Raw genomic sequence first — 72,089 nt, forward strand, 5'->3', positions numbered from 1 at the left:
CACTTTGCCCACGTGCAATAGTTGTCCTCTATGTCTAACCAAGGGGGCATTCAGTCTTCCCTTGATCCCCAAAATGTCGGCAGCTGCCATGGCCAGAAGCTTCTGCATGCTGATATGACCACTCAACCCTGAGCAAATCCCCTAAGGATTTGTTAATTCCACTTCTATTTGATGGTGGTTTGGATGCATGAAGTCAAAACACACAGAACAAACATTGGCAAACACAAAGAATGGCAAACATCCAATCCTTGAGTAAGGCATCAGCCTCTCAGAGCAGACTGTGTGTGGGACCAAAAACATTTAAGCAGCAACTTTACTACTTCTGTCACATCCATCTTGACCTGGCTGGAAGCTACTTTGGCTCTAGAATGAAACAGATTCAGGTCAGGGTGAGGGTATGGATAATGTGGACATTAAGTTTTTGATGGACACTGCACAGCATGGTAACCAGAGAATTATCTCACAGGCTGCATACCCCATGTGTCCCCTCTGCAGTGACAGTGACCCCTGAGCTAGCAAACATCTTTGATAAGAAGGAAATCTGCACTGAGATCTGAATCTAAGCTACCAACTTGTGCTTTGCTTTGAGCTTCTTATTTTAAAAAGTCAGATAAAGCCTTTAAAATTATAACCCTTGCTCTGTTTGTTCTTTTTTTGTTTGTTTTTTAATTAGCAAGTTGCAGAGAGCTCAGTGAATGAAAATAGCATTGGAAATTAAGAAAATGCTTCACAGAACTACAGTATGCCAATTGTTTTAAAGGAAAAGCATGCTTTCTTTCTTGGACCCCATTTTGCCTGCTCTACAGCCTTGTTTTTAACCAGACTAAATGCTCTTGTTTCTGCAGGACTTCCTGCACACTTTCTGCAGAAAAGACATGGATGCACGCAATTGTCAATGTTAATTAAAACTCAATTACAGCCTCAAAATCTGCACCCAGTTGTGCAGCCTCTCAGCTGAGCCACAGACCCACAGCCCCTGCTCTGGCAGAGCTTGATGATATTGAGAGTGGCAACAGCTCCTTGCAGGAGTGCTGAACTTGTGCTAATGCTCTTCCCTGGTTTTCATTTAACCAGGCTCTCTCTCACAACAAAATGACAAATAAGAGCCCCAGGAACAGAGGGGATGTGCATGGACATCTAATGAGTTCATAGTAGTGGTGCTGGTCTAAAAACTTGTCTTTTAGGTGATAAGGGCCTCTAGAGAAAATTTCCACATGCCAAAGGATTGCCATGCATGTGCATGAGGTGCACAGAGAACAGAAAGGCAGTTGACCTTCCTCGTACTTGGGAAAGGTGATTTTTCCCTCATCCACACAGGAAAGGTGATTTTTATTTGGGGATACACTGAAGACAGGGAGTGCTGCTCTGGAGCAGCTTATTTGCCTAAGACAGTAATAGGCAATCTGCCATGTGAGACAAAAGTGTCTAAGAGCTCTCATGCTCTACCTAAAGGAAAGGCTTCCATAAGAACCCTATTCTCCATATGGGATTTTCATATGAGAAACACAAGCCTGCTCCAGAAGCTTGCATTTCACCATGCCTCAATATGATACTTTAGTGACCTCTTATGCAGTAGTAATTTCTATGGCACACATTTCCTGTAGAAGAAAAATAAGATACCTGAAAAATGGCCAACGATTGTGCTTCCATCTATCTACTTTCTTGAGCTGAAAATATGTGAGAAACTTTCCATTTCCTGAATACACAATAGACATGTTGCTAGAAGAGCTGGATCTTGATTTGAAATATGAATATAACTTTCAGACCATCAAGTCCAGGTCTCTGCTCTCTTGGAGAAGGGATCCAAGCCAGCTAAATCAATGTACAATTGGATATGGAGCTTGACTTCCTTTTTCCTCTTGTTTCAGGACACCAAAGCTCAAAGGTGTGCCATTACTGTGAATTCTTGCACAAATAGGGGACACTCCGGTCCCTGAGTGTTGTCACCACCATGATTACTTTGTGAAGAGGTTGTGGAAGTTTTAAATGGAGAAACAGAGAGTTGGTTGCTACTGCCAGGTTCAAATATTTAAGTATCATGGGCCACATTCCCCCAGGTCCAAACAAAATTTTCTTTAAATAACAAAGGCATTCTCTTGACTTAGGCTGTTATTATTCCTTTGATCGTATTTTCTCTGCAAGCACAAGGGCAAGAAATTTACGTTTTGTAAAAACCAAGACCCTAATCTCAGATCTTCAGAACCCACAGGTCTAAAAGTGGGTTTAGCCACCAAGGTGGCTAAAAACATCACAGGCATAGTGCTAAATAAACCTGCCTCCAAATGCTACTTCGTTTTCCAAGCTCATTGGTAACTGGACTTCTTGTCTTCTCTTTTCTTCAGCGCTTTTTTGTTTCACATACACAGCAGAAAACAGTGTTTTGGAGGGTAGCATGATAACATTCTGGCAAGTGGGTCCAGAGTCTCTTTTTCCTCTTTGAAATGCTTTAGATTATGAGATATTTTCAAGTTTAAAAACTGCCAGGGAAGGGAATTTCTTCAGAAGTGTCCTTTGAGTCAGAGATGAAAGTGGTGCCCAGCAGGTATAGGCTAGCAGTAGTCAAAGATGAACTCCCAGCAGAAGCTATGAAGTTCACTCCCTCTAGTTCTGCTGTTGTATAAGACTACATCATTCTTTATTTCTAACCTTTTCTTTTTCTATCCAATGGCTGTACCAATAAATGTGCAAAACCTCTGCCTGTGAATCTGCATTCTTAGCCTAATTATCCTGCTGTTTATGATGTTTTCCCTGAGGACAGGAGTCAGGCTACCAGTCACTTCATGCAGTGACCCAAGCTCCATCAAGGGCCCAGGTAACACATCTGGACACCTCTGCAGAAGATGGAGCACACCCCAGGGCTGTGGGAGCAGGCACCAACTTGGACCTCAGGAAGGCAGTATTCAATTTCCATGTTTAGCAATGACCTTTTGATAAATCAGTGAGCATTTAAGATCTTTTGCCTTGATAAATCTGAGGGTTTGTGAAAGTTCATTGATAGTCTCTGGAATTACACATTAGAATGCAATGCTATGAATGCAGGAAATGTTAATATCCTTTAGCAAAGGGGAAAAATTTACCTGGGAAGGCGGGGTAAGAGCATTCAAACATAAGAGATGCTGGTGGTGAGAGAAGTGCTTCTGAGAAACCTACTTTTATCTCCTGCAAATCTGTTTTACCATTTCGACCCATATTCCTCATTTGCCCTCACCTCATACCACACATGTTTAATTTAAACCTGAGACAAGCCAAGGACAGAAACACAAACTCCGTGTCCATGACTCTCTCATGCCATCTCCAGCATCCCCAGGAAAGCCAAATATGCAGAGGAGAGTGACATTGAGACCCCTGTTCTGGCAGAGCAAATTAAAATGTTGGTACTACAACATAAAATCAATGTTGCACATTAAAGGGGCCTTTAATGGACATCAGGGAGGAAATTACATTTTTGTCTGCCTAGATGAATTAACTTTTAGATAATAATATTTAGATATTAGTATTCCTAAACCATTTTTAACTCCCAGTCCTTTAGGATTGTTGAGGAACAAACCCCTTAGAAGCTGTTTCTAACTCCAGAAACATTTACAAAGGGGGCTGCTATAGTACCTGGAAAACTTGAGTTTGGGAGATCAAATGACCATTTGTAGCCAATTACCAGAGCTGTGGCAGACTGAGTCTCCTGGCTCGGCTCCTGGGGTCTCAGCTATCAGTACAGTTCTCAGACAGTGGCAGTTTCATTGTGTTATTTGAGAACCTGTAACAAAATACCTTATTTCCAGGCTCTCTAAGTAACTTGTACTCCATGCCCCCCCTCTGTGCCTGTAGTGCAGGCAGAAACCAAAGAAGCCTGTGCTAACTCCTGCCTACCCAAACAGCAACCAACACCCCTGCATGCAAAATGCCTTAAATACACTTCTTCCAAGTTAACTAAGTGTTGCTGATGTTCTCTGATAAATAAAGGCCCTATAAACTGTTCCCAGTAGTGAATAGAGAGAAGTGCATCTGAAGCCAACTACGTTACACTGAAGTTTTATATGAAGAATATGCTGAGGCTTCATCATAAATAATTAAATACCTTTCTAAACTATTAATGCAGCTTGTTGATGGCTTCTGTTTTGCTTATGGTGTTTCAAAGCTGTTGACTGTAGGCAAGTATAGATCTTTATCTGGGATGAAAAATAGCTTTGAAAATATCAAAACACCTTTGCAGTTGAAAGTCTTTCTCCAGACAGGGACAGGAAACTGAAGTGTGCTGTCTGCAAGACAGCACTCCTAAGAAGGATCTAAAGATCAAAACAGAGTTTAGTAAAGTCACTGCAAACAAATCTATTTGGTGTTTGACCAGCTAATGTCAGCCACTTACAATACACAGAAGTTTCACTGCATAAGGCCACCATCAGAAATATGCTGAGCTAGACAGAAATTGTCTGAAGCAATAATTGACATTATTTCCAAACTAACACCAAAAGTGGTTATTCAAGGCATTCCAGAGCTGAGAAATCAGGTATGAGACTGCATTACATCACTTTTCCTTGCAGTTCCTCTCCATTTAGAAAGAGCTTAAGGGTATCAAGGCAGATGGTATCTAACAGACAAGTACTATCCCAGTTTCTGGAGGCTACCATGATGTTGCAAATTATCAGAACTGTATTTGTGAACTTGGAGAAGTGTGACAGAGGTTTTCCAATTATTTTTCTGTTCAGAAAGATTTGAGTTTTCTAATCAGCTGATGAAGGATTGCACAGAGAATCCTGGAGTATTCCGGGCTCAACCTCCACCAAGCAGAGGGCACAAATGTCACAGCTCTCATGCCAGATTTATAAAAAATCCCTGTCTAAGCTCACTCTGCTAAGAATGATCCCACAAGCAATTTTTGTTGAGCCACATGCCCTCTGCCCCAGATAACTCCAGGCTGATCCTCAGTTAATATTTCTGTGCACTCTGGTGATGATGACAGCCTACAGTAAGTGTCCCAGTGGATTGCATTAGTGATTTCATGTCAAAATAAAAAGGTTTACATGAAAGGAAAGAGGGAAAACTAAGCTCAGAATAAAAAAAAATATTCTGCTAGCTTTTAAGTAGAGTCCCAGATGTGGAAAAGCATCCCACCTCACCCTAACCCCATGTCCTTGCCTTTGTGCTACCACAGTAAAACAACCAATTTCAAAATGCCAGCATTAAATCATCTCCTGTTGGTGCAGTAAACCTGCAGATGAGCACTACAGAACACAGGGGGCTCCTGTTAGTGCTGCTATCTGCTGGGCTGGGATTCCCATGTGCTCATGGCTGCAAGGCATTGGAATGCTGGAGCCCATCTGCTCTGATGTTTATGTTAAATGGGTTGTTCATGTAAATACCCATGTAAATAGTCAAAGTCATTATTTCCTCCTAGGAAGGTGCTCTATCTGTTCCAGTTATAAGGGGCTGCCTCTGTTGACTCCTGCAGCCTGCCTGCAGATCTGTCATTGCAACATGATCTCCAATCAATTAGGCCACTTCAAAACAAAATGAGAATATTGAGTGTCATCGGCAGATGGTGAAGATCTGTACCAAGCAGAGAAAGTCCCTGCATATTTTTGAGGAATATGAACAAAAAGAATAAGAAGGAAAACACGAAATGTTGCTCAGCTTAGGAGAAAAATCATGTTCTGCTTTGGCTGGACAGGAATAGCAGAGCAAGAAGCAGTGGCATCAGAGGGGGTGTTCTCCTGCAGCCTGAGCTGCATCACTGAGATTCCCAAAGCCTCCACTCACAAACAGAGCCTAAGGAAAATAATTAAACTCTTGAGTACTTTGCAATTCAATCCAGTTACCATGGATAATGCACAACTTTTGCCCCACCTCATACAGCACCAATATTTTTTGGTATCATGTTGGGGCACAGCCATTTTTCTGAGTGTCTGGTCCATCTTCCAGAGAGGGCACTTTAAAAACTAGCAAAAGGCTTGCAAATTACTTTTGTATAACACTATTGGTCTGGATTCTTATCTTGGCAATTTAGCATCAAAATGTCACTGATCAAAGTGCTGGAATTCACACTAGTTTTTTTTTCTTGAGGAAGCAATATGATTAACTAGGTTATTAGAATAAAAACTTAACAGTGTATGTATTCACAACATTTTGCTCCCACTAATTAATTTCCTATCAAATACCCTGCCAGAGGATCAGCTTACTACTGAGAGAGAGATCACAGCACACAGAAGCTTAATTGGATGGGAAGTGGTCCCAGAAGGACACAACTCCCCTGCATCTTGATGTTGTGCTGGATCAAAGGCTGCCAGGGGCTGGGCAGAACTGGAACCCCATAAATGTGGCTGCAAATGCAGTTGCCAGGCTTTGCTGGCAGCAGGGCCCTCATTGCAAGCACCAGGGCATTGGAGCACAGGAGTGTGTCCTTCATGCTGAAAAGGGTCTTCAGCCAGCTTTGCATTCCTGGAGGAGGCAGGCTTACATCTCAGCAACAGCATGGTGAGGTGCTCCACAGCCCTGTGTCCATGCTGGGATGCTGGCACACCTCAGCTGTGCCTCTGCAGGCACACCCCCAAGGCTGCCTGCCAGAGCTCTTGCTTGGGTCACTGAGAGCTGCCCCATCACACCTCAGTGTCCCCTTGTCTGTGCAGCCCTCAGCAGCAGAGGGGGAAGGCAGGGAGACCTGGGGTGGGCACCATGCCCATGACCCTCCCTCCTGGGCACACAGGGCCAGCCAGGACCTCACACTCCCTGCCAGACCATGCTGCCAGCAGCCACTGCTGGGACATGTCCCTTGTGGGCCAAAACTGGCCTTGCTGTGGCTGATGGCAGAAAGGGAAGACCAATGCAATCAGGTTCTTTTTAGCCAGCTTTGGTCAGTTAAACCAGGAATGTGACCAAAATTCATCCAACAGAAGCATCCATATGGCAATTCCTTACTGTGAGAAGTTTAATTGGCAGTTGTCATCTGCTCTCTCTTCCCTGCTTTAAGGGAAGAGTGTGAAGGATTTGGTCACAGGTCAGCATCTGTCCTGCACTGATTTTCAGGCCTGTCATGTTTTCAATACATGGTCAGTACCTCATGGACACAAATCTGTCGGCATTTTTTGGAGGACGTGGGGCACAATCCTGAGTTCTTCTGTGAGGCTAAAGGTCAATCCAGTAATGAGTAACTCAACATGCAGCTTCTCCAAATTATAATCAAAATTGAATATTGGATCATTTAAATGAAATTAATCCATCACTTCTGTTAACTGAATTGTGGTTAAATGACCTGGGGCAAATGGAGGCAGTCCATGTGGAAAACTTCTTAGCACTAGAAGCAAATTAAAAAGAAAAATGCAGGTCTTCTTTAAAACAGTCTTAATTCAGTTTGTTGTAAACCTGACTCCAAGTTCTGCCAGCAGCCTGAGAATGCTGCTAAAAGGCAGTTGTACTCTCCTGCAGAAAGAAAGGGGAGCAGTTCTTCAGTTCTCCTCATTCAATACTGAGGTGAAAGGTCCTTTTCTTTACAAAAAAGTTACTAGCTCTCAGTAGACCATAATCCTCATGTTGGAGTCTTAAGGTTAATAGCCTGGGTTGGGGCATTCATCTTTTGAAGTGTCTTTCATGCTTTGATAAATCATTTCTTTCCCTCAATGCAGTACCTTTTTTCCCAGCAGCCGTTCAAAAATGAATGAAAAATCTGTGAAGGAATTGTAGACAAAAGAGAGCAGACACCTCAAACTTCCAAGGAGTTTTGAAAAGACCTACAGAAAACCCAGATGGGTGTGTGATACAACATTACAAATTTTACTAGCAGCAGTTGTAGCAGCTCACTGGAGCCTCTGAAGCATCTCACCCACTCCTCTGGGTGACTCATTTCTCCCTCATCCCAAACACTGCAGCCCATCACAGTGGAAAATACTGACTTTGCAGAGCAGCATTAAGGCATGAAGAGCATGCACTCTGAAAATTCCCATGCTGTCCTTTAGCAAAAATAGACTGTACTGAAACAAACAGGGCCCAGGAGTGTGAGACTTGACATTTGAGAGATTGTTATCACACAGCACTATTGAATCTGCACTAATGCTCATCACTGGTTGTTCCTGAGTGAAATATGTGCAGATTCCTGACATCCAAGTGATTTGTTGCAGAAATCACACAGCAGAGGCTAGCAAAGGACATTATAAAAAGAATCTGGAGCGTGGGTGAGGTGGGCCTCTCACATTTGACCTTGCTCAGTCTCCTGAAAAGGTGTCACAACAGGATCATGGCACATATAAGGAAGTGGGGGAATTACTGGATCCTTCCCTACTGACTTTGCTTGTGGTGCAACTAACTTCTGCCAGAGTCTTCACTGGGTGAAATATGGAAAATAAAGTAAGAGCTGGCAAACTGTGGCCTGTGTTGGCTGAACTTCCCCAGGCAAAGTCAGGGAAGACACAGAGCAGTGCAGAGCAGCAGCTCATCCTGGAAGACAGGTCCATGAAGCCCCAGCCTTTAAGGAGGGAAGTGTAGGTGCAGGGACACAAGCTGTGTCACACCACCTGCATGTAGAGCCAATCAATGGCTCTCAAACATCTCAGTTTCCTTGCTGACCCCTGGATCTTGCTGCTCTGATCACCCAAGGCAGCATCCTCTGGGACCAAACCCAGCCAAGGGCTACCTCAGGTGAACATGGATAAGGCTGCACTGGTCTGGGCTCCCACAGCCCTCTGTGGGCCCCAGCCCTCTCTTGGGGGACTCAGACAGAACTTCCTCCAGGCCTGCCAGGGCCTGTGAATATCCTCAGTTCCATGAGGTGAGTCAACCATTCTGCTGGTTGACTATGTCTCACCCTTCATGCTTTTTCAGACTCTGTAACTAAGGAACTCCCAAAATGATAACCAGCGTCTCAGAGCCCAGAGAGGATGAGGGCTGAGTACCATGGCAGAGGAGGCAGCTGTAAGCACATCTTACAGCTCCACACCTCTTCAGGAGACCAGAGTGTGAGCACCAGGCAAGGTCCCTGATGATCTACAGTCTCTCAGCAAAACCTGCTGCTACTGCAAGTCCGTTTGTGAGGCAGCCAGCCTGACAGAGGATTTTTGTTCCCACTGGTTTCTCCTTTCTGCTGAGAAATGTTTTCATGACAAGAAATGCTAAGAAATATATTAATATAAAGCAAAACAGGAAGGGGGAAAAATGCAAAGACTAAGTTAAATGTGGTGTTTTCATTGTGTTTCTCAGCACCTTTTTCATATGAGCTGCCATGAAGATGGGGATACTTTCCTTTGTGCAGAAACAAGACCTCAGCTGTGGCTGAACCTGCAGTTTCGGATTAGGAGCCAGAAAACAACCTTTTCTATTTACTGGTGCAAACACATCCATAAAGTTGTGTCAGTGACCTGGCTCTGCAGAACATGTCTCATACAGTGCTTTGCATCCAGATTTGAAGCATCCCAGATTTACACGGCAACCCTGCACTTGTTGTCTGGTTAAGATCCTCACCAGAGTGGAGAGCTGAGCTAACTCCAGATCCTGCCACAGGTTCCTCACACCCTGCTGCAAATCCCTTCCTGGAAATCATCACCTGTGTATTCCAAAGTGGGCTCCAGAAAGTGAGGCTGGACCCAGGTTTCACTGCAGTTGATTTGGGACCTACACCTTTCCTCTGTCCTTCTGAGCACAGACTGAAGCTGCAGAGGGCCCATGGCAGCTTTATTGCTGCAGTAAATGCTCTTTGCAGAGACCAGGGGACACTCACCATTGGCAAATGATGTTCCACTAGAAATCAAGACCCTGGGAAAGCCACTACAGCTTCAGTGCATCCCAGCCAAGAGCTAGGATGTTTGAGACCCATTGATTGGCTCCTGCAGGTCCTTCCTGCTGCTCCAGGGGAAGCCCCACAGCAGCTCCTGGAAGAGTTAGGCGAAGGTGAGAGGTGCCCAGCCCCCTGTCCTTGTCTCCTGGTGCTCCTGTGCAAAGAGAGCAACAGCTCTCAACAGCAACTCACTTCCTGCCTCCTTCAGACTGAGGAAGGCAAGGGGGATAAGAGCAAAATCTCTCTGGCAGAGCACAGTGTGTGTCGCTGCCCATGAGCTGAGCTGGCACCTCCCGTCTGCGCGCACAACACCCGCAGGTCGTCCTCAGGTCCTGTTCAGCTAACACGGACATTTCCATGGCAGCTCGAGCAGACAAACACCACAGGAAGGAAGGAAGCACATCTTTGGTTCCAGTTTCACTACATTCATAACCTTAATATCACATTAACACAGCAAGTGCATCATTGCTGTAATTGCGTTCCAGCTGCCTGAATGCTCCTCTTAATTTAGTCATGCTACTTTAGCTTTGTTGTGAGTTACAAATCATTCTTGCTCTCAAGAAGCAAATCAATTTACAGATGTTGCAAGAGATAGGATTACCCAGTAGGTTTTCTTTTTTAAACACATGGAATGTATAAACTTTATTAAATGAAAGCAATTTCTCCAGGGAAGTCCAACAGGCACTTAGACTGATGGCAGAGGGAGAAAAATTGCAAAGGTTTTTGAGCTTCAGGGAGCAGCACAGCCTCCTTGCAACTGACTTGAAGGAATTCTGCCACAAACAATACAGCAAAGCAAGAACACACGTTGTATCCTGTACCTGTGCAGGTTTTTAAATGCTCATTGATTTTTCAAGGGTACACATATTATGAATATACATATGTTATTATCAGTCCATGAAGAGTTGGCTTGTTTGAGATTGGTGGCATCTTTTTTACTCTGAGCAAGATTTCTCAGTCAGTTAGAATTTTGCCATGGTTTTGACAAGGAAAGGTGACCCAATAGTTTGAGGCTAAAATTTAGTTCACTACTTTGTTACAATGATCTGTGTATGGATGAGTTATCTGGTTTGTTAAATAAGAATAATGGATTAAAGCAAAACCAGTTTTTTCTGGACTACAGGCAAGCAGCCATACTCTTGTGCAGCCTTTTTCTGCTACATTTATCCCATTTCAAATCACCCCCTTGGTCAAGCATTTACTGAATTACATGGTTGCGCTAGGGAATCTGCACTTTTGCCTGTATGATCGCTGTTCCTAATTAAAATAATTAGAAACAGTGTCAACAGATGGTGCTGAAGAGCAGCAGCATTGCCCTGGACTGCTGTACAATCAAAAATATTCCAGAGAACTGCAACCACTGTCACCAGCTGCTGATTACATAAACTTCCAGTGATGGGTACTTCTGGAGATAACGCACTGTTTCCAGACATCAGTACATAATAAACTTTGGTATTTCTATGAAAACATCGTAACATCTCAAATAAACATCAGCATTTCATTTTGTGCAGTAATAATATATCTCTCTAATTTTTTAAGCCATCCTCTTGAATGCCTTCTTTGGAAGTTGTCTGTAATGCAGTCTCAAGTCATGTTGTCTGATCCTTCGGAGTACTCTGAAGACTGTGCTACTATGATTTATGGGCATGAAGCACACATTTCACCTGTAGTGCCAGTGATCTTTCTGCCTTGCTGCACAAGCTCTGCTCCTGGTACTGACACAGGGAGGCAGGCTGGAGATGAGCTGGTGAAACAAAGTCTGTTTTGCATAGGGTGACGTCATGGGCCTCAGTTCAGTGATACTGATTCCAGGCCATACATTCAAGATGAAAATATCACAGCTGTTCCCAGCTGGCACCTTAACAATACATCAGTCTTGAAGGGCAGGGAAACCTGTTTTTAGAGGCTGTTTACTCTCAGAGAGCTGTGAGAACCATAACTTTCTTCACACTTTATATATGCAAGAGCCAGTTCATGAAAATAAAATCAATCCTCCTACTTCCAGAAAGGATGAATTCAATATTGCTTTGAGAATTTAATCAAGATTTTAAAGAAATGCTGCAACATTACTAAAACCTATACCATTTTCTGATTTAGGCTAGGATAGAGTTAATTTTCTTCCTAGTAGCTGGTACAGCTAGTAGCTATGTTTTTTACTTGTAAGCAATCAGAAGCAATATGGTGACCCGTGTTGTACAAGAAATCAGGTTTTTCCTTCTGGGTCTTTTCTGTAAAATCTATAACTTTCAGTCTTGAATGCTCTTATGCAAGAGAAAAATTAAATTGTATCAGGAGAGAAGATACATTTCAGATGCCACTACACACAAAACCTTGTAGAATCAGCCACAGGCTTCCCATAGCTGCTAAGAAAATATCTCTGTGCCTCTTTTATCTCTCACATAAATCAAAAAAAGGTGCAGTTTGTATAGCCCCTTACTACAGATACCAATGTCCATAAGAATGGGACATTGCACTTGGCTGGGATCTCTCTGTTTGGCTTGACTCCACTCATAAAAAGCAAACTCAATAAATAAATATTGGCATCTCCACGGGAGAGCTGAATTTCTCCTTCCAAGGACTGCAAAGAGAGAACTCGAGAGGGTGAGGTTCCAGTACCTTGGATGCTGTTTATCTAATGAATATATTTTTAGGTGTAGCCTCAAGTTAAACGTTAAATCTCCAACATCACAGCTCATTGGATTCTCATCAGGTAGAACACTGAAATTGCCAGAAGGCTGTATTTTGGTGCAAGACCAAACCAGTCACAGGATCCTTCACTCTGCATTTTCTGGAATCTCTGTCTGCTTGCTCAAAATTGTTCATGATTGATAACAGAGCATGTGCAGTTTCTCTCTGTCAAACCTCCTAAATTGATTGAAATAGATTGTTCCAAGACAAGCATATATATAACACAATGAAATATCCCACAATAAATAGTGTGAATGAATGGTGCTGACAAGAACCGATGTGCTTGTTCCAGACATCACATCATACAGAACTGAGTATGTGCGACCTAAAAAAGGTCAAAAACCTTAAAATAGCTGATGTCCACAAGCCCATCCTCCCCCTCAAACTCTAGAGATGTTAGGACTCAATTAGTGCCACACTAATTTCTTACTTCCCAACACACCGTGACATTTTGATGCCAGATAACTTTTGCTGTTTTGTAACCAAACCTTGGAGGAAGGCTGGATGTCACACATTTTTATTTGGATTCTTGTGTTTAATGCAAGTGACAGATGGATTTATTTTTTTTCTCCAGCTTATTCCAATATTCCAGAAAGATTTATGTTAAAGACTGACCTTGTCTCAGAGGTACCAGAGGATCTGGCATATGAGATTCCTTAACCAAACATTTGTTTCCCCATGAGCAATACCTGTGTCACTTGTGCTCTGAAGCAATGCATCTTTCTTCAACAGCCTGCACCCACTTCCTTCTGATTCATGGGACAGACAGCAAGGATGACTGATATATCTGGCCCCCTCCCACACAAAGCAGGTTCAAGGGGCCAGCATCCCGTGCTGAGGACTCTGCAAGGTCAGGCTTCAAGTACCTCACGTGCCCAGAGCCTGGACCACACCATGGTTTGTGATGCAGAACTCTTCTGCAAGGCAACTTTGCCTCTTCTCCACCCAGACAGCCATTCCACAGGGATGCAGTAGAAATTTAAGGTGATGAAAGGCAGGACACCAGGTGTGCATGACCACCAGTGTGTGGCTGGCCACTGTCCCAGGCTGCCAGAGGTGCCTGCATCCAGCAGGATCACAAGGAGATAAATGGGAGCCATCATGAGGATGGCAAGAGCACAGTCATCTGATTGGATTGACAAAAAATATCAACCTTGTCCTCACTGAGAGCTTGAAAGACCTTCTTGGTAGCATTAGCACATGTGAATCTCAGCTACCCCACAATATTCCAGGAAATCTTTTACATGGCGTAAAATCACAGCATACAAAATTAAATCACAGTCTGTATCTGTGAAACAGTTTTAAAGTTTTCAACTCAGAATATAAGTGTCAAATCACTAAGGTGTCCCAATGTCCATGCTGGGGAATCTAAGCTGCCCCACACTGCTCCCTTCTCCTTGCAGAAGTCCTCTCTGGTCCAATTTGCTTGAATCAGATTCCAACCTCTCATTAGAGTCAGATTTTAAAAGCCTTGGAAGAAAAACTCCAGGCTGTGGATTTTAAAACATCCAAGCCATGTTTTACACAATTTTGGTATTTCAGTGGTCTATATGCCAGAAGATGAGCTGCTGCCTGAGCACTCTCACCACACCACAAGATGATCCCGTGTTTTGAAGACCGGCCAAAGCCTGAGCCAATACATACTCCTATGCTCTTTCTGATAAAATCTACATTATGTTACACTGATCTGTGTTCTGATGTTACTACCACATAATTTTATAAAATAAATACCGTCCCCCCTCAAAAAGAGCATTCTACATGAGAGAGGACCCAAATGCTTTCCATAAAACAGCACCTGTTCACACTTCTGTGCATGAATGACACAGTGAAAAAGCAACAACTGTTGCTGTAGTATTTGTTGAACCTTTGTTTTCCTTTTGTAAATAACAATTAGGTAAGATTTTTCCAGGAAAATATTGCTTAAATAAACTACACCAGAAGCACAAACCCACTCAGTGTCATTTGATCACCAGTATCTTCAGAAAATGTCGTATTTCCTTCTAGAGCAAAGTTTAGCCAGTAAAAGGTTTATTTAGTTGGCAAAATTAATGAAAACAATTTTGAGCAGTAAGAAATCCTAGCTTAAAAAATAAGCAAACCAAGACCAAGTGTCCAGCTGCTGAATACTTTATTCTTTTTTTACTTCATACACCTGAGCTCTTAAGGCTTGTACAAAATATAAAATAAAACAAAACCCCAGTATGGTTTTACCGATCTTAAAACTGCAGCCTTGTATTTTTTCGTCATTTATTGTAAATATAAAGAGGGGTATGAAAATTGCTAGTGTATCTACTGGAAGCACCTACCCTTTTGGATATTATGTCATTATTGTTGCCATGAGAGTTGGCTTAGTTGATTCAATTTTTTGAAGAAATGCCAATTTTATTACAACTCTTTCAGCAGAAATGTGTCCCATTTCAGGGAGAAATTCACTGAGAAGTGAACTTCTGTTAAAACCTCATCCAGAAAAAAACCCACTTTCAGTTCTACTGAAGAGAGGAAGAGCCTGCCTTTGCCTCCCCCACAGCTAATAGGAATGCACCAAACAAAAGGCCACAGAGAGAAACAGGAAGAATTATAAAAACACATACTCAAACTTCCCATACTAGCAAAATTCAAAATAAAATACAAATTGCAGCCCCAGTGGCGACAGGGACTGCAGCAATATGAAGAGACGAACATTTGGGTGGAATGTAGGCAGCCAATCCTTCCACTGGCAAATCCTTCCATCCTTCCTTCCAGAGGAAAGAAGTGCACTGGCACGTAGAAGGTGTGTGAATATACTGTGGCTTGCTGAACCAGGTCCTGGGAGAAGCTGAGCAGCTTTTGCAAGATGCTGTCTGAGGGCACCCTTGCACCAAGGGGTGGAAATCATGAAGCTCTCAGACAGCATCATGCAGAATTAGGTCCCTAATGCAATATAAAACATATTTGTTCCCCATTAAGTGACCTGGGAGCTTGCTTTGGCTTAGTTTTTTTCCCCAAGCATTTGTTGTTAAGTTAATTAAGCATTTAAAAATAACAGTCTCTCACTTTCCAGAGACTCCACATAAATACTAATCTGTCTTCATCTAAAGGCCAGATTTTCTGCAAGGGCAAATCAATACAGTTTCACTGATTGAGGATCTGGCCTTAAAAGTCTATCAAGTGCATTAAACCCAGCACAGTATGACATGTGCCTTGGCAGTAGGACAGTTCTCTGGATTAATATTTGAGGGAAATTTGGCAATTAAAAAAAAAATCTCTGTTTTGAAGTGCTGCCATTCCTTTAATTGGTGCTGAGCACCACAGTTTCTCCCCTGGAGAACTGCACAGCCACGGCTGGGCTTTCGCCGTCGTTCTCCTCCAGCTTCAGGGCCGCGTTGTCCAGGCCGGCGTGGCCAGGCTGCGGCACGGCCGTGGGCTCTGCCGTGGGAGCGGCGCAGTACAACGTGAAGCCCACCATGATGATAACAAAGGACACAATGTAGAGACCTGAAAACTGGCAGAGGAGAAAAAGAGATGCATTAAGTCTTGCCTGATGTAAGAACATGCCGCATGTAAGAACACAACGTTGCCTTGTTTCAATAATGTGAAAGCTACCCTTCCTTGTAAAAATTATTTTAATGAGGATTATCACCATTAGCTGGATTCAGGTCTGAAAACCAGAATTCAACAGCTCTATTTACTCAAAGACTTGGGCCACTGACTGATTTTCTCTGCACTTCGTTCTCAAGACTGTTGGACAGGGAGTTTCCTTGGGTCTACATGCAAGAATCTTAACAGAGAGAACAAATGGGTGTAAACACAGACATACTGAATGAAAGCTGTTTACTCACAGGAATACTGAAACACTCTACCCCTATGAGAATTCTGATCAGGCATATGCAAGTATTTCAAGTTCTGGCCAAGATGAATCTCCGTGCTATTGCAAGCCACCAGGTTAGTTCTCTGCACAGATCTCTAGCCATCTGCAGCGCTAGATGAGTGTTATTGCTGGATCAAAACCAGTTTGCTCTTTACACCCAACAGGTCCTTGAGGGGACAGAGGCTGGGGCTCCTTTTCCAAGATTGGCATTTGCAAGCTGTGAAGAGTAGTGAGAGCTAAAGAGTACAAATTGCAGAGGTACATCAGGCACTCTGTTGTTCACTTGCCTGTTAAAATTCCAGTAATTGCCAAGATTCATCCATCTTGACAGAAAGACAAATACTTTATAACACCAGATTCAATTATACCAGGTGTTGAAGTTATCCACAGAAAGGAACATTTTTCAGCAGGTTTATTAAAATCCTCCATATTCCTCTTGTCAAACCACACTGATTAAATACTAGGAGGAAGGACCAGCATATCCTACACACCTCTGTCAATATCCTCTAACTTTCTTAGCTTCCTTAGACATGCTTGAAAAATATGTTCTAGTTTATCAGGATGAAATTAATGGTAGGACCTAGACAGTGGACCCTCCTCCAAAAAAGCCTAAGGCATCTAGAATTTAGGCACTGCAACTCCTAGCTGGCAGTCACTTGGCTTGGAAACTCTTGGATGGCAGCACACAAAAAAAAAGCAGACTGAAAGAGGCAGCAGGATCACCCATGGTCACACCTCCCACTGACCTGTTCCCAGCAAATGGGCAGAGCCTGGGGCTGTATCCAACCACCTGCACAAATTCTCCAGCCCAAGGCCCTGAGTGAGCATGTGCCTATGTACAAGGACCTGTGGCTGGGCAGTCACAGGAACTGCAGGAACTGGAACTGTTGGAACTGCAGATCCCTCACAGCACAGTGCCCACAAGGCTGGAAGTGTCTCTGATCCTGATGAGTCAATTCCTCCAGGAGTAGATACAGTCACCAAGGCAGGGTGCCAAAGCTGTCGCAGTGTAGCTGTGACTCAAGTCCTGCCTGTACTTTTACATTTATTGACACAGGTGAACATCACCCATGCTGCCCTATCAGACCTACACTCTTTTTTTTTTCCCCTTTCGAGGAGAACTTGGTGGTTTTTTCTTTCTTCTTTTTTTTTTTTTTAATTTCAAATATTGCAACAACTTGATTGTTTCAGACACTGATTTCAGTCATACCTTGTGCAGCTGATATCCTCATTCCCACTGCTGAGCCTAGAGAGTACTTTAAATGTTACTGGAGGACTGTATCTCCATCTAGTGTCTGTAATGTATACTTCCTTCTACAGTGCTTTATACAGCTAATGCATGAGATCTTTCTCAACATCTCCTGAGGGATTACAGGTATCTATATAATGAGTTCATTAGCAAGCACAGCAAGGATTCATTATGGAGTAAAAGGAAAAAATAAAAAAGAGTTCAAAGCCAGCATGAAAAATTCACATTTCACTTGAAACAGACAAGGCTGGGGCCAAAAAGTTAACTGCATTAGCAAAACACTGTGCACATATCAAAACTTCATCAATTCCTGGGCCTGGTTTCTGCTGCAGCCACTGACTGTGGTTCTTCTGTTTGTTTGTTTCAGAGCAGGCTCAGACCTTGGCAATTCAGAGCTCTCCATGGCTCTCTCCACTCTACAGCCCAGCCAAGCCTCCAGCTGCCTTTTGTGAACATCATCTGATAATGGGGAATACTAATTAATAGGGAATAATAATTTCCTGTATTTTTTGTTTGTAGATTCCTGTATCCAGAGTGCTTTTTAATCCAGCAAACATCCTACTTGGTTCCTTTGCCCCATAGGTAAAGAAACTATATGGTTAACTTGGCAATAAGATTTTCTACTGCTAAGAGCCATGTCAAAATTAGGCTCTCAGTTCATGGTTATCTCAGATAACAGATGAGATAATAACTTATCTCAGATCCTCTGATCACTAAAGATGTGGCATTACTATTGCTCCCCTTTTTGTTACTTCATTGTTTCTAATCCCGGATCCAAGTTCCTGTTTCAATAAATATCTGAAGTTCTCTCAACATGATCTCAAAGTCTTCATCTGTTCATTTCTCCTTTTGGTACCAGATTACCTCACTGTTAGAAATTATGAGATGACCTGCTCCCAGAAAAACCTCTTCCCAAAATAAGCTAAAAACGCGAAAAAAAAAAAATTTAATATATCCCTTCCAAAGCTCTTCTTCCTATTCACTATAATGAATATAAATTTATAATCACTTCTTGAGTTAAGCTATCTGGGTGCCAAAATCCACATTTGGAAGTGACTCAGAAAGGATTTAATTGTTAGACCATAAGTATGCTTTGCTTCCTGAATTCATTTTTAATAGATGCTTTGTAGTTTGGAGCAAAGTCTGGAACCCAAAACAGGGAGGAAAACTGAGCTAAGAGACTCTTGAAAAGGAAAATCTAGCTGCTGTCAGACCCTACCATTACCAGACTCAGCTCTGCCTTCATTTTCAGAAAACAAATCTGACCTAAAAGCTTCTGGCTGAAGAGAAAGCAACCACATGGAATAATACAAATTAAGCTCCTAAGCAAAGTTCACAAGCTTCTCACTCTCACAAGCCCTTCCAGTCACTGAGTTGCTGACTCAATTACTCCAATTACTTTAATGAACTAGGTTCTCACAAGTGATTCTGGATTGAAAGTGGAGGGTGGAATGAAATCCTTTCAGCACTGTCATTTAGCTTGAGCAGACCCTGCCAAAAATATTTTAGAGCACAATAGAAGTAACTGCCTTTTGGAGAGTGTAGAGAATAATACATTTATCTGTATTTTTTCAGATCCTTTCGTTTCTCCTTAGCAGCAGCCCTAAGAGAGCTTGATTCTCATCGCAAAATGTTAGTAATGAACAGATTAAACTTCTGAAAGAAAGTATTATTTTCTGAAAATCAAACCAGTCCTCTTCCAGACACCAAATGCCTTTCAGGAAAGGGAGATTCAAACCCTCTCCTTTGACACTTGGGAGTAATGAACCAGATCTAAAATAGAATTCCACAAAGGGCTTTCAGTGGGAACTCTATTATTGTTACACCTCAGGAAATTATTTACTGTCTCTTAACTTATCCCTTCAAGTGTGAAATGGTTTGAAAGTGGCTCTCTGGCTAATGGTGCAAGGCTCTGCCATTAACTGACATGACTCCTCCTGACTGACACCTGCCAACAATGAATGACAAAAACTGCAGAAATGTGCAGGTGCAAACAGCTGTTCTGGGGCTTTTAAGAACATTACACTTCATTCATAATTTTGGAGTAGAAACATAACTGAAGGAATGTGAAAGTGGAGGAATGAATGTACTCACCTTGTAAAAAAACAGGTAAAGCCCAAGGAAGAGACTGTAGAGATCTGAAGTCAGAATTGCCAGGTTGACGGAGGTTGCGCTGCTAACTTTAATCACAACTGGCATGAAGCTGTACAGCCCAAACATGCACAGGGCAAAGGCTGTGAACAGTAGTGCTGCAAAACAAGGTGACACCTTACACCTCAGGCACAGAACATGATTTTATAGAGCACTGATATCCTTCAGATGCCTTAAAACTATGCATTTCTATCTCCTAAAAGATATGGGAATGGACATGCAAGAGAAGCATGAAGGACTATCTTATATTGCAAGAATAACTCTACCTTCAAGAAAGTATAGAAGATATATATATATGTATATATACAAGATGTATATATATATATATATAGATGTAGAAGTATATATACAAGAAAGTTCTTGTTCATTCCTACATAACATAAGAGCTGACTGAAGAAATTTAGAGCCACGCTTCTTGATAACATTTAGTTCTGTTCAGGTCAAAATGTGTCAAATTTTTCCTGTACTTCATTTAGGAAGGACAACAGAAGAGTGTTCTTGTGATGTTTCAACAACAAACACGTCAGTAATTAAACAGGTTTCATTTTTTACTTGTTTCAATTTATTTTGAAAAATTATTTCAAGTACTATGTAAAATGCAAAACCTGTTTTAATGTTCAATCCTGCAGACCCTCTCTCTTTGCTGAGCTGCAAAGTTTGAAGAAAATAAACTTGTGAAATACAGTATTCATGCTGCTTGTAATTCAGAGAAAGAAAAGCCCCACCATTCAAAGTCTAAATGATTATAATTTTCCAGTGTTCTGTAACATGCACATTATTTTGTCATACACATACCAATTTTCCAGTTCCACTGAATTTTCATTATCTCTTTATGTTCCACAATGGCTCTAGAGTTAGAGAAAAGATATAATATAGTAAAAAGGAAAAAATCATACTAAAATAGAGAATTTAATTACCAAATATATAAGAAACTTTTCATCTATAAGCCATTCATTTTTTTGTTTCAAATTTTACTGAATGACACTAGCTCAAACATCTAACAAGCATGAAAAAAGACATAAAAATTAAAGTGCCTGAAAGTCAAGAGCACTGTTATTTAATTTTTATGCCTTCTTCACAGGCGTTTTAATCCTTCAGCAATTCAGTTTTATTTGATATACCATTTGAGGAAATTATTAACTATAATGATGAGAAATGAGGACTATATAATTCATTAGACAGACTTAAGTGCATCTGGGCTGTTACTCAAATGTGGTTATTTGTAAGAGTATACATGGCTTCATTTTAAACTTGAGTTTATTATGGAAGATCTCCTGCTAACAATTATCTCCTAATCTTTTCCACAGAGAAAATTCTTTAAGAAATACAGTCCTATGAACAGTCCTCAGCATACTGAGTGTCCTCCCAAACATCAACAAAATAAAAAATACAGCCAAGTATCCTATGTGTTCAACTGCAGGAGTTTAGCTTTAGAACTGCTGCAATAGGAGTAATGCAAATAAAAAGGATATAAAACAGATGCTGATCAGCAACAAAAATCAATTCAAGTGGAAGGACTCCCATACAGGCCACATACGGATGCAACAAAGAATTTAATAACATCATTTCAGGGTATACAAGCAATCATCTGTAGTATATTCTTAATTAGTTTTAAAATAAATATTAGATCCTTACAGCTGTAGACCGCTGATAATAGTCCCAAACAAGCCCACCATTCCTAGAAACTCCACTCTGCTCAGATTTTTCACAATGTATTCCTCACCCACATTAGAAATGGCATACAAAGAAGCAGCAAGAAGCACTAAGACATCTCCAATCACCACGTCACTACCTGTACAGAAATATTAATCCACAATAAGGGTAATGCCACAAATACTTTTTAACTTTCCTTAAAAAAGCAAGCAAATTTATCTTGAACATCTCTATCTTCCTAGCTCATTCCAGGGGAAGGGGGAAGGAAGCCCTTCCTGTGTGTGCAGAGGAGTGTCTGAGCACAGACTCTGCTGCCTGCTCACCTCACCCTGCAGTGTGGAGTGAGCTAAACCCAGATTTACATCTCATCCCAGCCAAGACCCTGCTGTATCATCTGGTCCAATCCTATTTCTGCTGACCTCAGGCCCTGCAAGGAATTGAGCAATCCCAGTTAGAGATGCTCTCTGCATTTCAGGAATATTGTCCCCACTTTTGCAGTAAGGCCTGATTCAGGGCTTGCTAAAATCAGCCTATTGATTTTGGAGTGACCTGGACTCAGCTTCAGGTTTAGGACATGTCCTAAGTGGGCACTGCAGAGGGGTGGTACCGTGTGTCCTGCTGCAATGTATTTATACTGCAAATGGGACTCCCTGTGCTACCATCACTCACCATTTAATGTCTGTGCTTCAGCTAAATAGCAAGAGGATCACTGCTGTTCAAATCCTTCGATTGGTTTAAAATTTCCTTCCCTAAGCAATCACTAAGAAAATATGTCTAAAATATGAGGGTAAGCAGCAGTAAGGATCCCCAAGTCAGCAAATAAAGCACAACTTCCTAATGTCTCAGGGGAATATTCTTCTCCCTCCAAGATACTTGTACCACATAGCAGTAAAGCTGAACTTCAGTTTGTCCTGTCTTACCTACAGTAAGACCCCAAAATAACAGCACACATTCTTATCTCTATGCTGCCTGATGAAGGCAATGCCCTGAAATTTACCTTCTCTCATAGCCTGTGGCTCTGAAAATTCAAAATTCTTATTCCAAATAAGATTGCTATGATAGGGGTTGATTTAGGCATCTGTCATAGAGAAGACAAGACCTGTCCTTATCTGCACCCTGCGGGCTCCTGGCCCCAGAGCCCAGCCTCCCTCACAGAGGTCCCAGGAGAAGTCAGCTGCGGTGAGCAACTTTTTATGTGTTACTTGTACCCAGAGAGAATTGCAAATCAGAAAAGTCTGGCTGCCAGCAGGTTGATACTGTATAAACAAGACAAGGTTTGCAGGCATAGGCCACTTCTTCTATTAAACCATCTCTCATGACAGTCAAAGTGACCAAGCTTTAGGGAATGAGACTTTTTATCACATTGTCTAATGAACAGCAGCAAAGTTTAAACTTAACACAAGTGGGTTTTTTTTTAAGGTGGTAGAAGTTTCCAAACATACAAGCAAATTCCACAGCTCCCCATAAAATCAACATCTCCTCTTCCCAGACAAGAAAAAAAAACAGCAATATCTTCTCTTTTAAAACAGAACTGTATCTGCTACTATTTCTGCTTTACAAGTTCCTGTCCACAGCAGGAACCATCTCTTTGCTCTTCCCCCCCCACAATAAAGGACTCCTTACCTTCACCTTCCTCCCTCCCTGCCAAAATGTCTGCACCCACCATTGTTGCCACACCCAGCAAACAGATGGCAACAGCAACAAAATGTATCAGCTTGTATCTTGCTCGGAGAAGGAACCAGGACAAAGCCATCAGCACGGGAATCCCAAAACAGTCCAGGAGCTGTGCGTACAGAAAAATTGTTTGAGTTAGAAACCCACCCCAAATCTGGACTGCAACATCCTGAAAACAAATGCACAGGATCTTACTTCCAATCATCAGATGTTAAGGAAACCTGCAAAGCAGCCCCAGTAGAAGAGAGGGATGAGACCCATGTTTCACCATTAAAAGCATTTTGCAAGTGAAGGAGGAGCTGGAACAGGGGTCCACTATCTCTTGGTAGGAAAGCACTGATTTAGAAACTCTTCTAAATGATGGATCTAATCAATCTTCGCAGCTTCACAAACGAATGCTAAGGTGCTGCTCTGAAACAGCATTGCTCCCCAGGGCTCCATGTACACAAAGCAAAAATATGGAACTATTGATGGGTACAAGTAATCTAATTTTACATTGATGTGACTGTGACAAGGACTTGACCCTGGAGCTTTGGGTTTGATGCTCTGCCTTATCTTTCCTTTCTTTATTTTTTCTGTATAAGTTTCTATGTATCTTTGCTTTGCTGTTAGACCCACCCATAGAATCACAGAAGTGCTTGGATTGGAAGAGATCTTAAAGTTCATCTAGTTCCAACCCTCCTGCCATGGGTAGGGACACCTTTCACTCAACCACTCCAACCTGGCCTTGGACACTTCCAAGGATCTTCTACCTATTCCCCTTTAGGACAGGAAGCAGCAAGACTTAGCTGTGTACTTAATACAGAAGAAGATACACTGCAGCATAAGATGGGCATATTGTTCTAAAATAATCAAATACCATCAATACCACTGTGCTAATCATAATTGGTTTAATGTTTAATTCAACAAAATAGGTTTTGTTTCTGAATTTGTGAAAGGAAAGAAAAGGTGTATTTCCTGACCTGTCTCATTAGAGTGCCACATAAGGGAACAGCCTACAGCAGAACATACAGTCAACTTCCCAAAGATTCATGAGAAATTACTCTCAAATGTCAACCCTTAAAACCTGGCCTCTTGAAGCCCCAACAAAATATCCAGATCAGTAGGACTGGGGTATAATCCCTGCAATCATGACAAGAGCTCTTAGTTCTTAATGTTTATTTCCAGACTCTGCCTGCCTCAGTGCACCACTGCAGTTAACTTCTGTGCTGTGCCATTTCCCCAAGGGCTTCAACCAAACTTGTTAACGTTTTGATGATAAGTCTGGTTCTACTTGTTCATAACTATACATAGTAAAGTCTTAGAAGCATAGTGCTAAGAGCAGCTATTAAAGATTAAATCCTAACAGTGCCTCTAATCCTTCCATCTATTTGTCTTTGCTCCTTGGATTGCCTCCAGCTTGTCCAGTTTGTAAAGTCTATGAAGTGTAAAAGTACTTCTTCAGGCCATATTATGAGACATTACAACTACCTAAGTCTCAGTATGTGATACCAAGTATTTCAATACAACTTTACACCATGGAAAATATCACACTGTGACCTTCTATCTTGTCACAGGTCTTGTTCTCTATCTCACCTTTAGTCTAGACTTGTGAAAACCTCTAAAATTTCCTTCAAATTTGACTGTTTTGACTAGTATCAAACAACAAGAAAGACTACAAGCATTAGAAAGCAAAATTTTTACCCCTCTGGTGGTATATCTACCAGAGGGGTAAAAATAGACATAACTCTTCTACTAATAAGTAAGCTTTCACTCCCATTAACTGAGATGTTAGCATGTAGCCTTCCAACCTCCAAACAATTTTTCAACCTAAACAGAAAAAGTAGAAACCCTTTAAAAAACATCTTAATTAGGATATGAGAGTAGTACATAATGAGCCAGAAGCTCCTTCAGTAATGCAAGATGGGGAATTGCTGCATCCAGACCAAGAACACACTGGAGAACCACAGCACCATGGTTAGAGGACTTGCAGCCAGGGCACAGAGGCACCAAATTATGAAGAACACACACTGGTAATCTGTTCCAGGAGACAATTACCCTCAATTACAGACAGATGAAATCAGATTTCCATCTACTGGATCTTACCTTCCCTTCATCTAGTACATTACAGAGCTCTTCTGTATAGGATCAAGATCAAAGAAGTGCAAAGCAGATGTAATACCACAATAAATTGTGTCAGTGGAACCAATTAAAAAATAAAGTTTATTTATTGAGGTTTTACAACATTTACAGCAGTACGGTGGTGCTGACTACTATTTCCAGTACAGCCTCTTCAAACTCTCATCTTATTCAATTCTAGCCTGTATTTTTATTTTTAAAAAGGGGGGGAGAGGGAATCAGATAACCTAGTGATTTGATTTACAAATGTTTTGACTCAAGGCACGCTTTGGCCACAATGTTTATAGGAGGTTTTAAAAGTAGGGTAAATTATTAAAAGACGTTTTAATATAATGGTTAATAAATTATCATAGACAGTTGGAGGTCATTGGTTTGCTTATAATTGCCAGCTTCGGACAGCTTTGTAAGCAAGAATGCTCAACTGCTCATCCTGCTCATTCCCCACAAGGCTCCCCAAGGGCAGCCTCCAGCTGAGCCCCAGGGGCTCATCCTTTATTTTCTCCTACTGAGGCTGGAACTCTTCCATCAGCTGACAATCTGTCAATAGTTGCCTGAAAAACATTTCTATCTGAATTATCTACAGAGCAAAAGGTAAATGTGCCCAATAACACGTTAAAAACATCAAACCACAGCTATACTGCTTGTTTTTTGATATAAATCACATAATTGTTAATAATTTTTTGATATAAATCACATAATTGTTATCACAGAATATCCTGAGTTGAACGGACCTATCAGAATCTTTAAGTCCAATTCCTGGCCATGCACAGGACACCACAAGAGTCCCACCATGTGCCTGTTGTCCAAATGCTTCTTGAACTCTGTCAGGCTTGGTGCTGTGACCACTTCCCTTAGCAGCCTGTTCCAGTGCCCAACCACCCTCTGGGGGAAGAACCTTTTTCTGATATCCAATTTCAACCTCTCCCAATTCAGCTCCATGCCATAACAGGCGGTCAAACTGCAGCACAGTCAAGTCCTGCCATAGGGAAAAAAGGACGCTGGCAGCAAGGAGTAGCCTGGCACTGCCTCAGCCACAGCCAAACAGTTCAGTTGTGGACCAAAGTCTTTGTCTGTATTTACCAAGAAACGAGAGCTGTCATCCCACTGTTATCACCCTAAAAATCTCCAAACCACTCCTGTAAAATGCTGGTATTTGAGAACTCAAGGGAAACCAGTTCTGCTTGTGTGTGCGTGTGTGAGAAAATACATGGAAGTTCCTTGCTGAGCTGAAAAAAACTTATCTTTGAAGCTATGTTTCATGGTGGTGAGTGAAGCTCCAGCCAGACAGCATTTTAACAATGATTACACTGCTTTTGGGAAGGTGCCATAAACCCCTGTGTTGTTTTTATGGTCCCTGGGAATCCACTCACAGCCAGTACTGCAGACAGGCCATCAGGCTGGGTGCTCTGAACCACAGGTACTGATGTAGCTGCAAAATCGCTTGCCAAAAACAAAAAGAAAATGCCTTGCACTAGAACAAATCACAGGCTTCTGCTGTATGTTTTTTTTCACTGTATCTCATTTCTGACAATGGAGAGAAACTGGCGACTTCAGAGAATGTGCAAGAAACCTCAGGGCAATTGCAAAAAAATTGCAATTACTGAACTGATCAGTCGCAAGGTTACCAAAAGTGAAAAAGGCTCAGAAAAAGCTTGAGCTTTTTGGACAGGACAATCTATTTTATATATATATATATATATATATATATATATATATTCTTTCTTAATTTCTATGAAAGAAATCATGGGAATAGCTTTACTATTTCTGAGAACTTGGATCAAAGTCCTGGCTTCTTCAGCTGTAAACTATAAGGTCAAACAGTGTCTAACTTACCAGCTTAACTTAATCTTGAGACTGAAACAAGTCACTCTTAAAACTTTGATTTCTTAGGCATTATTTGTAAGGAGATTAAAGACCTAATGAGTCATAACACATAAGTATGAAGTAGAAATGTGACAAAACAACCCAAGAGACACAATCGATCTTCAGTAGTGCAATGAAAATTTACTGCAATTCTCTAAAGGGAGCTCAGACTGCAGGAGTTTATTGCTTTACAGGTAATTCTCTTAAACATTAACCCCTATTACTTTGACTCTGTAAAACACTGACTCCTTTCCAGCTAACAACCAAGTCTTCATGTTACTATTTTTTTTTATTCAGGTACGTGGGGCCATGACCCCAGCCACCAATCCCCACCACTGGTAACAGCAGGCATGAACTGGCACAACATGGACACACTCCCTACTCCACACTCACACAGTGACTTAACTTGGGCCTGACACAGCTCACTAACAGTACAGCCAAAGGCAGGGTTTACTCCCACTTTGCTCAGTGTTCTGAGTTAGTTTGTTCAAGGAAACTGTCCCTGCAAGCTCAGGAGACTGAAGGAGGAAAGCACTGACTCTTCCAGCAGCTTTTGTCTGCGCAGTGTGACAAAGAAACCCCAGCTTTAGCCCTTCTGTTTACAGAGCATTTTCAGAACACAATATTTATCCTAAAGAAGCAATGCAGAATCAAGCACTGGTGTTGGAGAGGATGTCTACTATTACTTTATTTATGCTGAACTTCCTTCCACCTCTTTCAGAGAGGGCCCTGAACTGCCACATTCAAAAGCCACAAGGCTGGTACCCCCCTGTATGGGCAGCAACACCACATTCAGTGTGTCTCACAGGTGGGGTTGCATCTCACAATGCCTCCTGTAGCTTCTAGGAGTAGGCAAAAGATCCACCTCACTGTCATCAGCAAGAACCTGCACTGAGTGACTGAATCTGGTCATAAATCTTTATTTTGTGTCAGGAGAAAAAACTGAGTGGCTGTCAGCAAACTCTTAGAAGTGCTTTTATCAAAATAATTAGGGTTCAACTCAAGAGCTGGCACAGCTCTACCAGCCAATCTTCTCTGCTTCCTGGAAAGGTTATTCATGATACAGGATGCTCTTCCCTGTACTGCAGAGAGAAAATAGATGCTGGAAAGTTCTCTTCAGGCTTAAATAGCTTCCATGTCTGTCCTATGAATCTCATTTTAGAAACCAGTCCAAAACTGTAATAAAAGCAACAGCTCAAAAAGAGAGATTGGTCCTTACCTGCACACTTGTGAGGTTTGTGTATTGGTAGGCTTTTACAATCGTGTAATTGGCTTCAACATCAGCCAGTCCCACAATAATATATTTCCACCACCTCTGTTTCAAAATCTGACAGAGACTGTCACTGCCTGTTTAGAAGAAAGCAGCAATCAATATGTATTTCTTTCCAACCAAACATTGCACAGGAATTTTGCTTTTTAGAAGCATAAATAATACCAAGATTGACTTTGCCTGTCCCTACTTAAGATACAATAACAGGAAACACAGCCTGGGAGGAGACAATGCAAATGCTGAAAAGCACAGAAATTCTTCCACATGAAACAAAACACAGCAAGACTAGAGTTGTCTAAAGAGTAAATTAATAATAATAGGAGGAATACTAAATAGCCTCTGGTAACAAAGCCTGTTAAAACAAAACTTATTTTTCCTAATATAACATATGATTTCAAACCACAGAGCACAAAACTCTAAACAGATATGACATTACATCAAATTAAATGCACATTTAACCTGTGAAATTAACTTCCATCTGTTGCTATAAAGCAGGAACTTCAAAAACTAGTAGGAGTATTGAGGTCTTAATTTTCGAATTCTGAAAGGAAAATGTAGAGAGAAAAAAAAAGATGAACGATAATCTCCCATCCTGTATTTCACATACCAGTCTTAAATACCAGCATTGTTGTATAAACCAGAAGCAGCAAACAATAGTTGATGAAACTTTGCAACATTGGAGTATTCACATGGAATTTGTCTGCCAGGTACTGGCTTGTAACAGCAGTCCCACAGATAAACAAGGAGAGCATCTGGCCCAGAATTACAGTTTTCCAAATATGCCTGTGAACATAAAAGACAAAACAGTAAGCTTAGAATTAAACATTCACGTTTCTAATAAAATATTTTCTAGTTTTACAGGAAAAATGACTTTTTTTTAGACTGACACTTTTTTTCTTTTTTCCTACTCCCTACCAATGTTGTCCTGTTACCTACAGGTAAGCAGGGTTTTGTGTACACAGAAGGTTTAGTCTGACCTCAGGACAGCCATGTGAGAAGTGAGGCCAGCTCAAACCACCAGCCATGGAGACTGCAGTTACTCGCAAAGATCTTCAAACAGGTCACCTGGGCAGGCTCTACCCAATAGCAGGTCCTATTCTTATTAAGCAAGTTTTGAGTTAAATCCTTTGTCTCCACTGAATTCCACCCTGACTGATCAACAAAGATCTACAACAAGGAGATAAAGCACAACTACTCTCAGGCTCGTCTGAGACCTGAGTTTTAGTGAGCTGAGACCTTAAGATGAGCAGTGGAACACAAAAGTATTAATGATAAAACCAAATAACAGTTCAGTTTGGAAGGCTCTTGAAAGATCATCTGGTCCAAACCTTCCTGGGAAAGGGAGCCTTGAGGAGACTATTTAGCACCCTGTCCAGCTGCATCTTGCAAACCTCCAGTGATGGGGACTCCACAACATCCTGCAGAGGTCATTCCAGTGATTGCTTGTTCTCACCATAAAATAAATCTTTCTTATAGTAAGAATTATTATAATTAGTACTTATTGTGGATTTTTTCAGTTCTATTACATCATGTTCTGCTGCAGCTGAGGATGGAGTTAGGAATGCATTTTGGGTAAGATCATGTTTGCATTTACAGCTCAAGTCCCACTCACAGCCAGCAGGGACAAAAAAGAGGAAAAAAATGCTCATGCTCTTTTAGTAGCAATTCTTCACTTAATGTAAGATGACCTATTCCAGATGCTCCAAGACAAACAGGGGCACGTAACTCTATGGGGTTTTTCTGGCTTGCTCTTTCTCCTGCCAGTGGAGCTATGCTAATTTTTACCACCCCAAGTCTCTGCACATGGCACAATACACAGAGACAGGAGCTCAGCCCTGTGCTGTCTGTACAGGTCTGCTAAGTTCACATTTAATCTGTTTACTCTGAAGACTCCTGATGGCAATTTAACTGTCAGCACAACCAAAAAATTTGTTTCCACTCAAATTAATCAAGCAAGGGAAAAAAGGACCTCATTAGGATTCTGCACCTACCCTGTGCCCACATCTCTCCACGCTGACTTCTGGCAGGACACCCACGTGTCAGGCACAGCACCTGAGAGTATCACTGCCTGTTTTCCCAAGGTGGGTGACCCCAACACAGTAAGTACCAGCTCACTCTGCTGTGCTGCACAATCCAGCTGCCAGGAAATTAGAAGGGTGTGTTTGACAGTGCTAAACCTGACCACAATCATGCAATCAATCCCTCCTTTTGGAAGGGAGGCATCTTCCTTGCACAGACTCCAATGCACCTGCACGAATCCTGTTTTCAATTCAGCCTGACACCAAGCTCTTCTGACTTCGAAAATGCTGCTGGGCACATTTTTCTCTCCAAGTCCATTCTGATGAGACAGCAAATCTCTACAAAGTCCAGCGACATTGTACTTCCAAGAGATTTGAATCCCATGTTTGCTACAGCTTGCCTTGCCAATCCCAGGAATGGTGCACATTCACACTCTTAAGTATTATATATTATGTGACAATCTTGTAAGGTACTGTCCAGTCTCATCTGAGTAACTCTTACTGGTGTGTGAAAGAAAAACATTCTCATTTCTAAACAGATCTCTAAAATACATATGGTGGGTGTGGTGGGTGGTTTTCATTAAAAACAGCAGGAGAAAAAATTGAAGCAACCTCACTTCTGTTATATTTTACCTGATTTCTTTTTAATTTCTTTATATTCTGGTCTATGCTATTTAGTGAACAACTCAGACACATTTTGGCTAATTATTTTGGCTGATGCAGAAATATCTTTTTATAGTCACGTAAAGAATTTAATCATTGCCATTAGAACAAATGTGATGTAAGTTAGCTAAAATTTCAAGCAGGCATGGATGAGGATTCCAGCTTGCCGTTTGCCAGCTCTGCAAACTCTGGCTCCTTTGCAGAAGGTAAAGTGACAGAAGACCCACTGAAATTCAAAGGAAGATACACTGTGGTGAACAGCATACAAAAACGTGTTTTCAAGCATTTAAAAAAATACACATGTACTTTTTATTATTCAAATAAAGCCTCTTGCCCCAAACTAGCAGAAAAATGTTTCTTCTTCACCAGCAGCACCCAAGTAACACAGCAGGCCTTTAGCAGTTTATTAGACTAAACTCACCCTGCACTTGTACTAGCTGGGAAGAGAGTGTATAGGTCAGGATCAGACATGAACAGAGGCATGACTGGGCAAAACTGCTGCAGTTTTACTGGAGCAAAGCCTGTGTGCTGCACAGAATGAACTGCACTTGTCCATATGCTACCAGGAGAGGTCAAAGCTGCCTTGGCTGGCAGAAGCCCTGATCTGGACATAATCTCCCCCTCTCCCCTCCAGCCACCTGCTGGGTGTTGCCACAGAGAAGGGCAGAAGCACAGGCAATACCACCCCACAAGCTTGTTTAAGGAGGCTCATTTAACATGGACTTCAGTGTGGTAGGGCTTTAAACATTTTTGTCTAGGATATGAGTTGCAAGGGGCAACTTTGCTCCTCCTGAGCTACAGCACCTTCTCTACACCAAAGGCCTGGACTCTACGTGCAGCCCTCTGGCATACTGGGTAGCAATCATGTTCCAGTGAGAGGATAAAATGGGGAAAACCTGCTGCCACTCAAATTTGTTGACAATTGAGCTGCTCCAACCATCATTTACTGAAAACAAGACAGACCCATCTGCCCTCTTGCAGTGGAGCAACTCCACTAAACTAATCCTCAGCTTTTCTAATGACCAAATTTCCCCAGTTCAAAGTACCTAAGGAATTATCTCCTTGCATTTCTGCATTTGGGAACAGAAGCAGGTCCAGAACCTCCAGAACTGTTTGCTTTGTGGTTACTGCCCTAGCAATCATTGCTATTTAGTTAAAGTATGTCTTGGCAGTACTACATAACAAAGGCGTCTGACAAAGCAAGCAGGGTTCATCACACCTCATGCCCTTCTCTATTTTTGTCTATTTTAATTCAAGGAATTTTTTTCTTGCCTGAACAGATTCAAAATGTTAACATCAAAAAACACACAGAAAGACTTAGTCTTTAGTGGAAAACTGCCCTCAAAAAATGTCTTCTGTGAATCCCAAAATGCTCCATACCTGGCAGCTTTCTCAGCTGTGTGTAAGGTAACAGCCTCTTGCCCTGACTGCTCCCCAGTGCCAGGTGGAAACCTCAGCAGGAAGCAGCAATGGTTTCCCTCATACCATTTGCCAAAGCATGAAAAATAATTTCTTCAAATTGAGATGACATCACCATGCTCCTGGCATGATGCACTGGGCTCATAGCATATCTTAAAAAATATGTTTGATCCTCTCTAAACTTGAGAGCAAACTTTAAATCCTACTGTTTGCATTTTGCATGACAATTTCTTCTGAGAAAAATGATTTAAAGACACAAGTTTCCATTCAATTTGTTATTGATATGAGTATCGATGACAGGGACTTTCTTATTAATAATTGATCAGATTTTGAAATATATTAATTATTAACTTTTCCATGCCAGAACTTAATCCTCTCAGCTTTTTTTTTTTTCTTAATGCACTGGAAAAGACGAATTCACTTTGGAGTCTCAGATGATGCAAGGTAAGTGTTCTGAAAAGGCCTTTCATTTCATAGCTGGGTGGGGTGGGTTATTGTTGGCTTTTAATGCTTGGTAGAGAGCTACTAAGATTAGTCCTCCCCTCCCTTCAGCCACCCTATCTTAGCTAGCTGTATCTATGGCTTTGAGCAAAACTAAAGACATTTTGGGACTTTTTAGAGCATGAAAGTTTGCCACAAATTGGTCTAAAGTGTACACTGAACAATGTGCAGCTCTCAACATCATGAGAAACTCAGGCTGGCTTTCCTTAGCTCCATGTGAAATGCAGAATAAAAAATACACGAAGATACTAAAGTACAATTGATATAGGAGGAAGTTAAAGGAAATTTAGTAAGACCATAGTTAACAATTTTACTGCCAATTAGTTTACTAAATCCTGTAATTTTAATGTGAATTTTTAACTTATAAAAAATACAGCTAATCAAATATTCATTTTAATTCTGCCACCAATCTAATACTGACATGGCAAAGCCTGGCAACACTGTTCACGTACAGCGTGTACTTGCAGTTAGCTTTAACTACTGAACCCTTCCTAAACAGGGGAGGAAGTGACCTTTTAATTTCAATGATCTTACTTTTTCATGCTAGTGGTTAAGGGAAAATGCAGGTTCAGACCAAACCATATTGCAACATAATTAGTAATTAACTAAGAAGAACAGAATATATTTTCAAGAACTAACATCATCAGAAGTTAGCTTTTCCATGTTCTGCTTTGAAACTGACGTCAATTTAATTTGCAAAGTAAAAAGTAAAAAATAGAAAAGCATCAGAAATATATTTTCTAATGGTTCTACTCAAAAAACCAAAAAAAAGCAGAAAAAAAACCCCACAACAAAACCCAGACCCAGCCTAGTTTATTACATACAACTATTAAACCTTCCTACGACTCAGAAAGGCCTCAAACAAAACTGAAGTGGCTGACCCTGCTGTCACCTGGAGGAAAAAAATAAGAAAAAATATCAATTCAGTATCTCAGACAACACTTCTTAAAATTCAGTGAAAGCTATTGATTTTCTTTCAAATACCTTCCATAGACTCCCTTAGTGTAGCCGTTGGCAAAACTAATGGCATAGGTGAGGTTACTGAACAAGTCCACACGTTTCTGTCTTGCCTTTTGGTTCTCTCCTCACAGGCATGAGGAGTGAAAAGAGAAAAACTTATAACCAACAGAGAAGATGAGACTTTGTTCATTGCAATAAGGCTCTTCTGGGCCAGCATACACCATCTCATAGTCCAGCAGCCAGACTACAGTTTATGAGCACGAGGCTGGCAGGAAAGCCAGCACATCCTTGGCTGACAAATCCTACGCGATAACTATTGGTGACCAAACTTATAGCTCAAAAAAAGCCTTTTAAACAGGGACTGTTTTCCCCCTCTAGAGGGAAAGTGAAGCTGTAAATGGATGGTCTAGAAGTCTGAGGATGCAGTCCTGCTCTCATGAAGGTAGTGCTTCTGAAGTACCAGCTTGTCTGTACAGCTTGGCAGGTATTTTTCCACAAGTTTTCCATGCTTAACTAGTGCTCATATTTCAAGAGATATACCTGAACGAGTCTCTATCCCAAGCTGATTTACGGAAGGAGGAAGTGGGGATATTGGTCTTTCTGGACTCCACATTTCATCTCAGTTATTTTGTTCTATTACCTTTGCTATCCCCCATGACCTGTCCTTCATAATGATCGAGAACTACAAAACAGATAAAGTGCAGGGAAAAAAACGGAAAACAGAAGAACAAAAAATACAAATGCATGTGTTTATGTGTGAGAGCACAGTCCTACTTCAACAGAGTCAAGACGTCACTCGCTAGTTCCGCGCTCAGCCGAGGCGAGCCCGAGCGCTCTAGCCCAGCAGCATCCGCAGGCTGCAGCTCGGCGGCGCTCCCGGAGCAGCCCCAGCATCAGAGCACCCGCTCCGGAGGCAGCGGCCAGAGCTCCCCCGGGCTCCCCGGTGCCAGGCCGGCCGAAGGCTCCGGGCTCTGCTCAGCCCCGCGCAGCCCCGGCCGTAACCGCGGGCCCGCACCGCGGCGGCCGCTCCGGCCCAGGCTCCCGGCGGCTGCTCCCGGCGGCGCAGAGCGGCCTCCGCATCCCAACCGCGCCGCCCGCCGAAGCGCCGAGAGCGGCACGGACGCTTCCCCTCTCCTCCCGTCCTTCCCCCGCTCCGGCGGGCGGCCCGGAAGCCGGCGGGCGGGGAGGCCGGCGCCGCGCGTTCCACGTGGAGGCCGGGGACTCACCAGGTGCAGAGCTTGGCCCCGAGCAGCGCCAGCAGCCGGCGCGGAGAGGAGGCGGCGGCCCCGGGCGATGGCTCGGCAGCATCGGCAGCATCAGCAGCAGGAGCGGCAGACTCGGGCCGCGGTGCCCCGGCAGCAGCGGCCGCCTGCTCCATGGCGCGGCTGCCCCGGCCCCGCGCCCGCCGGCAGCGGGCAGGGAGCGATGGAGGGCGGGCGCTGCGAAGGCGGCACCCGGCGGAAGGAAGGGATGAGCAGCAGCACCGGGACAGCGGCACTCTGCTCCCCGGAGAGCGGCCGAGCTCGGCTTTGTGCCCGCCGAGGGGCCGCCCCCGGGAGGGTCACGGGTGGTCCGAGCTCTCCTGATGTTGCTTCTCCTCTCCGGCCCTGCAGTTTCCTTCAACCGCTGGCTGTAGGTGGGGAGCTTTAGCAGCGCCAACGCCACGCTGGTGTTCTTCCCGCTCTCCCGCGGGGCCCCCCGGCAGCAGCCCAGCCCGGTGCCCCGGTGCGGGTCCCTACTCTGCCCCCAGCCCCTGCGCAGGCAGCGAGCCCCAGGGCACGCGGGAGCCTGGCAGTAGCAGCAGCCGGGCGCTGTGCGGGCAGTTCAGGCGCATCCGCCGGTTACAGGAGTAACAGTTACTGTGTACGCTTCGAGTTCAACTTCTCGCAGCTTTCTGCGCAGCCTCGGGTCTTCTAACGTTTGAACTCCCACTTTGCTGCTTCTTTCCCATGCCTCTGGGTTTTTCCACATCCTGTTTGTCTTCACCTACATCTCAGGGCAACTCACCTGGAGAACCTGGTGACATTTTGCATACTTTGGTGGGTTTCTTAACAGTACTTCTGATGATGCTCTGTAAGTGATGGAATTGAACCCCGAAGGTGTCTCCAGGAAGAGCAACCTTCGGCCCTCATTGGGGCAAATATTTATCACTGTCCTCGCTAAGCCGGCAGAAAGGATTTTCTGCCACAAGACACTGTTGTCTCTACCTTCAGCTTTTCCCCGCAGAGCACCACAATCGAATCTTTCTCCCCCCAACACCATAACATTTTTTTCAGACGTTTTTCTCTGTCATAGTTCTCTCAGTCAGATTGTGTTTATTTATGCTACTCCTCAAATTCATCCTCATAGGATTAGATTTAGGAGTCAAAGAGGCATTACTGTGCCATTTTCAGGTTATCTTTACATTTCCATGTACCTGTCATTAATGAAGGTGAATTTTAGTCTCCCCTTTCCCCAAGGGCCCAGGCTCAAATAACCAGTAAGGTATTGGCTATATGGGAGAGGACCCCAAATACCCTCTTTGACTCTGTGAGGTGTAATGTTAAAGGTCATTATGAAAAAAAAGCTGTATAATTACATGCTTTAAAAGCATTAATAAATATACTTCTATATTTATAGCATACATACCTATTTATTAAACTGAGTTTTTATGTATTTTTCATTTATTTGTATAACAGAATAGTTTACTGGTATTTAAATTTTGAATTCCTAACCCAATAAAAGTCCTGCTCTGACTCCTGCAAGAAATCAGTCTGCCAAGATTAGTCTCAGTGTTATGATAGTTATGAATCTGGTCATGCTGGTCCTGATTCTTCACAACCTAAACTAACACAAAGTTTAAAAGAAATGGACTTATCGGACCCTGTGTATTTAGTCATATCTGACTTCAACAGCTGTGGTCCTCTTATCTTCACATTTAATTCATCCTAGTCTGCAATCTGCTGCCAGTTTTGCAGAGATGGGGAATCTTGTCTTTGGTGCTCTTTGACTGCACTTAAGCTCAGCTCTTGGAATTCCTCGCTACAAGTAGGCTGCAGCAGCCTCACACCAAAAGACACTGCCAGGCCAGAGCTTTACCCTCGACTGCTCAGTTGCAGAAAGATTGCAGTACCAGAGGGGTATCTATGAATTCTAAAAATATGAAAGAAAATAAAGTTTGATCTCTTTTTAATTTAAATTTTAACAATAATAACAAACAAAAAAACCCAGCAACAACTGTTTAAGTGCCATCTGTTAGACTTTGGGGACTAAGTCTAACAGTAGGTATATTTCTCCTTTTTGACTAAGAATTTTTAGCAGTACATTTACTGAATTCTTTAAAAATTAATTATTCATATTCAAAAGTTGCATCTAAATTATCAAACTATTTTGAGGTGTGACTGAAAGGAACTAAGAATCCAAATATTTCTTACAGTTGGATATCTTCTAGAATGGGTGAAGGATAACTTAAAAGTACCAGCATAGCTTTTTTTACTGTTTTTCTTTTTAAAAAAAAACAAACTTTTGAGCTGAGGACAAATAAAAGAATTAGCAAAGCCATAACAAATACAAGATAGACATAGCTCTGGTATCCTCATCTGCTTTCAACTCCTTTTTGCTAAACAATTTCATTTCAGTGTGTCTTATCAGACTGTCCCTCCTGCTGAGAAAATCATAAGTTTGAATAGGTGATAAAAGTAGATAACAATGATAACAAGTAAAGGGCAAAGCCATTGTTCAGTGAGACACTTTGTGTACATTAGTGTAACAATATTATATTTTTTGCATCTGTGCCAACTAAAGGAAAGACAAAAAATATTACATGAACTGAAGTCAAAATCTGAAACGGCAGAAGTGATTCTTTCTGAAATGCTGAGCAAGCATAATGTCAGGGTTATTTTGATTGGAAGTATATGTGCCACTAGAGGTCCTTCATGGTCAGATTATGTTTTCCTCCACAGCATTTTGGGAGGGCTTTTTTATTCTTTTATCCATGGTATATATGAGAATTATGATTTCTAAAGATATTTATTTAGTTCAATGTATTAAATTCTTAGAATAATGGAGTGGTTTTATTGTGATGAAGCCTTTTCTGGGAAGATACCAATACAATTTTTCAGATAGCATTTATTCAGTAAAAGCTCTTGTTTTATTATGAAATAATAAATGTTATTTATTTTTACTTCAATAACTGCACATTTTTAAATTTCCAATTTTTCATTGTCTTATACCACATCTTTAACATAATCACTTTTCTCTTAGAAAAATAAAGGAAGGAAACAGATGTCAAACTAATGAGTGAAATTAGGATAAACAACTGGAACAATAAAACAAGATGTAAGGTAATTTTTCTCTGCTGTGTCATTATTTTCTTATTTCTAGTTAGAAGTTGGTTTAAAATGTCTGAACATTGTTTGGAAGAACTGTGCAGCCTTGGGACTGACATTAAATTTATCACTACAGAACACAATGTAATTTATTGGGAAACTAGTAACAAAAAAAACATAGCTCATTAGTTGGAAATGTTTAGGAACTAAGGCAAAGAAATACTTGCTGTTCCTGGGATGGTCATGAGCTGGAAAGGCCTGATAGCTGCACAAAGGTCAAATGGAATCACAGAATGCATCAGCTGGAATCAGCACAGAGATGTGTTACACTGTACAAAGTCCTGGGGAAACTTTTAATGAAAGGTGGGGTATGCGCTGGTTACTCATATTTGGGACAAATGTGCAGAAAAATGCAAAAAGATCTGTGGGTTCACTGCCATGGGTTCACTGCAAAGGCCCTGATAGCCAAAAGTTTCCTTACTATCCTGTATCTTAAGAAAAAAAAATCTGCAGATAAAGGAAATCACTATTTCAAAATTAAAATACTCTAATATTCTCTAAAATTCTCTAAAAAAATTAATCTGAGAACCTCACAGTAAGATATTTAGTGGAAAAACACATGTCTGCAATGCCATATCCTGGGGTGCAGGTGTGGTTCTGCTGTCTCTACCAAGAAGGAAATGTGAAGAAAGATGTCTTTTCACATTGTAATGTCAAAGAAGGTATCTACTAAGCAAAAGCAACTGAATGAGGAGAGGTGAGAATGTCAATATATGGTGAGATTTGTTGATGAGAAAATATAAAGAATGGAGTTTAGGTACTTGATTTGCATTGAAAATCAGCAGAGCCAACGGAAGAGGTAAAACAGATGCATTTTGGGGGCAATCAGTACAAGGTCACACAAGTCTATGCATCTGTAATTCTGATCTCACACACCATCCTCACTTCCCACTCACCTGAAATGTGACCCCCTGCTTACAACCATACCCAGACAAAAAAAAGGTGGGGTTTTATTGCAAATTTAGTGTTTCCAAGGCCTAAATAAACCAACATGGGTGTTACTTTCACTAATAACTAGCAAAATCTCAAAGGACTCTGGTTTTGTACACAGTCCAAACAGTTCTCACTCAAATCTTTAACCTTCCAGCACTGACACAACATATATAATATTGAAATAGTTACTGGGACAACTGGAGATTACAGCTTCAAACCACAAGTTCAGTCTCAGAAAGGCAGACATAATAAAGCCCAAGGACCATCAAAATTTAAGCCTATTTAGCACATGTTGAAGGCTTTTTTTTAATCAAAACTCTCTGTCCCTGAAATAAAAGGAAATATTCTTCAACTCTCTGACAGATTTCTTTCTCTTAAAAGAATTGCATTCTCTCTGTGGTTTCATGGAATGGCATCTAATACTTCTGACTCTGCATCTGCAGGATCCAGTAGATCCTCTATAACACTCATCTTTGGCTCTTTGGACTATACAGAATAGTTTGGGATTTTAGTCTTAAAAAGAAAATCACAAAGAAAATAGTCATTTTACTACATTGACTTAAATTTTTTATCAGAATACCCTGTGACACTGCATTCAGCCTTGCTATTACATGAAAAATAAAATCTGTGTAAATTGAATTGCAAAATTTGCCAGTCTGAGATCTTTCTTGATTAAGACTGTGTAGTACTCATTTCAGTTTGCCTGCTTGTCCATGCTGGGATATTGTTAGAGTAATTGAGACTAAACTTAGAGTAGTGAAGGCCAGAATCCACAATTCCCTGCATGAATGTGAATGCCAGACTTTGCATTGTGTGGTGCATCTTTAAATCTTACCACTCGCATACAGACTAGGGCTGAGAAGAGCCAGGCCCCAACTAAAACAGGTATAAGGGTAGGATAGTATTTTACAGGCAGGTGAAGACCCCTGTTTCCACTCCCAACCTAACAGAAGAGTTGGGACAATCTTTCCATAATTGTTTTTACACCTTACTGGCACTGCTACTTTTCCTTCACACCTCGATGAAAAAGTTGTAGGTAGCATCATCTAAGGCAGCATTGTGATGATTCACCACAAACAAAACATGGATTCCAGGGAGAAGAAATCCTTTAATTAAATCAACTAGTGTTATTTGAAAAGAGTTTAGCCAGACACACAGCAGTTCATTCAACTGGATTTGCACTGTTGCAGATTTGGGCTGCATCAATGCAATATTATGAAGACAGGGACCCTAGGATATAGCAAAAGATTTTCACAGAATTGCAGAGTAGCTCAAATTGAAAGGGATCCCTGGAGGCTATGCAGCCCAAACCCCCAAGGGATCCCTGGAGGGTATGTAGCCCAAACCCCCGCTTAAAGCAGGGTCATCTTGAGCAGGTTGTTCAGGATCCTGGCCTGTTAAGCTTGAATATCTCCAAGGCTGATGATTTCACAATTCTTTGTGTTCTTTTTCCAGTGTCTAAGTATGCTCACAATAAAAGAGCCTACTTAGACATGAGCATACACAATACAAAACGAATAAATAAATCCTTTTCCCTACTCAGAAATTCCCTTGTTGCAAATCATGATTGTCGGCCTTTCTCCTTATGCGGTGTGCCATCAGGAAGGTGAAGAGTGCAAAAAAACCCCCTTTTCATCTCCAGCTTCCCTCAGCTCCACCTTGGCTGTCATATGCTGCAGACCCCTGACCATCTCCATTGCTGGACACCCTCCTAAATGCCATTGTCATTCTTGTACTGGAGAGACCAAACCTGAACACAGCAATGAAGGTGATCATGCAGAGTGATTTCAGCAGTTTTAATATTTATTGTCTCAGAAACATGGATTCTGCCAGATGCCTTCTGAAGACTTACATTCTCTTACTGATCTATTGATTCTTCATTATTTTTGTGTACATTGAAAGAAGTGCTACTTATTCTTAGGACAGACTTTGTTCTTGAAATAAAAACATGCATTCTGACATTTTAAATCATACTTGGAGGAAAAGCATTCTGTAGAAGCATATTAGGTGTTACACAAGGAAAAGCAAAAATTGAGTATCAACTTCAGTGTGAAACTAAGACCAAATTTTTTTTTCTTCCTTTTAGTTTTTGGCACTCCAACAAAGCACAAGTAAAATCAGACATTTGAATGGTGTAAAATAAAACTATTCTACATATAAAAAGATACTGTGGGGAAAATATATTATATAAATAATGCAGAGGTAAGCAGCTTTACTTCTTTTTTTTTGAAAATTCTTACATATCCAAAAGCCATTTCATTGAAATGTCTAGCTTGAAGAAATTTTAGTCAAATAATATTTTAGTTAAATAACAAATAATAAATTATTCCTTCTCAGAAAAATAATTATCTTTTTTCAAGAATTTTTTTAAGTATTAAGTATAGAAAGTTGGGGGGGTAAATATCTCTGTTCTTTTACCCATGTTGGAGTTTAGGAGTTTGTATTTTTATTCTGAACAGTTCCTAAACACTTTCTTTAAGCAAGGAGAGAGAGGGGAAGGTTTTGCAAAAGCAGAATGAAAGGCAAAGGGGTTAGGCTTCAACGAGACCTGTGGAGCTGCATTCCACTCTCTGTTTTAATCTTGGCAAGGCATTCCACTAATGAGTAAATGATGCAAGCTGCACCTTGATTGTAGCATTACTTCAGTTGAACTTTCACCTTGTGGGAAGATGTTGTAAGACATTTTGAACTACAGTTTAATGTACATTCCAAGAGAAATTTTTTAGTTGTTCTCAAAAATTGACACAAAATAAGCAATGCTTATCAGGTTTGTTTGCTTGTTTGTTTTCAATATGACTGTCAGAAAATATTGGTCTTCGAGACACTTGCAGAGCTTAGTTGCCAGGTTAGGAAAATATTAAGTACCCACTTAGCTTCATATGTTGAAGTGCTTTCCTAAACATTTTTCACCAAGAAGTGTAACCAGATAATTTTACTCATTCCTATTCCTATTATGATTCCATCATAGGACTTAGATATTTTAGGACTAAGATTGATCACAGAATTCTCTTTATCTGACAGTCTTAATATATAAGCAACCTTAGAAAATCGAGTGTTATGTTGAAATGTAAGTTAATGAGAGGGAAATTATTCTTTTTTGGGGGGAAGATTTAAAAATACATGCACTTATCTGAAAGCTTAGCTGCTTTATGATAAAGTGTGCTCTGTGTTTCAGATTTTTATATCTTTTATAACAACGTAAGGTAGTAATAAGTTTGCAAATCATAGCATTGAACAGAATTTTATTTGGTCTTTTTCTTAGAACTTTTTTCTTACCTGGTCTTCAGTCCTGGAAGCTACAAGTTAGGTCTTTCCACAGGAAATACACAGGCAGGGAGAGTGTGTCCAAAACTGAACAACCATGGTGTAGCAGGGTGTTATGATTGTTGCTTTTTCATGCTGTTGGGGTATGATAAATGAAATATCCCCTGCCAGAAAATTAGCATTACATCTGTGAAAGAAGAAGAAGAATGTCTAGACTGATTTACAAAAATCACGTGCACGACATTATTACTAAGTCACTCCTTTATGAAAACTGTCATTTTTGTTGTGTGCCCTCTTTTGTTTACATTTCTTTTGTGTGGGATCTCTGTTTGGCGCACACATTTTCATGTCCTCCCTCTCCCCAGCAATCAGAGATATTGATCCATCAATATCTCTCAGTCCGCCACTACCACCCAGCCCACTTACACCATGAAACCCCTTGTCAGCATTGCCCATCTCTCCAAACCAGTGATATCAGCCATAACTTCAGCAGTCACATCAAATGTCTCAGGTTACAGTGACCACTTCCAAGGCCTGATTCCACCTTCTGATTCTATAGCCAGTATGTACAAACCAATGGTTGTCCAACTCTCTCAGCATGCTAAGGAGGGAACTCCTGTTATCTCCACTGCATTAACAGTGAGCTAAAGACTTTTTCAAATAGCTCTGATTATTTTTGCATTATGAAAAGGCCATTGTGTTTCCTGGAGCTGTAAATAATACAATATCTTAGACAATGCACACTTAAAAAAAAGAACTTCCTAAATTTGTAGTCAAATATGCACTTCTGTGTTTGGACCTATCTGGAACAGTCACACCTTTTCCCGTTTCCTTACAAGTCAGTCAGAACTTAACCAAAAGAAAGAACAAGGCATTCTGCTATTTGGAAATCACAAGCCAGATTTTGATTTGAGTTAGAGTGGAATAAATTCAGGGTGGCTGCCAAGACTGTACATATATATCTGAACTCCAGCTTTGATCTAGTCACACTCTATTTTTCTTGCATAGAAAAATGACCCAAATCAAAGGACCAGGTAACTGAGCCTGCCAGCTGGCTTTAGCTTGCTGTAACTACTAGATGAAGGCAAAAAAAAAAAACCACAAAAATTGTCTTTTCAACTGTTTGGCATAAATGCATCTATTTGAATGAAATACAAAACCCTGAATGTTTAAAAGGACTAATGAGGCTCAATAAATGTTGACCAAGCGAAATAGATTTTATCTTCAGGTCTGGCTTGAAGAGAGCTGGTAATTGATCTGTAATGCCAAGAGACCTGTGCATGTTTGGCACATCCCAGAAAAAAAGCAACAGGCTGAACATGTTTATCCTGTGTTCCCTCTTAAAAGCAGCTGGGTAATTGTCTTCTAAACTATTTGATAATCTTGTATGGACAACTGTTTGTACTAAACTACATTCATGACAGTATTTCTGTAGGGGCAATGAACATGATACTGTCATTTCCAAAGACATCATAGAGAAGAGAGTAGGAAACACATTCTAATCACAGCAATTGAAATTTATTCCCAGAAAAAGTTTTTTATAAAAATGATCCATCTATAAACTTGTCTGGGAGTATGACCCTGAAAATCAGTGAGAATCTCCTCAGCACCAAGGGTTTTTTTCCTTTGCCTTCAGCAAAAAAAAACTTTGTCAAATCATTTGGGTTTTTCCCATCTTAAAATGCCCTTGGTGCATGCAGACACATCTCTGGCATAGCTCATAAAGGGCACAACATGGCATTACAACTTCTTACTATGTTTAATTATTTCTAATGCAGCCACATAAACCTGGTGTGTTCCATAGAACACAATGGGCAAAAGACAATGTGTTTTAAGCCAAGGTGTAGATTTGGAAGGTAAAATGGAGAGTTTTTCTGTAATTTTGTGTTAAAATGATAGACTTGTAGGATGGTTGAGGTTGAGGTTGGAAAAGGCCTGTAAGATCATAGAGGACAACTGTTAACCTGACCCCACTGTGTTCACCACTAAACCATGTCCCCAGATGCCACGTTTTTTGAACACTTACAGAGATGGTGATTGTACCACTTCCCTGGGCACCCTGTTCCAATGCATGACCACCCTTTCAAGGAAGAAATTCTCCTTAATATCCAGTATAAGCTTCCCTTGGTGCAACTTGAGACCATTTCCTCTTGTTCTGCCATTTATTACCTGAGAGGAGAGGCCGACCCCCACCTGGCTGCACCCTCCTGTCAGGCAGCTCTGGAGAGCAGCAAGGTCCCCCCTGAGCCTCCTTTTCTCCAGGCTGAACACCCCCAGCTCCCTCAGCTGCTCCTCACAGCACTTGTGCTCCAGAGCCTTCCCCAGCTCCGTTGCTCTTCCCTGGACACGCTCCAGCCCCTCAATGTCTCTCTTGCACTGAGGGGCCCAGAACTGAGCACAGCATTGGAGCTGTGGCCTCAGCAGTGCTGGCTACAGGGGGACGGTCACTGCCCTGCTCCTGCTGGCCACACCTGGCTGATCCAGGCCAGGATGCCACTGGCCTGCAGTGTCCCAGGAAGCGCTTGCTCTCCCCAGCCGCGCTCAGCTCCATGAGGTGATCCCAGATTTCCAGGCCGCGGCCCCGGCAGAGCCCGAGCGCTGCCGCGGGCGGAGGGCGCCCCCTGGCGGTCAGGCGGCGCCTCACGGGCCGCAGTGCCGCCAGCCGCGAAGGTTCCTCACAGCCGGGAAGAGATCCCCGCTCCTTCCCAGCAAGAAAGGCAACATGCGTGGCAACTTCAGCGGAATTAAGACATTCAAAGCTTTTTTTGTCCTCAACCCGTAATAATGATAGACCTTGGGCTGCCCTGTCCCCTGAATTTGAGGACCACGAGTGTGGGAGCAGTGACCTTCCATTTGCTGACGCTGAAATTGCAAAGGAGCAGCTCTGCCGGGTGAATGCTCACAAGTCCCTGGGACCTGATGAGATTCACACCAGAGGTCTGAAGGAGCCTGCAGATATTATGGCAGGACCCCTCTTCATCATCTACCCAAGGTCTTGGGAGTCTGGGGAGCTCCCTACTGGCGGGATGTTTGCTGGTCAGAGTGACTCAGAGATACATACAAGTCTCTTTTCTCAGCTTGGCAGTCGAAGAAGGAGTCAGAATTCCTCAGCTGTAGTTTTTAAGGTTGTTTGTTATTTTTTATCTACAACATTCTTTCTCTGGCCTTCCAAGGTCTGTTCAGCAGGTCAGTTAGAGGCACACTGACCGCCCTCAGAGGTGGTGTTATCTTTTTATACTAAAAACCACGTGTACATTATTTACAATAACTTCCCAATACCTATCACCTATGTTAGACAGTGAGTTTCTACCTAAACCAATCTAAAAATGCTAACATCACCCAGAACATGGAGGTTAGGAAGAAGAAAGAAGAAGGACAGGGCATGCCCAAATTCCTCCATCCTGGGACTCTGAGCTTCCATTCTAAAACTCCAAAAATTTACATTTCACCCATGACAAACTAACTATTATTCTACTTAAACTCTCTTGATTTGTAATTCTTCATGTAAAGGTGGTAATTTGCTCTATGGGTCAAAATCAAAGTTGCAGGTGTCTTGGGCACTGTGCCAAGGTCTCTGAGCCCCCTGGCAGGGGCTTGAGCCAGGACAACCAGGGAGATGTCCTGGGTTCCAACACCTACTGGCAGGATGTTAGTCCCACCTACAAAAAGGTGTGTGAGGGAGGACTCAGAGAACTACAGACCTGTTAGTCTAACCTCAGTTCCTGGAGAAAATATGGAGAAGGTTATATTGGGTACTATTAAAAGCCATTTAAAGAAGAATTTGTACTCAACATGGGTTCACAAAGGGAAATTCTTGTTTAAGTAATTTGGTATCCTTCTGTGAGACGGTAATTTCCTTAGTGGATGAAAGGAAGGAGTGGATGTAGTTTTCCTGGATTTTAGTACAGCACCCTTCTGGACAAGCCCCCCAGAAGGTCTTGGTCCCAGCTGTGGGCTGGGTGGGTTCATGGTGTGCTGGGTGAAGAACTGGCCAAAGGGCAGAGCTCAGAGTGTTCCAGTGAATGGGGCTGCATCTGGCTGGCCACTGGTCAGCAGCGTTGCTCCTTCAGGGCTCAGTTCAGGAGTGAGTTCTGTTCACTATATTTGTTAATGGTCTGGGTGCAGGAGGTGAATGCACCATTGGCAAGTTTGCTGATAATACCAAACTGGGAGGTGCTGCTGGCTCTCTCGGGGGACAGGAGGCCCTGCAGAGGGACCTAGATAGATTGGAGCATTGGGTTTAAAGGTGATTATTACACTGTATTCCAGATCGGTGTGGCCTTATCTTGATTGCCATGTGCAGTTCTGGGCCCCACAATTTAAGAAGGGTGTGAAGGTCCTTGAATGAGCTTGTTTGTTTTGGAGAAAGGGAGGCTCACTGGCAACCTCATCGCTCTCCACAGCTTCCTAAGGAGGGGAAAGTAGAGAAGGGGGTACTGAGCTCTTCTCCCTGGTATCCAATGGCAGGGTGTGTGGGAATGGTTCAAAGCTGTGTCACAAGGGGTTGAGACTGGACATTAGGAAGAATTTCTTCACCAAAAGGGTGGTCACATACTGGAGAAGACTTCCTGGAGAGGTGTGAATGCTCCAAACCTGTCAGTGTTTAAGATGCATTTGGATCATGCCCTTAATAGCATGCTTTAACCTCTTCTCAGCCCTTTTGGTCAGGCAGTTGGACTGGGTGATCATTGTAGGCTCCTTCCAACAAAAATAGTCCTGGTCTATTTTATTCTATTCTAAAGCTCTTATAACAATTACTGGGGGGATGGGGAAAGGCAAGTGCTCTTCTATTAAAAAGCTCTCTCTGCAATTCTGGGTAATTATTAACTATTTCTTTGGCAATGTTTGATTTTAAAGAGTAAAGAGCAGTTTCCTCTGTATATATATCACATTTATTCAGCATGCCAGACCACAGCATATATTTTTGAGGAATAAAAAATGGTTTCATTGATTGCTTATCCAGGAAAATCTTTAACATTCATTGTCATACTCTAAACATTAAGGTGTGAGTTCTGCCAAATCAATAATAGACTCAGAGGGCACACATGGAAACATTACAGATACACAGATGTTATGCCATTGTTTTATGGCATAGGTATATTTTAGGAGCTGTGAGGTTGTTGGACATACTCCAGAGATTTTTGTTTAATTTCTCTGGTTAGCAAAATTTCCAAATCCTGTCTCTGCACTTGCACACTGTAAATAAAATTTGTGAACTGAAGCTTCAGCACTTTTCTGCTGCAAGTCATTCACAGTGACCTTTTGTTGGTGGATTAAATGGCTGTTGCCCATGCAATACAGACAAGTACTCTTCTGAATAGAGGCTCAGTGCATCCACTTCTAGCATTAGTGTGGTGTACTTTGTGCAGAACCACTTATCTGCAATTGCTGGAGCTTCCTTTGTGTTGTGAGAGAAACCTTTTGGCCTGAGGATTGCTGCAGCTGGAAGTCCAACAGAGGAGAGGCTGCCCCAGCTCTCCCTGTTGCCAGAGGCAGTAAGTACTGGGGTGGGCTGTTGCTTGTATTCCCAGTAATCCCACAGAGTGTGTGTGCATATATATATATATATATATATATATATATATATATATATATATATATATATATATACACAGGTGATCACACCACCAGAGGCACAAACATCCTAATCCTGCCTCCTCTTTGGAAGATAAAGGGTTTTTTTATTGTGAAATAATTTTTTTTAGTGTGGCCATGGAATGAGTATAATTCAAGCACTCTGTCCAGTAACTGACCATGGACCCTCGGCCTTCCACTTTACTCTGCATGACCCCACACAAACCAACAGCCTACATGTGTGCACTATGGATCTTCCCAGTAACTGTCCCTGGCTCCTCCTGTCTCCGCCTGAGTCACATGCAGAGACATAAACCTGCAGATAGGTCTCAGGCTGACCACTGACCTCATAGCCCCTCCAGTGGATGGGTTGGACCTCTTGGTCCCTCCAGGAGCCAACTGTCAGACCACTCTGGTCTCCCTGGTATCCAGCCTAGACCTACAGCTTCTCCATTTTACAGCTTCCAAGCCTCTTGTCCTTCTCACCAACTAATCCAACTTGATATTTGCAGATATGTACACACTGATATACATCTCTTGACAGCAAACAATCTTCACCAAAAAAGCAGCATCCTCTCTTGAAACAAATATATTGCATCTGCGCTTGCTCAAATTACTTTGCTTTACAAAGATCACTAGAACAGGAGCTGCCTTTTGCTTACAGCATCTAGTAGTGGTTTCTTTCCTTGTGACTTCATATTTCTTACACTTTTCAATTTCTGCAGTTTGGATTCCTCCCCAGACTGTAGTCCCCTTCAGTGTAGTACCTGCTCCTGCAGGAATGCCTTCATGGACTGCAGTCATCTCAGGATGTTCCTGCACCTATGTCTTCCTGTGTGTCATCACTTGTACCCTCACAAATCTCTCAGCAGCTGCTTTATTAAATGTGTTTCACAGAGATGCTGCATGCTTCTATAATTGGTTATGGTTTTGGCATGTGGTGGGTTGGTGGTATCTGTTGCCAAGCCAGCTGGAACCAGCTGTGACTGAAGGGCAGACCTTCTCCTACACAGCTCGCCCCTGTAGCCCCACTGCTACCAAAACTCTGCCAGCTATGCACAGAGTAGCATTTTGTTTCCGTTTGAGGCAACTCACGATCTTTCGAGTTAGGAGCTGTGTTTAGGCAGAAGCATTCTCAGCCTCCCCTCAGGTTTCCCCAGCCTTTCACTGCCCTCCAGTGGAAAGTGCTGCTTGTCAGCTTTGTCTGCCGTGGCATACACGGCAGCTTTAAGGTGTTTCCTGTCCTTCCACACCACATCCTTTAGCAAATAAAAAAAAGAACAAACATGCATGTGAGTGGCAGTGTTCCAAGTTTGAACATTGATAATCTGTAATTGTCTTTGATTGATTCCTGCAAAATCAGAGAGCTTTTCTTTTGAACCCAGACATATTCCGGGACATAAGAATTAAAGGAGTGAGAGCAAAGATGCTCAAATTATATTTGAGAGATCACAGAGAGGTGTTAGGGTGAGGGTTTGACATGTTGATAACAGTTTTTCTTTTCATTCCTGGTGTCAGAAGGTCTGTTGAGTTCTGTTTCAATTCATACCTGAGATGAGGTGCAGGACTGCACTGATGGAAGGCTTGTCTGTAGTTCTTTCTAAAGAACTGTCTAGTCTTGGGTACAGGCATATTCCTGACACTAACATTAAGTGATTCAGAAGGCATAACAGAAGTGAAATCCTCTTGGGAGGATGGACAGGACTGCAAACAAACCCTCATGAAAAACACCCTTCTTCCCTCTGCACAGCTGTCTCCTCTCCTGTTGTCCTGTTCCCTCACACCATGCACTGCACTCAGTCCCTTCAGTGAGGCAATGGCCAGTGCAGACACTGGGATCAGTATGTAGTGGTTCCTCCATCAGCAGCAGTCCCTTCAGACTCATGCCAGGTGGGGCCCTGCTCAGGCATGGTTTTTGCTATACTCCTGGTCATTTTTCCCTTCCCTGCTAGTGCTTTCTGCCCTTTCTAAAGCAGATGTTTCAGAGGTGCTACAAACCCATCTGGTGGCTCAGAGCCACCAATTAGCTTGGCTGATGTGCTCAGCTGTAGCCTGCAGGGGTGAGTCAAGAGAAAACTGGGTGTGTCCAATGTGGCTGTGACCTTCCCACAGAAGCTTATCCATATAGACCCTTCCCCAACATGCTGGTTATGTTTAGTAGACAGATATATGACATTTTGCAAATTATATGACTTCCCTTTGCCATGGGAGAGATGGTGCAATGAAGTGGAGCAGTTGGGCAGGCTGGCATTGTGGTTTCATTCACAAGATCCTCATTCTGCAGGAAACATGGTGCAATCCTGAAGGAAGCATGGGTGGGTCAGTGTGGTCGTTCCTGCCTTGCTTTGGCATCCTAGCACAGGAACATGGGTGGGTCTTGGGTTTCCCTCACTCTTTTCAGCTCTCTGAACTCAGAAGCTACAGATGCAGTCCTGCACCTTATAGCAGAGTCATAGGCCCTCCCTCCCCAGGGTCATTTTTAAGTCCCCTCCAGTTACCCCAGTACCCTTCCATGTCCTTACTTGTAGGACTGGTTACACAGTACCTCATTGATGACTACCCCACTTGTTTTCTGATTTGTTGTTGTTTTCCAGTTCTTGCTTCAGTTACTTCTGGATGCTTTTCCATTTCCTGATGACCATTGGCATAGATTGGCTGTCTGTGCCTTTGAGCACACCAAAGCCATCCCTCACCAGGAATGGAGCCCAGGCAAAGGCCCCCACCAGTGCTGTCCTTCAGCACAAGTGTACTGACCAGTAACCTACTTACATAGGTCCAGCTCCTTTTGTCTTCTTTCTTCTCTGTTTTCTCATACTCATTCCTCCCAGGTCCTTGATCCTTCCGCTAAACATCCCACGGTAAGTCTTGTACAACCCCAAAATGTTCTTTCAACTTCCCACAGTGAGTCCTATGGTCCTGTAGGCAGTAATTCTCTCTGAGTCTGTAAAGGCATTGATGGGGAGTGTCTTCAATTGACTCAGCTGGGGGTGCCACCCCCAACCCACAGGGCTGGTGGCTCCCCTGTTCCAGCCCTTGGAACAACCCTGCCAGGAGCTCATTCAGCTCTGGTGCAGTTACTGGATTTCCCCTGCCTGTCATTTTGTGTCTCTGCTCCTTTGTGTTCATGGGAATGAGCCTTCAGTCACATAATTTAATCTTTACCTAGTCCATAAATTGTGCATACTCATTTAGGTTCACTTCTTGAAGTTCTATGGGGTAAAATGTCCCCAAATAGCTCTGTGACCACAGTCTCTTAAGTCTAACCCCTTCTGATGATTGCTCTATCTGTAAAAAATTTGTCCACTCATTTCTGCTAATTCCCTCCTACGAACTTCTTCTTTGTTCTAAATATTCTCATGTGATGTTTGCTTTTTGAGCAGAGACACAGTCTCTTAAGTTTATAAGAAATTTTATTCACTTTTTAAAGGTTTTAAATTCCCAGGGGCAGAGGGAAGGCTTCCTGTCCTAAAGTCATTCAGTCTATCTCCAGAGCAAACAAGGTGCAGTTTCAACTGGAAGCATAGGGGATGGTATTTTGGGAGAAAGACCATGGGGCCTACTTCCAGTTGCAAAACCTAAGGCAAGCCTTTACACCAGAAGCAGGACTGCAGGGCAGCTGTCAGTGTTTTTTGAATGAAAGCTGTCTCTGATCTACACCATACATGCCACAGTCACGAGGAGATGAGGTGTGATACACACTTTGCCTGAGTGGATGGGTAAGTGGGTAATGAGGATTCCTGATCTGCAAACACATCCCACACAGATCAGAGCTTCAGCCCCACCAGTCCTATACTGGTAATCCCAGAGGAACAGGTCTCTCATTCTGACTCTCATTCTGGCAGGTCTCTCATTCTCATAGACCTCTCATCCCACTAGGTCTATGGATGACAGTGTAGCTTCCCGGCATTGCAGTTCTTGTGCTTCAGCTCCTGTATGGTATCAGATGACCACGTGTGGTGTTGCTCCCAAAGGACTATCACTTTAACAATTTAATACCTTTCATATTAAATCATTGATATAAGGTGGCAATGGCTCTGCTAACCACACGGCCTGAGGCCAAGCATCTTTTACTTCCTCCATCCCAGAGGCACATTATTCGTTCCCACCAGAGTTTCTATAACCCCCCAGCACTCCATCCAAGGTACAAGAGAAGAAACATTACCTGTGCTACCAGCTCATACTGGATTCATCAGTTCAAACTTGGCAGATGTTATCACAGCTTATTTGTCTGGGCAATTCTTCCAGATAGGCTAAACTCAGCAGAACTCACCATACAGGGAAGTTCTTTGTTTAATATTTGCCAGCAGTGCAGGGAGACTTGTTTGCCCGTCCTGAATTATCTCAGCAATTATATTTATGAAGGCAATTAAAAATAATACACCTCTTAAGAAATTATCAGAGATTGCATCTGACCAAAACTGGGACTCTGTCAAAGTTGACTATGATAGTGGGCCACGACTTGTAGGATTCCTTTAGAAATGCAGTGCTAACGAAGAAAATACCTCTTTCATCAGTATGTCCAAGGGGTCCATGCCACAAATCTCAGACAAGGAGCATTCTTTGTTAGTGGAAATCTAGGTTGTTTCACACACCAGCAATCCTAAAGAGAAAGGAAATGTAAGAGACAGACTTTATCAGAGCAAAAGATGCATAGAATCCTTGAAGGATCCATTCCAAGTGACAAATGGAAGACTGAGGCAGGAGAACAAATAATTCACTTGTTTAGTGTCACAGAATAAATTTCCATTTGGAATTTATCTCACCTAAAGGAAATCTAATCCTGCCTAAAGACAGGTTCTCAGCCAGTTTAGGCATTATCTCTGACATGTCAATGAGCATGAATTCACTTTAGTATTTTAGTGGAGCAGGTTACACGTTCCTGTATTTTCCTGACAGTTCATGTGTTAGATGTGCTTCTGTTACTGTGGCTGTCTAAGATGTCACCTTAGATGTCTAAAATGGCAAGATTTTCAGAGCTAGATATCTTCTATTGCTCCTGGAATACACAGGTGTTTGGGAGGGAAATACACTTCTTGTAGTGCATCTTATTTAGGCACAGCAAAGACCAAGATGTGAGTCATTGCTGAGTATAACATAATATTCCTAACATTTTGAGGGAGGAGATAGTTGGCCAAGAGGGTAAGGCAATGATGACCCTGTAGTTCAGGTACACACTGTTAACCTGTGTGAAATACGGAGGGCTCAAGAGTTGATGAGATGTGAGGAAAAAGATAAAAATATCTAATGGTTATAAAGCATTTGTTGAGTAAATATCCAGCCCTTGATTTTTAATACCCTGTTAAGTAAGGAATTTTTTTTCCCCAGGCTTGTCTTTGAAATTATGTTGTAGTTACTTCTGGAAGATCAGGTCTGTACAGTTAGAAGTTTTTCTTGTCCCAGATGGGTGTTTATCTTCTTCACTGAAACTGTCTTTATGAGTTCATTCAACTGTCGAGTAGTTTCACTTGCATCATCTCCACAGACCCATTTTAATGCCTCACAAAGTGGACCTTTATGTACATATTTATTTATTTAGATTTTTTTTTATTTTTCTATAAGTCCATTCATGGATTCTGATCACTCAGTTGGGCAAATTGTTTGTTTTTTTTTTTTTTCCTGAGGTTTGTACGATGATTTTCTATGTACATATTTATCTCAACAACATAAGGAACACCCTCATCAAACAAGGACATCTTCTAAGAGGTTGTCATTTAGGAAATGTCCTTCCCACCATCATGTGAAACCTAGCTGGTTGATGACATCTCAGAGGAAGGAAAGTCTCTGCTAATTAGTAGGGAGTATCTCACCTCCAGTACTACTCTAACAAAAGAAAAGAACTTGCAGCAAAAAAATCAATAGTTTGCATATTGAAACTTGCTCTGTGAAAAAATTAACAGGTGTATCAGCCTCCAGATTAATAGCCTAGGCAATTAAAACAGGTATGGATGGCATCTTGCTTCCAGACTGGTCCCTCAGTTCTCTTAGATCATTGGGTGGCAGCAGAAGGCATAGTTTCTCAGTCACGGGCTGTCTGGGGTTAAAAATCTATTGCTTTCATCTATGTTTCTCTAAATTTCTATATAAGCACATGAGCATGTTCTTCAGGAATGCTGTGATCTATGTAGTCCCCTACCCAGTCACCAGTGTTGGAGAAAAATCCATGTTGGGTCAAAAACATAACATGAAATGAGGAATTTTTAGATTGAAACATCTTGGATTTGCAGCTTTGTGCAGTCATAATGGTGATTATGCAGAAGATTTGGAAGTTTGGGGTTGTTTGGCTCTTTTTTTCCCCCCAGAATTTAGGTTTGATTCACCCTCTCTGGGAAGAGCAGATTGAAGCTGCCAATGCACAAGTGATAGGAATTGTCCGAAGGGAAGTCAGGTTCTTGTTGCTGATTTAACCACTCTGATCTAACCATCCCAGCTCCTCAAAGCAGCAATTCCTGATTGCTTCTTCTGACTGCTGGTCTGAGATCTTTGTGAGAACTGTGTGCTGTCCAGGGCCTCTGTACTCACCAGTAAATGAACCAAAACTGAATGACTTGGACAGAAAATTCACCCATTGTGTTCACTTCAAAATAGACAATTCAAATGCAGGTTCTTTAGGTAGATTGATCATATGACACCCAAAAGATCACAAATGAAGATAAAAGTTTTTGGTTTAGATATGTATGTGCCATAGCTTTTCTACAATGACAAGCTTAGCTAGACAGACCAGACTCTGGAAGCCTGATAATATTTGGAGACATATTTAGCTCAACTGTAAATGCCCTAGGCAAATTGGCTTTGTTCACCTGTTAGAAATGAAATGAGCTGTGCAGCTGATTAGTGTGGTGTTTTTCCAGCCCAGATGTACAAAGGACAGCAATCTGCTGTGCATCTGATCCAGGTATTATACAGTGAACAAAGTCCACTTGAAATTTTTCAGTATTCACATTTGGGAAGTATCAGAACTACTGATATCATGTACCTTGAACCTCTGTTTCACATGAGAATACTTCTTGTATGAAAGTACCACTTTTTTCAGAACACTTAGGAAAGATTCCAGGGAATCACCTGTAATCATGCCCATGAAGAACTGCAAGAAATTCACTGATTTCAGCTTTATGGGAGTTCATTTGTCATTATCATTATTAACACCGTTTTATTTTAATTGCTACTTAAAGGAGCAACTAGTCAAGTATAAGCTATGTTCAGTTTGTTTTAAGAAGAGCTGGTGAAAGTACACGGGAGAAATGTAAAGGAATCAAAAGGGAACACACTCAGAGATACATGCAGACGCAGAATCGCTGTGTCCCAGGGACTGACTGGACAGCCCGAAAAGTCCCTGGAGAGAGGAGATTCTTGGAGCAGGTGGCATCTCGCAGCTTCAGCTCAGCATGCATAGCAAGAAAAATCCCTCTGGCAGCTCCTGGCTCTGCCTTTTACAGCTTCTAGACTGCCAGGCCACATCTTTGCTGGAAGGTTCTGGGGTCATCTGGGTCTGTTCCTCAGGACCAGCCACCCATTAATATCCCAGAAAAACTCATTTTGGGGCTGGGAGACATCATCTCCTGAGCAGTGCATGCAACCCCTCTTTCAACTTCACCTTGTCCTTAGTCTCAGTCATCCACTCTGTGGAGCTGCAAGATCTACCCAAGCCTACAAGGGAAATCTACCTGTCCCACAGTGGTGACCAAGTAACACATCGCAGTAACAATACCAGACTCAGGCAATGAGAATACTTGTCACAGCAAATTGCCCCAAAGACTTACAGAAAAAATGTGGTTTCAGCTATGCCTCTAACCACAGGTACTTAGGTGTTTAGCTGCATTTATGCACCACATGGACAGAGGAAAACAGGCTGTGTGAAAAATAATGTCACCCATCTCCTCTCCCTGTCCTTTTCACTATCAAAGTGCCTATTCATATCAGTATCCACTTGCTGCTGACATTCTGCCGACAACAACCTACTTCCCAGCTGTCCCAGCCTACTCAGTTGAGTTTTCAGGCTCACTGCCTGTGGCTCCCTCACCCCAGCCCAAACTACAGAAGAAGCTGATGCAATTCGGTTTACCAGAAGTCCAACGATTTCCTTTTATTTGGCTCTAATGCCCTTACCAACCATTGTTAGTGTTTGTTATCCCATGTGGTTCTGAGACTTAAAAGAAATCTGAGGAATCTATTGCTCATCAGATTTATCATAACATGATAGTCAGGTGAAGATCCCAGGAGGGCAAAGAAATTTCTCTGACGCGGGAATCTCTCCTGACACAATTCTTCTATTACTTTGGGTAAAGGCACTTTCACCAAGGCCAAATACAGTTTGTTCCACTGGGAAATGAAGAGTGTATGTTCCTGTCATTTCCAGTATTATGTCCTTTCTCTAGGCAGTTTGTGTGATTCTCTCTGGGGATAACTAGATTGCTAACTCTTCTTTTCCCTTCTGCCACTTTCCCAGCACACCATTACAATCTGGCACTTATTCCTCTCTATCTGTCGGCCTGCACAGCTCCCACCCACCCAGACACCTTCCTTTCCAGGTCCGTGCCCCTTTTTCACCTGCCGATCTTGTTCCTCCACATCTTGCCCAGTATCTCCTTTCTGCTCCCAATTTCTTTGCAAAAGTCATGCTTTAACAGTCTCTCTCCCATGATATTCCATGCCGGCCTGGCTCCCTACCCCAGCATCCCCCTTCTCCCGGCCCAAGCCTGCACTTGTTGCCCGCGCGGGGAGTTGCACGCTGGGCACGGGCAGTAGCCCCAAGGTAGCCCCAAGCTCTCGGCGCTCGCTGCGGCGGAGGAGGGCCCGTCTGGCCGCGCACATGACGGCACGGTGGGAGGGCGGCCCCGGCGGGCGGCTCGGCCGCGCCACCGCCCAGCGGGCGGCAGAGGCGGCCCCAGCGCGCACGGGCCGCGGCGGCAGGGCCGGGGCAGCGGGAGCGGCGGGAGCAGCCGGGGCAGGGGGGGCGCGGAGCCGCGGCCGGAGCGGGGCAGCGCGGTGCTGAAGGGACAGCGCCCGCCCCGCCCCGCCCCGCCCGGGCAGTCGGCGGGGACCACGGCGCGGAGCCCCGGGAGCGGGGCGGGGGTTCCCGGCTCCCGGCCCCCGCCCGGAGCGGCGAGCGCGGGGGCTCCGTCCTGCCCCCGCGGGAGCGGCGGCCCGGGCCCCGCGCAGCCCCCGCCGCCGCCCGCCCGCCGCGCCGATGCCGGGCGTGGGGGCGATCGGGGCGCGGTGCAGGCACCGGCCACGCAGGAGCCCCAGGAAAAGCTCCAAGGCAGAGCCGGGCCAGGCCGGGGCCGCCATGGACGCGGCGATCTGGATCTACCAGTTCCGGCTGATCGTGCTGGGCGACTCTACCGTGGGCAAGTCCTGCCTCTTGCACCGCTTCACCGAGGGCCGCTTCCCGGGGCCACTGCACTCTGACCCCACCGTGGGGGTGGACTTCTTCTCCCGGCTGGTAGAGATCGAGCCCGGCAAGAGGATCAAGCTACAGCTCTGGGACACGGCGGGGCAGGAGCGGTTCAGGTACAGGATCTGGGATCTTACCCACACCCTCTCCTGCCCTCTCCCCAAATCTGCCGGCCTCCGGGCACACCCTGCTGCCCTCCCGGCCCTGTACCCTCCTCATCCGACACATCCCCGGCCCCAAGGACTTTGCCTTGCCCCTCAGCAAAATTTTCCTGCGCCCATTTGGTTGCTGTGCCCCAAGCAGTCCTCCATCTCATTGCCCACCAGTGGCCCTAGCCCTGTGGCCCACCATCCTTCTTGCCCCAGTACCCTCAAGTTCCTCCCCAGTAGTTTCCTTCCCCACCCTTTCCCTTCAGACACACCAGGGAACAGCTACCCTTCTCCTTCCAGCTGTCACTGTAGGGTAACAAGTGGCCTTGTCCTGTTTCTTCTTCCCTTCCTCATCTTTCCCCTGAAGTCCTGCACCTAACATAGCAATCCCTCCTCCACGTTTTTTTTCTTTCATTGCTGCAAGAGGCCTCTGCCTAACTCTGCATTTCTTACTTTGTCATCACCTCCGAACTCATCCTCCCCTGCAGTATTTCACTCTGCCATTACCTCTCCCATGCAATCTGGAGACCAGGTCACCTCCCAGCTCTTCTGCCTTCCAGCACAGCAGCACTGTCTGTACCAGTGCAGTGTGGAAGCCACTGGGCAGCCAGCTACAGTCCCTTATTTCAGTGTTTTGTCTGCCTTCTGCACCTGCTGTGCACTGATTGTTGCTAGAAGTCTTCACTAATACTGCTACCATTTATAATGTAGTTAAACTAGTTCAAATGCTGCACTGAGTATTAAACACTCTCCTTTCTCCCCTCTGTTACAAACAGTAGCAAAACTACCCTCTTTTCCTCCTCCAGAAAAGTCTCAGTCGTTTCCCAGTTAGCAAGTTGATACTGTCACTCACTCACTCTTGTGTCTCTGTTGTATCTGTAGTGCTTGCCACTTCAGGCAAGTTGTGCATGGATTTTAGTTTGGACTTGGGCTTCAACAGATATGAATTCATGGCACAGGCAAACGCATAGTCCATCTCTGTGTACCTGACCACATATCTGTTGTTACTGGAATGCTAGCAGGAGAATTAAAATGGGCCCCTTCACTGGCCAGAATCAAGTCCTCTAAATTCCCTGTCTTCTCTTGCAACAGTTGTGCAGATGCCTATACCCAGCTGAAGAGGTGGGATTGCACTGTTTTACTGGGGGACCACAACTTTTTTTCTTTAGAATAACCATTAAAGTGAAACAACAAACAACTTTCCTGGGCTTGCATGAGTAAGATGTATTTTTGCAGGTAGGCTTCTGAAGGGTTAGCAAAGAAATTAAGTGTTAATGGAAAGCTCTTGGCATTTTTCACCCTCTGTGCATTCCAGACAGAATGTAGAATACTTGTAAATAATTGAAATTGCTGACAATTAACCAAGATGACCAATGACAAGATATTCGACTTAAAGAAATGGAAATACACAGACTCTTGCATACATTTAAAATTAAATTATGGCAATCCTTTAACCCTAGAATGCTCAGGCAATATACACTGATGAGTCATGCTGTCAGCTGCTCTTAAATTTACCTCTGTGTTTTTTCTAATACTCAGAAGATACAACCTGAAAAAAGTAGTTTTAAATATTTGCATTTGTTTTTCTGCTAATTTATCTCTGTGTTTTTTCTAATACTCAGAAGATACAACCTGAAGAAAGTAGCTTTAAATATTTGCATTTGATTTTCTGCTAAGAAACTGACAGTTTCTTGTCAGTTGGTGTACTAAATATAATAGTGTTTGTTGTACAGTCTGTTTTACATTTAGTCAAATAAATTATAAATATTTTACTACCTTGCACCACAGGTTACAATGTTGCATTCTGTTCTGCTAATGGAGAACATTACAGATCACAAACGAAGATGATCTTAGGGAGGAGCTAATTACTCCAAGAAGTTATACTGGGGAACACCAAGTAGTTTGCAGTTCTGATTTCCAGTTCTGCTCTGGCTCACTTGGGATTTTAGAGGAGGTAAAACCTGTCTTTAAAGCTCTCTGGGGAGTTCCCTGCATGCAGGGAAAACTACTGGCTGTGTAATAACCCCCTTCTTTTGGTCCCAGGCATCAGGGACACTCCCAGGGAAAAAGGAAGATGTGACACACCTGCCATCACATTCTCTTGAAAGATGTCATGTACTTCCTTGGATGAGTTATTTGGGAAAAATTCTTACATGTCTCTAGCTCACTGATGAATCTGCATTTGAACTGTATTTCATACATTGACTTAGAAATCATCTTTAAAATGCCCTGAAATAGCAGCTATTGAATGTATTTATTTTGACATCAATCAGGCATCACTAAGCAGACTTTCTCATTCTCTGAGGTGCTACATGGACAATAACAACATAGTAACACTTTTAACATCTTACTAGAACAAGAACCTGCAGACTTGCTTAGTATAGACTCAGTTCTGTAATGCGGATTAACATAAATGAAGGGCACATCCTCAGTTTCTTTCTATCTTCGGATCAGTCATTTAGAGCAATCTGCTATTTTGTTTGTGTTTTACATCATCTACTTTGCTATGGTTTTTGTTTGTTTGTATATTTTTCCCATATTTAAATCAAATAATATATTTAAATCATGAAACCTCCAATGCCATAAAATGCTCATGGTGCTAAGACTGAGAGTTCATTTCAGTAGGGGCAAAATATTGCGGGGATGCTTCCATTAACCCACTTTTTAGTAGACCAGGATATTAGACACATTCTGTTTCTAGTACATCTTGAAAATAAAACACTATCCTATTCTTTTTCAGTAAGCAATATGTATTTTCAAAATTATTACATTACAATGTAGTCTTTAGTCATAGTATAAAAATAACTCTTCAAAATTAGATAAAGCTTTTAGGGAAAGTTAGGTTCATCTGGTAAAGATCAGTAAGATCATAATGAAAAAGAAACACCGACTTAAAGCCTCCCTAAAGCCATAGTCTGATGTGATTATACAAAGAATCATAGAACCATGGAATACCCTGAGTTGGAAGGGACTCAAAAGGACCATCAAGCCCAACTCCTGCCCCTGCAGAGGACCATCCTCAAGAATCACACCATGTGCCAGAGAACATAGTCCTAGTGCTTCTTGAACTCAGGCTGGTGCTGTGACCACTCCCTGGGGAGCCTGTTCCAGTGCCCAACCACCCTCTGGGTGAAGAACCTTTACCTGACATCCAACCTAAACCTCCCCTGACACAGCTTCAGGCCATTCCCTCAGGTCTGTCACTGGTCACCACAGAGCAGAGATCAGTGCCTGCCCCTCCTTTTCCCCTCACAAGGAAGCTGCAGACTGCAATGACGTCTCCCCTCAGTCTCCTCCAAGCTGAACACATCCAGTGGCCTCAGCCACTCCTCATATGGTTTCTCCTCAAGGCCTTTCTCCATCCTTGTTGCCCTCCTTTGGACCCTCTCCCATAGTTTAATGTCTTTTTTATGTTGTGGCACCCAGAACTGCCCCCAGCACTGGAGGTGAGACTGCCCCAGAGCAGAGCAGAGCAGGACAATCCCCTCCCTTGCCCAGCTGGCCATGCTGTGCCTGATGCCCCCAGGACAGGGTTGGCCCTCCTGGCTGCCAGGGCACTGCTGGCTCATGAAGTGTAAAAGCACTGGGACAGGTTGTGTGGGAAAGTGGTGGCATCACCATCCCTGGAATTATTTAAATATGTGTAGGTGTGTCAGTCAAGGAAGTGGTAGAGTGCTGGACTGTGCAGTGCTGAATTAACAATCAGAGTCAATGATCTTAAAGATTTTTCCCAGCCTAAAAGATTCTGTGGTTCTATGATCCTTTTCTCAGATTTTAGAAAACCACATAACATGATATTGTGTGTATCGATGTTTCTTTAAAATTTTTGTGTTGCTTTTTTTCTTGCGTTACTGTTTTCTAAAGCTTCTTTGTAATACAAATCTTTTTTTTGGTAATGAGAAAAGTAGTTCCAAATTATACATACCAGAAGTACAGAAAAAATGACTGTTGTCTCTCCAATATATTCACCCAGTTTTTGTGATGTATGGCACAAAGTATCCTGTAAAGTTACAGGATACTTTTTAGTCATCTCCATTAAAAGCAATACATACACACAATTCAATATAATGGCTTAGATCATCAGCCTCTGTAAATTAGCACATTTCTGCAGAAGGGACTTGCAAGAGATGAGGGTACTCACTGCTGTGTATAAGCATCCATAACCACACAGAGGGCTGGGTTTCAGTGCTCCAGTTTATAGATAAATGATAGAACAACTTTTTATATAGAAATACTTGGCAGGTGATGCATTGCATTTTCAATACTAACCTACTTTCTTTCCTGGCTAATGCATTTCTTTGTTTTCAAGTTTTGGGGTGGGGGCAGGGTTGTTTGAGTTTTTTATTTTGGTTTGGTTTTTTTTCTATAATGATAGTAGGTTGTGTTAGCTTTTACCTCTCCATATCAAATCCCATTTTTGTCATCCACATTTGCTCTTACTAGAACTACCTGAATTATTTTTCTGCCTTAATTTGTGTTTGCAGACACTCTAAAGGAAAAAAATGGTTAGGAAAACCAGAAACAGATCTTTATGGTACCTGTATTTAATATTTCACAAAATGTGACACCCCTAACTTATGTTCTTAAACAATTTTGTGAAACAGTGTGCCATTTTTTATATCCAGGCCTTGTGAATTAATCTGAGGTTGAGATCCTGTTGTCTTCACATTCAGAGAGACACTGCATGAAGTCTATTACTGGGAATATAGAAAAGATCTTTCTAAGCATTAGGAGAAACAGCCCCTCCTTCTTATTGAAATAAAACCATTTCAAATGCTGTTTGCTGTGGCTAAATGAATTTGGATATACCAAGAAATCGACGTCTTCTTTATCTGTGCACTTACCTATCTGTAAAAGGACTATTGCTGCTAATCATGCCTCTGTGTTCAAATTGTCATCAAAAACTCTATGAAATGTGATGAACTGAGATTTGGAGGGAGCTACTGTTATAAAAAGTTATACTATTGTGTACAGTTCATCCTGCTTCCTAAAGTTTTGAGTTTTTGGCATCAGCATGCTCTTCATAATCATGAGATAAAATGGAATTAATTCTTAGCTTAGGTTATCATTTCAAATAATGACTGTTTAGAGATTATGCTTCTCATTTCATGTGGAGAATACTTATATATACACTAGTTATATATTTATGCCAGCAATAAGCGCTTGTGTACATTCCTTGGTAGGCTGTCACTTTCTTTAAAATGTCTCTTCTCAACTTCTCCATTCTCTCCTACTGTTCATGATTAGAGACTGAAAATAATTGTTTAGTTCCTGTATTTTTTACACTCTCTGTCTCTCTCTACATTCTAACTTTTTTTCCTTATTCTAGAGCACATTAAATTTTTTTTCAACCAGAAGAAGATTTTCCTACTTCCAAAATTCCTTCCAGTGAATGTTTTGGAGCTTAGAGGGCTCAAAAGTAGAAAATAACTCTTGCCAGCCCTCATGCAAAAAAATAGTAAATTTATAAAATATAAAGGGCGTTTGAATCTCTGTGTGAGAGAGATGCTGGAGGTAGATGTGTCCCTTCCCTGTAATAAGTTTGTGTTTGCCTAGCTCACTCAAAACTTTTGGACAGTTTTGTTCAGGGAGTTTCCTTTCTCTGCCTGCTACCTGTTGACTTCTTCAAGCATGAAGAGTTATGATTAGCTATATAAACATTCTTTTAAAGAACGTTTCTTCAAGGAATGCAAAAGGATATGCTTGAACATCGACAAGTTTGGCCTTCAGGTTTCTTGACATATGTGTACATGTTTCAGTCTGAAATAATTGATTAGGACAAAGTGAAGTGCATGTTTATATGAAGCTGAAGGACTCAGACTTTACACCTAAAGTGTATATCTTTTCTTCTGTGAACATGTCCCACAGTTTGCTAATAAAGACCACTTAACAGAATAATTCAGCATTCAATATTTGCCCTAGAGGTGTTGGGTTCAGGAATGTTTAGAAACTGAATTTTGAATGTAGGAAATAAACTGGTAGTCTAGTAGATTAAATTTATAAATTTCAATCAGCTTTAAAAAAGGAAAGTTATTTAATAACACTTATAAAAGATAAAAACACATTGCCATATGGAAAAGTAATTGCTTTATGAATAAAATGAAAATGCATTTTAATTTTCCATTTTCTTTATTTTCCCCTTCGCAGATCAATAACACGCTCTTATTATCGCAATTCTGTGGGTGGCCTACTAGTATTTGACATCACAAATCGACGATCTTTTGAGCATGTGAAGGACTGGCTGGAAGAAGCAAAAATGCACGTGCAGCCCTTTCAGATTGTGTTCCTGTTAGTAGGACACAAATGTGACTTAGTGTCACAGCGCGAGGTTACGAGAGAAGAAGCTGAAAAACTGTCATCTGACTGTGGTATGAAATATATAGAAACTTCAGCAAAAGATGCCACAAATGTTGAAGAGTCCTTTACAATTCTTACACGAGATATCTATGAACTTGTAAAAAATGGAGAAATCTCAATACAAGATGGATGGGAAGGTGTCAAGAGCGGCTTTGTTCCAAATGTTGTACATTCATCAGAAGAAGCTGTAAAGCCCAGGAGACAGTGCATCTGCTGAGTTTGTAGTATGCCAAAGAGCCCATGGGGTGTTTAGAAGATGATGCCAATCTAAATGACAGCAAAATAATTTTGAAACAATATTAGATCATGGCATAGCTGAATCATAGAATGGTAATTTGGTTTTGTATCCTTCTGTCAAGGTTATAATCCATAACACTTTAAGTGCTTTTTTTCTTTACAGAGTACAATAACCTTGTGTGGTCTTCAGGAAAATAAATTAAATATTGCTAAAGGGAAACCTAGTTCTATAGCAAGACACTGAGAAAGTGCAATAACCATCACGAAAACATCTTCACTTGGGCTTTGTTTTCTGAATACTGTTTAAAATCAAGTCTTGTTAGATGAGGATCAGATGATTTCATTACTTTTGTTCATCCTGCCTTAGCTTTGGACAAGAAAATGTTATACCTTACACTTTTTTAATGTGATTCTTTACTCAAGGGCAGGGTTGCTAATGACCATTAAAGTTAGAATGCTGTAGAATTTGATAGTAAAGATAACTCTAAGGAAAGCAAACTGAAAGATTGCTCAAATAGCAAACACTTTTGATATGACAATGAGTACAAGCCTTACTAAAGAAAAAGAATGTTTTAGAACAGATGATTTATTTGTATACGAAAATGGGGAATAGAAACAATGGAATTTATTATTAAATATTTTCTGAATTGCCAATGAAACTAAACATAACATGACATATGATCCAGCTGTTATTTGACTTGTATACAAAACAACTTTTCCAACCACTGGAGTTACATTTCAGTGGCCAGATCCTCAGCTGGGTAATTATCATCGTCACATTGATGCCTACAGAATCATGTTAATTTACACAAACAAATTCCATATTAGCTTTAAAAAATAAACCCTCTTCTAACTAGAAGTAAAAAAAAAAGTTTAAAAGTGCTGCAACCCATGGGAACCCAGGCCTTAAATTTGAAAAGAGCAAGGACAGTTTTATTCTTAGCCAGCAAATGTTAAACTGTTGTTTAAAAATGGAAGGTTTTAAACTAAAACTGTTACAAACAGAGCATTTGGAGAGGAAAGAATTTCTAAAATGATGGTCATCTACAGAGAGCAAAGTAAGAGAGCTCCTAAGAAAGAAACACATAATAGCTTTTAATAACAACAGTAGGAGAAATCTGTGATCATGTAGCATTTTACTGAGCTTGGAGTCATCTTTCTACTCCTCTGAATATAACACACACTAGCTTTATGCAAACTAGGTCTAGCACATAAATACCAAATAAATCTATTTCTATTGTATTGTAGTAAGTAGTATGAAAGATGACTTGATCTCCAGAGTTAATAAGCATCTACAATTTATTTGGCATAATCATAGCCACCAAACATCAAGCCAGTTATCTTCATATAAAAGTGTGTTATCGCGTACAATTCTCCTTTTTCAAGATCAGGCAGCAAGTCTATCTAATCTAATTTTCTTCTTCAACAAGCAGATGATTGGTTTTCTCTCAGGTTACTTGGACGTTCTTTTACAATCCTTTTTCAAATATTTTGTAGTATGGAGACAGGTTGTTTGGTTCCAGTTACTTTATACATTTAGGGCAACTAAAATCATTGACTTCAAAGGGGGCTAGAACTTAAAGTTTTTCTAAAGCCTGAGTCTTACCTGCACTGAGGCACAGTTACACTATTATGGAAGGATACAGAGGCCTTAATATAAACAGGAATCAGCCTTAATTCATTAGCAAATAGGACAGATAATTCTAGTCTCAGCATGCCAGAGAGTAATTGCTGTGAACCTGATTCTCTGTTAAACTACATGTATTGACACCAAATCAACTTTGTAGGGTATTTTAAGCCCTCTTTACAAAGCAAACATGACTACAGATGCCAAAAGGTAGTGCAGAATCAGGCTGCAAGCATTTGATACTCATTTCTTTATAATATGAGGCTTATGTTGTGCATCTCAGAAGATATCTTTGTTGTTTAATTAATTAATTTAATTAAATAAATCAGTGACTAGGGAGTCAACAGATCCAAAGTCCACCACTGGTTCACTGTGTTTTTCTGAGCAAGGCATTTGTGGTTTTTGTGCCTCACCTTCTGTATCTCAAATATAGAGATGATTGTTCTTCCTTAAATTCACAAAAACTGCTGAGACCAAATCAGTCTATGTGATCTTTAGTCCTGGACTCTATCCTCTGTGTGCTACCTGGTTTTGAGTGTTTAGCATCATGGGATGTGGATACTGATTTCTTCTGACATACCCAAATAACAATAACAAAAAAATTAAATTAAAACAGCCTTATAAGTGCCAGGTATTGCTGTGAATCTATATTTCATTGCATATTTCATTATTTTTAGATTAAAGTCTTGTATCTTTAATTTTTCTTCCTGAATACTCTGGAGCCAATGAGCTTTTCATTCTGTATGAAAAAAAATGGGTTTTACTGGGGGTAAAAGGACTGGGAGAAGAGGGGAGTGGAGGGGAGGTATGCACAGAGAAACAATCATCAGAACAGAGCCTTAATCTCTGTTGTCAATGTTGTACCTGTGGTGTCACGTTTATTACACTGGGAATGGAGCTTTTAACCAGATTCAACTGTGTAAGGAGCTGGTATTGGCCATGCAACTAGAAGAGAAGTTCACTACATTTTAAAGTACTGTACACATAGTTGTCTTATTTGTAATTCCTAAAAATGTAGATTAATGTGTACTTTCAAACACTGTCTTTATGATATATTAAACCACTACTGTATCTTCTCACTACACAGTGAGATAGTGATAAACACATAATTTGTCAAAATGTGTTATTTTCTTTTCAGATGCTTTGCAAGATGATATGTAAGTAACAGCTTGAATAAGATGTAGAATGGGTGATAGTTCAGTGCATGTATATTCTTTTTCCCCCCAAGGAAGCATGAATATTGACAACAGAATTAAATTCCCAGAAATTACAGAAATTAGATAAATCTTACATGGTAGCCAAATTTAAAATATAGAAAATATTTCATAAGAAAACACAAACTTTGCAAATTAAGATTTGGTCAATCCCAGTTAGGAAATGAAAAATGTTGAAAAACTTTGACAAAGTTTTTATTTGGATTCATAGGCCTGGCAAATGAACAGATAAAAAGTATTGTTTTGGACTCCTAAAATGTTTAAACTTCCATTGCTTTTATTCTAAGCTTGATAAAGAAGAGTAAATATCTTCCTCATTAAAATATTTTACACATGAATTCTTAAGATATTTTGGCTTGCTCATAATTGCATCCATCCCATGTAAGAAGCAGAAACTAGCCTCATACCTTAGGAATCAACCAAGGAAAAGATTTAGATTTAGTTTTATTCATTTATGCCTTCAGTATGGAATAGACTCATCAATCTAACCTCAAACTGGCGACTGTCCTGTGCTCACAGAAAATGATGCAGGCCTGACTGAACTCCCAGGCCCTCTGTGCTGCCCTATGCTGAGGTTCCCTCTGCTCACATGAACAGCTGCTGGTACCCACGCCGCCTGCCTGAAAGCGAGGGGGAAGATGATCACAGATATTTCAGTCTCAGCATTTCAGCTCCCTGAGGGAGTGCATGCTTCATTGCCCTCTTTTTACATAATTAACATCCAGGAAGAGTGCTATTTCCCTCACTGAAGACCCCAGCACAATGGGAGCTCCTCCAAGTCTCCACCTTTGCTTTTTACACAGAGCTGGCACAGCAATTTCAGCAGCCTTTATTCAGTTCTGAAGAAAAAGAAGAAAGGCCAAGGGTTTATCCTCTACATGGGCATGGAACCTTACCACAAACATGGTAGACACTTTAAGAAATCATTAAATATCAAAAAACAACTGTCAATTGCAAAAATTTGCATTGCTCATTTCTCAGAGTCTAGAGACTATCTTTCGATTAAGTGAATGAAATGAAAATTCTAAAAGAGGAATCACCCATCGCCCACAGAGGCTATTGGGAGTAGCAGGCTCTTTATGAAGGGTAGGTAAATCTTCATTTAAACTCAAACTGAGGAATACAAAATCCCAATCCTGAGCTGCTAGAGTGGATCACTGTCTTTGCAAGTATTTAATTCATTTACTTCTCAGAGAAAGTAATGTTTTAAGCCAGGCCTGAGTGATGCAGGGATGGATGCAGTGTGTAACCAGCAGAGAGATGACTGCTCCCTGGGAGCCAGCTGACAGCAGCCCCCAGCAGCCTCATAGGCTACAAGGGCAGCTCAGACTGAGATTAACTGATCCCAGGCTGCCAAAGGCTCCTCTTGCAGCTGAAGAGCTTCTACAGAAAGCCAACAGTAGAAGTAGCAAACCCAAAAGCTGTGCATTGTAAATAAAAGCAACGTCTAGGTAAAAAACTGGCATTTCAGCTATAGTTCAATTACTGCCATTCCTCATTTGAAGCTATGGCTTCAAATCTGTGCAATCTATGCAAACTGAGCTTTCCTGCTCCATGAAAATTGTGGAAGGACAAACTGAACCCCCTGTAGCAATAAAGTCAGTCACCGGGGAGAGGGCTGCACAAGATAAGGGTGGAAGGAGGACACAGACAATTTCTTCCATCCCTGCACAGCCCTGAGGGATAATTTTGACTGACCACTGCCAGAGCCCTTAAGACCCTGCAGAAATATCCATCACTGTGGTGGGACTTGTGGGATGGAAGAAAGCACCAAGGACCTGGAGTCTGCACAGAGGTGCAGGCTCCTGACTCCCTAACCCCAGCACTCCCTAAGATCAGGTTACCTGTGGGGCACAGCTGCAGGAATGGTTGGGTATAACTCTGTGCTGGCACCATGTCTACATTGCATAGTGTCTACATTGCATAAAGGCAAATGTCTACATTGCAGGCTTTTTCCCCTTTCACCTTCTCCCCCATGTGGTTTCTTTACAGGAAGGGACTGACAGAAGGCATATCTGGCACCAAGGTCTGACAGTGAGCAGGGCAATAGGTGGAAATTTTAGTGGTCGTTGCTAAGTATTAAGGTACTAAAACTGAGGGGAGGAATTGTGGAAAATATTCCAGTCATAATCTTAGTAATAAAAACCTTCCAGGGCTGGCACTGCTCTGCAGCACTTTCGAGAATTGTCCATTTTGGTTAAGTTTTCAATGCCAAGGAAATAGTTCAGCTATTTAGTAATAATTTATATTTGTTCATAATTTAAAAATAATTACTGCATATTATTCAGGAAGAAAAGTCTTCTATGTGCAGATCATTTTAGTAATTTTGCTGACATACAACTTGTGTTGTATATTTTAAAAGAACAAGCTATGCCAGGACGTAACTTTAAAACACATAAGTCTCAAATCCCATCAATCAGTCAAATCCCATCAAAACAGTTCATTTTATTGGGATTCTTCTCTGCCCAATTCTCTGTGGAAAAGAGTCTGATTCTCAGAAAAGCTTTTAAAACAAAAGAGAGGCAAAGCTTACTGAGCACTGAAAAAGAGATTCATATGTGAACAAGTGTCAGAAAAGTAGAACATGTTTTTTCTTGTGGTATCCTCTTTCACACTACCATGCTTCACAGCCCAACTCTAGCTCCCCGAGTACATAGTGAACAGAACAGTAAATTTCTAGCTGTCCAAAAACCACTGGGAGATCAAATGTAATTCCCCACAGCAGTTCTCTGCAACTCTGTGCTTGTGTGAGGAACAATGGCCACATTCTGCCTAACGCATGCCACGTGTTTCTCTGTGTCCCAGGAGGAATTTGGCCCCAACAAAAACCCTCCTGCAAGTTCTGCCTGTGAACAGTCACTCTGCACCACCCCTCACCATTCTCAGTGACACTCAGGATAAAAAGCGTAAGGTTTTCCAGCAAGGAAACTATGAAGGAATAGCACTGTGGTCTAAAAAACACATCAGAGAAAAACAAACATCAGTGAGAAAGGTTATTTAAGCTAAAGGACAATGTTGGCATGAGAACAAAGGGGACATACTGAGATGCACAGGATAGGTGGTTCTGGTGACGCTAAGATAGCAAATTCTTGGGCTGCTTTAAGTGAAAGCAGCAGTAATCTTTACTGCCACATGCAGGCAATTTCTGCAGAATGCCATTGCTATTAACAGAAAAGGTGATGTGAAGCCCAGATAGTAAACACCAGAAGTGTTCGCTTACTTGTTGAAATGGAAACATAGAAGTTTGGTCACTGACAGTGCTGCTTTTTTCAGCTACAGGTAGATGTCTGAGTGTTCTTGCCCTTTTAAAAGGATTGTCTTTGGTGACTCACAGCACATTTTGTGCATGAGGTCATGACAGTCCACAGCAGCGATAAACAAGAATTTCCAACTGAAAGAAATCTATAAGTTTTAGCATCCCTACTGAATATAACTAGCTTGATGGGAGAAGAGTTTAAAAGGACTAATCAAGCACCACATGTTTTTTTCCCTTCATGGACTAAGATTAGAACCATGTTTATGTTATTGGTTCATCTTATTGGTTTCAGGTCATTAAAACATATATTTCTCTCTGATGCAACTCATTCAAAGCTTGGAATCAGTTTACTCCAAGATATCTAGAATATTATGATGATAATAATTTCACTGATCATCCAAATCTTCATGAGCTAGCTGCTCCTTGCAAATCATTTTGAAGTAGTGCACATGTCTGGGATTGCCATTCCCTCTGCCTTTTACAATCCATGGAAAGGATTAAAACTGTAGGCCAATGTAGAAGCAATCAATAATTAATATCTTCATTACCAGCAGAATTTAATAATCCATTTGTAATAGAATTAAAATAAATAAAACAATATTGTGTAACTCTGAGCACTGTAGAAACACCCTGAAGTGGTACTAAAATACTACAAAACCTTAAGACTCACAGATGTCTTTACTTCCCAGAAAATTCATGCACAGATCTTCAGGGAAAAAAACCCCAGCAATTACAGTCATTGTGTAAACCATGCAAAATGAGACGCACACTATTTTTAATATGAGTAAAAAGTACCAGCATTTCCTTGTCTCTCTGCTTCTCAGATGTTCACGTTCTCTTTATTCCTTGGCTAGCCTATTCATAACTGTTGCACAAGAGCATACTGGGGCAGGATGCAGGAACTCTGATACTCAGCACAGTCACTGCTGACCCATCCAGGCCAGCAGCATAAGGGTTACATAATGTCTACCAGGTGCCCCAGGGGACTTAGAAAAGACCAGACCATGAAAAGTACTCACAGGATGCTCCTGCATCCTGTGTACTCCCACACTTTTGTGGCAACATTTGGTAAGATTGGATGAAAAGTGCAAATACAGAGAAATCCATCATTTCCAAACATAGCATTTTAAAACACTGCCCAACTTAATTTAGCTTCAGTGTTGATTAAGCAAAATTTGCCGTTACAGCATTCTAATGATTTGTGCTGTTGTCTAAGCTTTGCATCAAAGGGACCTGAGATGAAGCTCTCTACAGCAGTTCATCTTCTGGCTCTATGTATCAAAAGCAGTTTATAAACACCACTGAACTGTGGCATGAATAGCAAACATATATTAAAAAAGAAACAGATAAAAATGAAAAGAACAAAAAATATAAAAAAATTGGAAATGCTCACGTTTTTAAAGGGTATGGGAAAAAGAGAATTAATCAATTCACAGAATAGTGGCTCATAGAAATGGTTGTCTCCATGTCACATTCTGTAGACTATTTACCTGTATCTCAGCTTCTCTGGTACTTACACACCTGTAACGTAATACAGAGACTGGGCAGTGGAGAGGCAGAAGCACAAATGCACAATGTACACATTTTACTGCCCCTGCTGGAGACCTCCTAACTTCAGCACTGTTGTACAATATATGTGCAATAGAAAGTGCAGAATACAATGAGATCTAGATTGCATAATTATATGTTATATGCAAAACTGTATAACTGAGTTCATTATATGTGCAATAAATACCATATACTGAAATATTGATAGTATAGAACATATAATAACAAAGCAAAGAAAAAAATCATAAATTGGAGCATTTGGAAGCTGGAAACCTTATCAAAATAGGACATTATTCAACACCTCATTTCCACTTCTCAATTAAAAGAAGGCCTTAATATGACTATCA

The 72,089-nt window shown here is 41.9% G+C and overlaps 2 protein-coding genes across 2 annotated transcripts; one reads left to right on the forward strand and one right to left on the reverse strand.

The window, feature by feature from the left end:
• Positions 1–14,550: 14,550 nt before the first annotated feature.
• Positions 14,551–35,203, reverse strand: SLC35F2 (solute carrier family 35 member F2). The gene is made up of 8 exons (XM_066570844.1): positions 35,052–35,203; positions 28,872–29,047; positions 28,214–28,341; positions 22,963–23,122; positions 21,322–21,478; positions 20,482–20,534; positions 19,630–19,784; positions 14,551–15,920 (listed from the first exon to the last, which is right to left on the reverse strand). Exons 1-8 carry the CDS (start codon positions 35,201–35,203, stop codon positions 15,708–15,710), a joined length of 1,194 nt encoding a protein of 397 aa, XP_066426941.1. The 3' UTR covers positions 14,551–15,707.
• Positions 35,204–57,147: 21,944 nt separating this feature from the next.
• Positions 57,148–67,283, forward strand: RAB39A (RAB39A, member RAS oncogene family). The gene is made up of 2 exons (XM_066544766.1): positions 57,148–57,470; positions 63,651–67,283. The coding sequence occupies exons 1-2, from the start codon at positions 57,148–57,150 to the stop codon at positions 64,075–64,077; spliced, it is 750 nt and encodes a 249-aa protein (XP_066400863.1). The 3' UTR covers positions 64,078–67,283.
• The last annotated feature ends 4,806 nt before the right edge of the window (positions 67,284–72,089 follow it).

This window comes from Molothrus aeneus, chromosome 2 (genome assembly GCF_037042795.1).
Source record: "Molothrus aeneus isolate 106 chromosome 2, BPBGC_Maene_1.0, whole genome shotgun sequence".
In the NCBI taxonomy this organism is placed as follows: Eukaryota; Metazoa; Chordata; class Aves; order Passeriformes; family Icteridae; genus Molothrus; species Molothrus aeneus.

What these genes read in the sequence shown, in the direction of transcription:
- SLC35F2 (XM_066570844.1), bottom strand. Translation starts at nt 35,203, where the DNA reads ATGGAGCAGGCGGCCGCTGCTGCCGGGGCACCGCGGCCCGAGTCTGCC. An exon ending in ATTATCAGCGGTCTACAGCT is followed by an intron (nt 20,535 to 21,321) that starts GTAAGGATCTAA and finishes CTCTAACTCTAG; the next exon opens with AGCCATTGTGGAACATAAAG. An exon ending in TTTACCTGTTTTTTTACAAG is followed by an intron (nt 15,921 to 19,629) that starts GTGAGTACATTC and finishes CTCCTCTGCCAG; the next exon opens with TTTTCAGGTCTCTACATTGT.
- RAB39A (XM_066544766.1), top strand. Translation starts at nt 57,148, where the DNA reads ATGCCGGGCGTGGGGGCGATCGGGGCGCGGTGCAGGCACCGGCCACGC. An exon ending in GCGGGGCAGGAGCGGTTCAG is followed by an intron (nt 57,471 to 63,650) that starts GTACAGGATCTG and finishes TCCCCTTCGCAG; the next exon opens with ATCAATAACACGCTCTTATT.